Here is a 72089-nt window from a genome sequence, read left to right as displayed (position 1 = left end):
GAACATTTTCAACATGAAGCCATGGTCCGTAATGGGATGGCATCTTAATATGAAAACTTCGCCTCGTGGAGTCCTCCCTCAATGTTATTAGTTTCTCCACGTTGGAATTTTGAGATGAATATGGGGGGCAAGATTCTATCCCAAATATTATGTGAGGTATTAATGTTTTTAGCGGCACATTTGACTAAAGTTTTGTTTGGTAAAAAAGAAAATTAGAAAGATGAAAAAATAAGGGGTAGAAAATAGAAGGATGAAAAAAGTAATTTTTTATTCTAGATGCCTACTTGATAGGGAAGATGGAAAAAGTGAAAGAACAATTAATTTTTTTTCACCATTGCTTAAAAGAAAAAATTAAAACATTTGAAAAATACATAATTTTGAATGGATATACACCTCTCTCATTTTCTCTCTTGGGAAGATTGATTTTTATGAATTGGGACAGAAAAATGATAATCTCTCCTATTGTTTTTACCCTAACACTTCTTCCCTATCAAGTATACTCAAAATTTATTTTCTTTCCACTTTTCTACTCTCTCCTTTTATCCAACCAAGCATGCCCTAAAAATAGTGTTAAAATCTTTAAAACTAGAAGTTGGGAACTAGTTTCTCCTGAGTTTGGCCTGCTCTAAAATATTGTCTCAACTTATGGCTATTCACAATCACAAGTGCACGTATCATCAAGTGGTAATATACAACAAAATCTTTCAGGGAAGCTGGCTTAACTCTAATCGAAATTACGAATGCATTACTCTCTAAGGCTAGTTATCTACCAACCTAATAAAGTGCATGATTATCAACATGGTAGGCTATTGGAATAATCTTAATAATGCTTGATTTGTAACATCCTCAAAACGGCACAGTTTCGAGGCATGAATAGTAAATTTTGAGGTGAATGATAAACTTCGGAATATTTATGTTTAAATTAAGTGTCTTGAAAGGGTGCTGATGGAAATAATTAAGCGATGTAATTATCTAACCATTAATTGCATGGAAATTAAACCCTTCCATCCTTGTTAAAAGAATTGAAAGAATTGAGCCCTATTAAAAGAGTGGTAATCATCTAGACATTACTAATCGCATAATGTCAAATCCTCCGTTATTGCGACCACCACCTCACGACGGCTCACATTGCTGCCACATTCGAAGCTAGAATACGAAGCTGAAGACATTGTAACTTACTTTTCTTTCGAGGAAAGTGAAAGGAAGTAGGAAAACAGTGAGCCACTTCGAGAAAATCTAAAATCGCAAATAACCAAAGTGAGAAAGATCAAGATGATCCCTTACGAAGAACTTATTAAAAATTATCAAAATAAATTCGAAAAAGTGAAAAGGTTGACAGCAACAGGAAATGCCAAATGATCTTTTTCACTCTAGAAAGGTTAACAATAGTCTCCCTCAAAAATAAAAGTGGGGGTGATTGAAAAATGAGGTGATGGTGAAGTTCTTATAGATAAAAAAGAGGAACATAAAAGGTTTTCCTTTTTAAAGGGTCCTTCACTAATAAAAAAAAAGGGCACACGTGTTATTGGAGGATTGGGAAATATTATATATGTAACCTCTCAAACTCAATTTAGACATTATGACCGAATTTTGAAAAACATCTGCTTGTAAAATCTCTACTTTGTTAAATTCTCGGAAAATTTAGTGCAGTTGCATAAAGTTAAAAACACCAATTTATTAGGTCATCCATTGTTAAGTTCGATTTATTAAAAGGTTGTGCCATTTGAAACAAAACTCAGTTTTATGTTGGAAAATCTCATTTAAAACCTTTGTATTACCATTATGTGGCAGAAAAATTATAGCATTTGATTTTCTTAGAAAATGTCCTATTTTTATTGTTTATTGAGCCGGTTTTTAAATTAGACGTGTATGAAGAGATGGTTAAAGCTTTTATTAGATGCTAATTTAGTATAAATCCGAATCATATTATCTCATCCCTTATTTCTAATATTATATTAAAAGAGTTCAAATGAGTTAACATCGCATGTAACGTCCTAAAAATTCCGGTAAGCATGAATAGTAAAATCAAAAGTTATTCATTTGAATAAAGTAGAAGGACTTAAAACATGATGGGGAAAATGGACATGGTGGCAACTAAACCACCAAGTGAAGTGGATGGTAAAGTTGAACAAAACCAATGAAATCAGAATAGCATTTAAGTGAGAGTAAATGACACTTATTAGATAGGTGTAAAAGGAATGGCGTTGTCAAAAATCTCATTAGTTGCATGGAAGTTACACGTTTGATTAGAGGGGGGAAAAAGACGAGAAGCAAAAGGAGATGATTTCGACAAAAGGAAAATGGATAGGAAAAAAAAGAAGAAGAAACTTCTATTCTTTATTTCAGCCGTATATAATAATGGTTGCAAGGTGTCAAAGGAAGATAGGTGGTAATTTATTTCGAAGACATGTAACGTCCTTTTTGCCTGAAAAGCTAATCATCGGTGGTGAAATGAGGAAATGGGAAACAAGGGTTTTCTTAAAAAGCACTCATAGTAACCAAAATAAGTGGATCAGTGGGTGTTAAATGTGACATTGAAATGAATTGCCACCTAGCCCACTAAGGATGAGAATAATAGTTGGAGTAAAGGGATATAAATAAGAAGCCAATTCCATGCAAAAGAGATAAGTTTTGATCAGCTTGGGGGAAAAGAAAGGAGAAATTGATCTCATTTGGTGCCTAAGAATGATTGGTGAAGAAGCAAGAGACAATTAAGAAGATAATGTCCAAGTGAAGGGGTTGATGTCCATAAAAAGATAGGTGGTATTCAATGAACGTGACCTTCTTGAAATGAGCTACTTGTATAAATTTTAGAATGAATAGAAATTTAGTTAGTTGGTTGTGTTATGCGAGGTTGATTCATATGGGATAGAATATAATTTAAAACCGCTGCGAGCTCTCCTTAGCTTCGCTACTGTGTTATATATTGTTTATATATATATGAAACGCCAGTGTTGATGATAATTCGTGATTAAATGTGACTTTTGACCTTGTACGCAAACTGAAACTATCACTACACCAAAACAGGTTTTTAGCGGCGTTTAAGCAAAAAGCGCCGCAAAAAATAGAGTTTTAGCGGCGTCCAGAGACAAATGCCGCAATAAATGGTTATTAGTGGTGCAAGAAATAGAAACGCCACAATTGACCTGCATTAGCGGCGTTTTTACCTCAACGCCACAAAACTTGTTTGCAAAACAGCTCCGTTTTTTGGTTACTTTATGACTTTAGTGGCGCTTGCATAAAAACGCCGCAAAAAATTGGAATCTAGCGAAACGCCGGTAAAGATAATGAATTTGAGGAAAAAATTTGAGCAAAACAGTACCGTTTTATTGTTTCATTTTATTGCTTTAGTGGCGCATTCTAAAAAACGCCGCAAAAGATTGAATTGGCGGCGTTTTCAGGGAAACGCCGGTAAAGATATCTAATTTGAGGAAAAAATTTGGACAAAATGCTACCATTTTATTGTTTCATTTTATTTCTTTAGTGGCGCATTGTAAAAAACGCCGCAAATATTGGGATATAGTGGCGTTATTGGAGAAACGTCGGTAAAGATATCTAATTTGAGGAAAAATTTTGAGCAAAACGGTACCGTTTTGTTGTTTCCTTTTTATGCTTTAGTGGCGAAATGTTAAAAAACGCCAGAAACGGTTCGGATTTAGCGGCGCATATTAAGAAACGCCGGAACTAGACTAAGTAAAACGACTTCGTTTTATTTCAGGATATTGATTTAGTGGCGCCTTTAAGTAAACGCCACAAATATTTCGGCAATACGACATTGTCTGCTTTTCTTCTTTGGTGGAATGTTCGTTAAAACGACGCCGCTTTTGATTGTCTCTATTGGTAGTAGCAGCGTTTTTGGTCAAAACGCCGCAAAAAAGGAAATAAAATTTTAGGTTTTAGGGATTAATATTTAAGTTTTATCGTATACTGTTAGGGGGTTTTAGGGTTTGTGGCACAATAGTTATTATTTTAGGATTACAGTTTTGTGTCCTGGGCTTAGAGTTTAGGTTTAGGGCTTGGAGATTGAGGTTTAAGGTTTAGAGTTGACATTTTAGCGTTATTATCGGGTTAGAGTTTACGGCTTATAAGATAATGAAATTTACTATGTTAAGGATTGATGTTTATGTTTTACGATTTAACGTTAATGATTTAAGGGTTACGATGCAAGGTTTTAGCGTTTCGGATTTATGGTTTATACGAGTTTAATATATATATGTTATATATGATGAAACAGTTTAATATTGTATACGAGCATTCATTTGTTTGCTAAAAATAGAGCATAAATTTATAATTGTAAGACATTATTAGAATAGTGTCAATAATTTATAAATTTGAATGTTGATAGTATTTAAAAATCTATTAAAAATAAAAATACTTATAAACAAATACATATAAAATATTATAAAAACTGAATAATTAGTGGCGTTTTAAACTAAAACACCGCAATAGATAGGCTTTAGCGGCGCTTAGACGTAAAACGCCGCAAAGAATATATCAAAACGACTTCGTTTTCCTTTCAGTATATTTCTTTAGTGGCGTTTTCTGATAAAACGCCGCAAAGATTTCTACAATACGACATCGCCTGCTGTTCTTCTTTGGTGGAAAGTTCGATAAAACGACGCCGCTTTGGATTGTTTCTAGTGAAAGAAATAATATATTAGGGTTTAGGGATTAATATTTATAAATAATCGTATACGGTTTGGGGTTTTAGGGTTCGTTACACAATGTTTATTATTTTAGGATTACAATTTTGACGACATGGGTTTAGAGTTTAGGTTTAGGGCTCGAGGATTGGGGTTTAAGGTTTATAGTTTACATTTCAGTGTTAATATCATGTTAGGGTTTATGGCTTATGAGATAATGAAATTTACTGTTTTAGGGCTTGATGTTTATGGTTTACGGTTTGCATTAATGATTTAAAGGTTACGATGTATGGTTTTTTTGCGTTTTGGATTTAGGGTTTATAGTGTTTAGGGTTTAGGGTTTAGGGTTTCAGTGTTTAATTACTATTTTGATACAAAAGTCAAAAAAATTAAGGTACTTATGTTTTTTACTTCTTATTATGTCATTATTAGGTTTAGAACTGACAGGGGTATAAAAACATATATATATGCATGGCACAATATCACATATATATATGTCGTTATATATGTTGAAACACTTTAATATTTTATACGAGCGTTATCCATATTTGCTAAAAAGAGAGCATAAATTTGAAATTGTAAGACATTATTGGAATAGTGTGAATAATTAATAAATTTGAATGTTGATAGTATTTAAAAATCTATTAAAAATAAAAATACTTATAAATAAATACATATAAAATATTATAAAAATTGAATAATTAGTGGCGCTTTAAACTAAAGCGCCGCAATAGATAGGCTTTAGCGGCGCTTAGAAGTAAAACGCCGCAAAGAATATATCAAAACGACTTCGTTTTCCTTTCAGTATATTTCTTTAGTGGCGTTTTTTGATAAAACCCCGCAAAGATTTCTACAATACGACATCATCTGCTGTTTTTCTTTGGTGGAAAGTTCGATAAAACGACGCCGCTTTGGATTGTTTCTAGTGGTAGTAGCGGCGTTTTCAAAGAAAACCCATAAAAAGAAATAATATATTAGGGTTTAGGATTAATATTTATAAAAATCGTATACGGTTTGGGGTTTTAGGGTTCGTTACACAATGTTGATAGTGTCAATAATTAATAAATTTGAATGTTGATAGTATTTAAATAATGCATACTTACATAAAATTAAAAAAATTATTAAGATTTGTACAATAAAAATAATATGTTAAATCTATGTCATATTTTTAAACTATTTTAATTGAAATAAAATTAATAATTTCATAATAATGCATCAATTTAAAATAATGTCATAACATTTATACAATTTAAAAATCTATTAAAATAAAAATACTTATAAATAAAGACATATTAAATATTATAAAACTGAATATTTATAAATTTATTAAATATGTATAATTCAAAATAATATATTAAATTTAAAAGAATGTCATAACATTTATCCAATTTAAAAATCTATTAAAAATCAAAATACTTATAAATAAGGTGAATATTTAGTGGCGTTTGGAACCAAAACGCCGGAAATTGTAATTTAAAAATTGAAGAAAACGGCGCCGTTTCATTGACGAGTTTAGGGTTCAGTGGCGTTTTTTCTCAAAGCGCCGCAAAAAGCTGTAAGATTAGTGGCGTTTTCATTTAAGCGCCAGAAATATATTAAAATTAAACGGCGTCGTTTTGATGGGATATCAGTTTTGGGGTAGACCCCCGCACCCAGCCCCAAATCCCATTTTTCAGTCAAATCCCTAACCCTAAGTGTTTCGGCGCAGCATCTCCCATTTCCCCTCCTCCGTTTTCTTCATCTCTTTCATAGTTCTGTTTGGGTGTTTTGCTTTCTTGTAAAAAAAACCATTAAAAAGGCTTCATACGACATTCTATTTGTTGAAAACATTTAACATTATTTGCGGCAAAGAAGAGGGAGAACGTCGAGGAACATCTTAAGGTTCGAATGTCTGATTCTTCGTATTTATACATTGGGTTTTGTCGTATTTTTAATTTTGATTTTTCTTTCTTATTGGTTGGTGATACTGGAATTAAAAAAATGTATTCTCTGTGTTTAGGGTTTTCGGTGTGTTCGACTGTTTTGTTCATCCTCGTGAAGGTAAATTACTGCTTCTATTGTTCATTACTGTTTTTGTGAATGGTTTAATTTGTTAGGAACTGATTTTAAGTTTTGTTTTTTTCTCCAGTTTTTGGTCAATCCATTTCATCGCTTTCATTTCAGTTTTCTTCATCGTTCTGAAGGTACAGAACACATGCTTTGTTACTGTTTATTTGTTGAACTCATTTGGTACTGTTTTTAAAGTACGGAATTTTGATGTCTAGTTTAGGGTTTAATTTATTAATTTATAAAACTGTTCTGTTAAATGTGGTGCAGGCGATTACAATTCCAGGTAATGAAATGGATTTTTAAGTTGAATTTTATTAAGCCATGTTGTTTTTTAGTATGATTTTTAAGTTCGGTTCGAATGTCTGATTACATTTCCAGGTAATGAAATGGATTTTTAAGTTGAATTTATCCGGTTGGAGTACCAAGGGTCGTTATGCGTGTCCTTGTTGTGCCGCACAAACATGTTCACAATGGTTGTACAATGGGAAGAAGTTCTCTTACATGGGGCATCGTCGGTGGTTACCGGAAAATCATAGATTTAGATTTTAGAGTTCAGATTTGACAAGATCAAGAGTTCAGAGAAGCTCCTTCGCAGACCAGTGGCTCTGAAATGTTATTCATGTTGGAAGATATGAATTTCATTTATGGGAAGATGAACCAACCGCCAAACATGCAAAGAAACAAAAGATCAAATGATGAAGCTGATGATGAATCTGATGAAGAGGACGATCCTAATGAGGCAGACTTGTGGAAAAAAAGAAGTATTTTTTTTGAGTTGCCTTATTGGGAGCATCACCTTTTACGACACAATCTTGATGTTATGTACATTGAGAAAAATGTCTGCGAGAACATTGTGGGTACAATTTTGAATGTCGACGGAAAATCAAAAGACAATCTTCAGAGTCGACTTGATTTAGTCCAAATGGGAATTCGGCCTGATCTTCATCCCAATCCACTTCCGAATGGGAAATATCGGTTGCCACCTTCTATTTTCTCAATGTCCAAGACTGAGAAAGAACTATTTTGCATGGTGCTGAAGGATATAAAGTTTCCAGATGCGTATGCATCAAATATATCTCGATGTGTTAGAGTTAAAGATCAAAGATTATATTCGCTAAAATCACATGACTATCACATCTTGATGCAAGATTTACTGTCAGTTGCTCTACGATGTTGTATGTCCAAGAAGGTGACGTCTTGTATAATTGAACTATCCAATATAATGAAAGCCATTTGTGGCAAAGTTTTGGATGTTCAAGAACTTCAGAAGGTACAAGATCAAGCTGTTTTGACTTTATGCAACATGGAGAAAATCTTCCCACCTTTCTTCTTCACCATTATGGTTCACTTGATAATCCATCTCCCGCATGAAGCAATTCTTGGCGGACCCGTTTTCTATCGATGGATGTATCCCATAGAAAGGTATTAATTAAATTTTTTAAAATTTTCCTTCATTCACCTCTATGCCTTTAGTTACAACTTTTGATAATGTTATATATCGTGTTTAGGTTCCTATCCAAATTAAAGTCTTACTACCGCAACAAGCGATATCCAGAAGGATCGATTGCTGAAGGCTACTTGGCAGAGGAATGTATGACCTTCTGCTCAAGATATTTGGAAGATGTTGAAACAAGGTTGAACAGACCAAATAGGAATGCTGGACTCATGGACCATAACTTCGCCGATACTTATTTGTTCCAAAGTTTTGGAACACCAATCGGTAAAGTTGAAATTGCAGAATTGGATCATTTATCGTGGGTACAAGCACATCAATATGTTCTGTTTCACCATGAATCAATTGAACCTTTACAGAAGTAAGTTCTACAAAATTGATAAATATTTATCAAATTAAAAATTGTTTATCTTCTAACAAAGTGAACATTTTTTTAACATAGTGAGTACAAACAAATATTGAGATGTCGTTCGCGCTCCGAAAGAACACAACATCGAGATATCAATAAGTTGTTCACAGAATCTTTTTATGAATGGTTAAGCGAAACGGTATCCAGTTAGAGCTTCCGCTTACAAATAATAATGTTTTCTCATAACATTTTTAATTACTCGGTTTACTTTCCATTCAATAGGTTCGGAGTGGGAAGAACGTAAACGATGAAGTTAAATGGCTCTCCCAAGGTCCAGATCGAGTGGTTAAAAGATATAGTGCGTTCCTCATCAACAGATTCAGATTTCATACAAAATATTGCGAGAGGTTGAGGAGAACGCAAAATTGTGGAGTAGTTGTTAATTCCTCAATTACAAGTTATGCTAGTGCTAGGGACAATAATCCTGTCGAGGGAAATGTGGAATATTTCGGACTTCTTACTAACATAATTGAGTTGGATTACTACAGCAAATGGAAAGTTATCTTATTTCGAGGTGATTGGGCCGATGTTAATACTGCTCGTGGAATTAAGCAAGATCAATTTGGTTTTATAATGGTGAACTTCGCCCGATTGATTCACACAGGACAACAACTGATAGATGAGCAGTATGTATTCTCATATCAAGTCAAACAAGTTTTTTACTCAAAAGATCCAACTAATGAGGGTTTGTACGTTGTACTTCGTAACATCCCTAGAGACTTGTTTGACATAGGCAGTGGAAGTAGAGATAACATCGACGGCAGATCAGAAACTTTGCCCTTTCATGAACAAAACTTAAACGATAATATCCCTAGTACTAGTGCATAATTTCAATGGGTTCGTCAGGATACGGATGAAGATATTTATGAATAATGATGTAGTAAGATTTTACGATTGTTTAATTATATGTAATATCATAATTTAAATCTTGGTCTTATTATATATTTCAACTATTTTATATGTGTTGTTATTGTTGTAATTAGTTATTAAGTTTTCAACTATATTATGTGTATTGCAGATAACATGCCTAGAAGAAAAATTCTAAGGGGAAGCTTTGTTCAAAATGATCTAAACTCGACAGAAACAAATAGTACTGAACAACAGACAGCAATTGGATCTTCGAATGTTTCGATTACACCTGAAGATCCTACAGAAGTTCAAAGTAATTTTACATTTAATTTACATGCGTGTTGACTTATAATTGATTTATTTTTCAAATTCTTATATTATAATATACCATTTGTAGCTGAAAATGGTGGGACGCGCAGAGGTCGAGGACGTACGCTACTTAGAGAGTTATACGAGTTAGATCTGGTCGAGCGTGTCAAAGTTGGACGAAACAGTTTTGGTCAGCCTGTTGGATCAGAAGCTCGACTTTTAGCAGGATACATGGGCATTTTAGCACGAAATACGAATATGTTCCCTATCAACTACGAGTCATGGCATCAAATGCCCGATAGCAACAAAAACCAAGCCCTCGATAATATTAAGATAATAAAATGTTAATGTCATCTATAATGCTTGAGAAATAGTTTCATTTATATTTACTTTATTAACTTGTGTTTTTTGTAGGCGAGGTTTGCTTTAGAGGTCTCGGATGCTTATGTAAAGAAGGCATTGGGAAAAAGATGGAGAGACCATAAAAGTACTTAAAGAAAAATTATTATAAGAAAAAAACAACCCTTGATGAGAAATTGCAAAATGTCTCGCCGGGTATGTTGAGGTACCAATGGGAAGATGCGGTTAGATTTTGGTATTCGAAGAAAGGCGAGGTATGACGTACTTCCAAACTATTGTAATTTAATATTTACATACTAAAAAAGTATTTAATATTTACATACTAAAAATTTCATAACGTAGGATCGTGAACGAGTTGGAAAAAGCAGCAGGCAGAAACAAAAATTCACTCACACAGCCGGGTCTAGAAGTTTTGCATGTGTAGCTGAGGCGGAGGTATTTTTAATTTTTTAATATTGTAAAATATGTATAACTTTCAATTAAATAATATTTTTACTACTATATTGTAGGAATTGCCGTCCAGTCAAAAAGTTGGACGCCTTCAACTTTTTGAAATTATAGATAGGAAGAAAGATGGATCTCCCATGACTCCTAAAGCTGGTGAAATAATAGTACGTTTACTTAATACGATTTGACTTGTTTTAGTTATTTATAGTGTTTATTTTCTAATGGTTTAATTCATTTCTTGTAATGCGACTATTGTTATGTTGCATATGTTCTTTTAATATATATTGCGTTCCTAACTATGTGATTTATTTATTAGGAAAAACTAAAGGATAAAAAGGCGGAGTACGAAGCGATTGCTTCTAGTGATAGTTCTGTTCATCCTGAAGAAATTGATAACCGGATTATTACTGAAGTTTTGGGTCCTGAAAGGTATGGTCGGGTTCGATTTCAAGGATCTTTTGTTAGCCCAACCTGTAACACCTCGACCCGTGTCCGTCGCCGGATTAGAGTTACGAGGCATTACCGATCAAAACCCGACTCAGAAAATTTTTTTATAATTAAATTAATCCATTATATATATACTAAGTCATAAATCCTAATCAATACACATTTGAATATATATACATTCATTTTCTCTATCAATAAGCCAAACGTAATTAATCACCAACATTTACAAGCATACTTCAATTTATAAATCATCTCCTATATTCACTTAACTACTAAATCCAACCAAATAATATATATTTCATATATAATACATAACCTAGACACTTAACTTAACATTACTTATCTTAATGAATATAACAAAGTTACTTACTTCAACCACATAATTACGAAACACTTGAATGAAATCACCATGCACGATATATACACATTACCATATAAATACTAACCATAAAATACTAATCCATGATTAAAATATGCTTAAACCATAATTCAACCCAAAACCGAACACAAACAAGAAAATTAAGCCATTTTCGCATGGCTTAATATTACATAATCTAAATTCAAGCATTTCAGCTACGCTATACATGCCATAAGATCGAATTCAAAATTTGCAAAATACCGAGAGGAGTCGATAGTGTGATAATCTTCTCTGACTATCCCCGAGCTCGTAACCAACTTCCAAAATCTATAAAACGAAGAACAACATACACACAGTAAGCTATTTAAAGCTTAGTAAGTCAATAGCAAAAATTCATATATATATATATATTAATACTTATTCCATCATTAAGTTAAAATAAACCAAATATCCTAATATTTTGTACCATATAACACTTTAATAAAAATCACATTGTATTTTCATATAAACAAACCATATGGCCAAATACACATAAATATTTAGCAAAGCCGAATATTCAATAAATCATTATGCTAAAACATGCTTATACTCAACTGGTTAACTCATACTCTATATTTCATTTGAAACTATTATCAAATTAAAATAATCAACTTACCTTATCACCAATTAAGCAAATGGCTAACACATACCTGAATAATTTAGCTTTCTTCACACATTTATTTGCTTTTACTATTGCTCACATAAAATTTATAAAACATAGTGCCTTGCATAAAACACCGGCATAAAGCCTGCTAGGCACAAAGCCCGATACATTTCACCGGCACAAAGCCTGCTAGACATCAAGTCTGAATTAATTCACCGGTATCAAGCCTGCTAGGCATTAAGCCTGAAAATCTCAGATACAAAGATGATCTTTCGTATAATTCTTTATGTTTACATAAGTCTTACTCAATAATCGTATCTCCGTAAAAATTGAATTATATTCAATTCTTCATAGCAAACAAACATTCGAACCACATATGTATAATTTACAACATTAAAATTCAGCTCAAAGAATTTGTAACCTATACTCGAACCACATATGTATGTAAAATTCATACATTAAATTCAGCTCAAGAACTTTGTAACCTATATTTGAACCACATATGTATATAAAATTCATACCTTAAATGCAACTCAAGAACTTTAAATATATATATTCGAACCATATGTGCATATATATATATATATATATAATTCATAATATTAAGTTCACTCAAAGAACTTGTATCATACATTCAAACTTTATATATATAATTCATAACTTTAAATTCAACTCAAGAAATTAAATCTTACATTCGAACTACATATCCATGTAAATTCTACTATTAGTTTCATATCATTGAACTTAAAGCGTACTTTAGCTAATATACATGTAATTTATACCATTAATATCAACCTCCCAAAATCAATTTCTATGTTCTGCTATCACATAGAAAAATCACCAAGTTTTATTCAATTTATATACTTTTAGTTCCAGCTTACTAAATGTATGATAGATATATTTATATAAATTCTAATTTAATAACATTTAAATTGCTATTAGACTTACCTCGGATATCGTCATTTGTTAAATCGGCTACTCGACCACTTTTGTCTTTCCCCATCCAAATCGATTTCTTTAATTCTTGATCTAAACATATTCAAATTAAGCTTATTTAAACACCATTCTATTCAATTTATCCTAAAAATACATAAATGGGCAAATTACAATTTTGCCCCTACATTTCACACTTTGTACAATTTAGTCCAAATTGTACAAAAACACAAAATATTCCAAATTAATAACACTATAGTATGGCCGAATACTCCCTTATCTCATATAGGTCCTTGCATGTCATTTATTTCACATTTTAGTCCCTCAATTTAATATTTTCTTAATTTAGTCCTTAATACACATTTTTATCAAAAATTACTAATTAAAACATGAAAAATCTAACAACATATATTTATTTTCCATCATCTAACAACAAAAACAACAAGCTCTCTTCAATGGCATATCACAAAATACACAATCAATTCAAAAATTCAAGCATGGGCTAGCTAAAACACAAAGCAACGATCTCAAAAATATAAAAATTATCAAAAACCGAGCTAGTTACGTACCTTAATCAAACTCAAAAATGGCCGAACCCTTAGCTTGTTCTTTTCTTTTTCTTTTCTTTTACATTCGGTTGGTAGAAACAAAAAAGATGATAATGGCTTTTTAACTTTTGTTTGTTTTTATTATAATAACTTTATAATATATTATTTATTATTATAACCTTTATAAATATTATAAAAACTATATAATATATACATAGTGACGTCCATTCATTAATTCAATGGCAAAATTGCAACATGAAACCTTCATATTAAAAGAACAACCACTATTTGGCCCTTCTAAAAATAACCACTAAATTTTTATTTTACGCGATTTAGTCCTTTTATTTAATCGGACACTCAAACGACGAAATTAAAGCACGAAATTTTCACACATGATAAAAAAATAATTTTAAAATATTTTTCCAACTCGAATTCGTGGTCCCGAAACCACCTTTCCAATTAGGGTCAAAATCGGGCTGTTACACAACCCAATATTTTGGATCCATTTCAAGAAATACATGGCTTGGGAGTCGGGCTCAAGTCAAGTTCGAGGTTAAAAGACCGGATGACTCGGATACAAGCGACCACAGCTTGAGGTTCAAAGGAAATATGAAGAACTCCGGCTACAACTTAAAGCAGATCAAGCGGCAATGAGGGAAGCAGAGGTGCAAGAGAAAGCAGAGGTTCAAAAGAAATATGAAGAACTCCAGCTACAACTTAAAGCAGAGGTTGCAGCGAGAGAAGCAGAGCAGAGCAGAGCAGAGCAGAAAGTATGACGAACTCTAGCAGCAGCTTCAGAGTATGATGAAGATGTTTCAATCGCAACTTCCGCCGTCATAGTGTATTGCATAAATATTTTTATCATTTTAACTTTTAACATTTTTGCAAAAATAATATGAATTCACTTTTATTTATTGATATTAATATTATTTTATTCGTTTAATTTGAAATATTATATAAATTTATTGCTTTTAGCTGGTTTAGATCTGGTTGCTTTTGATTTGTTGCTACAGAAGGGTTGAAGAAATGAAAAATTTAATAGAAAAAAATCCCAAAAATAGTGGCGTTTTTTACAAAGCGCCACTAAAGATCATGTTCTTTAGCGGCGTTTTTTGTTTGTAAATGCTGCAAATGTTAGCGACATTTTCATTAGCGGCAAGCACCGCAAATACCTTTAGTGGCGGTAAAAAGAGCCGCTAAAGGCCTAAAAAAATGCCGCTAAAGACCTGTTTTGGTGTAGTGTATTTTTAATACAATTATGGATATATGTGAAAATAGTTAACATTGTATGGAATTGATTATATATTATTATATGTATGAAAAAATAGTAATATTTTAATTGAATATGAATTACGAATAGCTTTATAGACTGTACAGTCGAATAGTGAATAGTGTTATAGACAGTATTAGTAGAGATATCTGGCTAAAAGCCTTGTGGATAATACCATAATATAGTGAGGCACCCGTCAAAAATCTTATGGATCATGCCAAGTTGGAATAACATAACACATGTTAGAGAAGTTTTGAAAAATTCGAAACATACCCCTCAGTTGTGGCATCAATTTGATCTAAGTCTGGATATGACGTAATGTAAATGACATGTTGTGCCTCATTATGGCACCAAGTTTATTATCACCGTTGTGACCTCGTAGTAGTAAGTTGAAGCTACAATTCACAGTGAAGTAACATCCTTGAGCATTGTAAATGACCATAAAGTGATATTGATGTCCCACTGTGGCATATGTAACATATATAGACGCTCCCACTGTGACAATTTGTTTCACTTTAGTTTACGCAAGAATTGAAATAAAAAATAGTAAGAGTGTGCTTGAGTGAAAATATTTAAAATTATTTAGTTTTTTTTAAAATATTAGTATTTTAGAATTGATAAATTCTTTGTAATTGTTTTGTTTGGATAAATGAGTGATTTTAGGGAAAATAAGATTATTTAAATTTTACAAATTTAAAAAAATATAAAAGAGGAATAATTATAGTAAAAGTAAGTAAAATAAAGAAAATTCAACATGGCACTACACTAAAACAGACTTTTAGCGGCACATTTTGTGGCGTTTGGATTACAAATGCCCCTAAAAATTGAGCATTAGCGGCGCAAACCATAAAACGCCGCTGAAGATGTAGCATTAGCAGCGATTCTACTAAAACGCCGATAAAAGTCGGACATACAGTGGCGTTGTCTGAATAAAAGCCGTAAAAGAACATCTTTAGCGGCGTTTACTTCCAAGCGTCGCAAAAGCTCTTAACCAAAACGCAGCGTTTTGGACTAGATGTGTACTATATAATTCGTGGCGATTATGTGGAAACGCCGCTAAAGAAAGTATTAGTGGCGCTTATTTAAAATCGCCACTAAAGGATAGAATTAGCGGCGAGTCGCAAAAAGCGCCGTAATACATCTTAACCAAAACGTAGAGTTTGGTCTTGAGGTACACTAGCATTAGTGGCGCTTATACAAAAACGCCGCTAAAGAATAGTATTAGCGGCGAGTAGTGAAAAGCGCCGCAATAGTTCTTAACCAAAACGCAGAGTTTGGTCTTGAGGTATATTAGGATTACTGGCGCTTATCGGAAAACGCCGCTAAAGCATAGTATTAGCGGCGCTTATTGTAAAGCACCGCAAAATATTAACCAAAACGCAGCGCTTTGGTCTTGATGTATACTAGCAGTAGTGGCGCTTATATTAAAACGCCGCTAAATCATAGTATTAGCGGCGAGTAGTGAAAAACGACGCAAGATTTCTTAACCAAAACGCAGAGTTTGGTCTTGCGGTATATTAGGCTTAGTGGCGCTTATTGAAAATCGCCGCAAAAGATTAACCAAAACGCAGCGCTTTGGTCTTGATGTATAGTAGCATTAGTGGCGCTTATATTAAAACGCCGCTAAAGTATAGTATTAACGGCGAGTAGTGAAAAGCGCCGCAATATTTCTTAACCAAAACGCAGAGTTTGGTATTGAGGTACATTAGGATTAGTGGAGCATATTTGAAAATGCCGCTAAAGCATAGTATTAGCAGCGCTTATTGTAAAGCGCCGCAAAATATCAACCAAAACGCAGCGCTTTGGTCTTGATGTATACTAGCAGTTGTGGCGCTTATGGTAAAACACCGCTAAAACATATTATTAGCAGCGCGTTGTGGGAAGCGCCGCTAGATTATTATATATGTAGTTTATTATATAATTTATGTTATTATATAATGTAGGAAATAGGATATTATATAATGTTTATTATTTTTGAATTACAGTTTAGGGTTTAGGGTTTAGGGTTTACAATGTAGGTTTAGTGTTTTTTGTTTAGGGTTTGAGAGTTTGGTGATTAAGGTTCAGTGATTATTATAAGTTAAAAAGTTTAATATTGTATATAGTTTAGGGTTTTAGGTTTAATCATTATATAATGTTTATTATTTTGTGAATATTAGAGTTTTGAGTTTAGAGTTTATGATGTAGGTTTTAGTGTTTTGGGTTTAGGGTTTAAAAGTTTATAGTTTACGATTTGGGGTTTAGGCCGCTTTAGTCATGTTAAGAGGTTAATTAGTGTTTTAGGGCTTGATGCTTGTGGTTAACGGTTTGCAGTTTATAATTTAAGGTTAAAATATATGTTTTGTACTACACACTAACATTAGCAACACGAATTCCTGAAAATATGGTTTAGGATTAATTATGGTTAATTTAGGGTTTAGGGTTTAATTTAAGTTTTTTATATTTTTTGAATCTAAAAAAGATATATATAAATTATCAATTTAAAAATACAAATATATACCAAAATGGGTTAAATCCCAAAAGCGTACATGAATAATGATTAAATGTTCAATTGTTTACATGAATTCGTTTAATTTGATACAGAGCTTGTAAACTGTTAACACATGTTATTGATAAAATTAACATCAATTTTTTATTTAATATGACATATATACATAAATATTTATGTTTATTAAAAATATAAAAAAATATTGATATAATTAACTTAATTTTTTAAAAACTTCCATGTTCTTAGTGGCGTTTCACGAAAAAACGCCGCAAAATTATCCTAATTACCAGGGAAACGACTGCGTTTCGTTTTTATTTCGTTGCAAACGACGTCGTTTTGGTGGTTACTTAGTGGCAAAAGGTTATAAACGCCGCAAATAGGTTCATTTAGTCATGAATACGTCGTCGTTTTTGGATGTTCTTAGTGGCGTTTTGTGCCAAAACGCCAGAAACTTGTCCTACTTTTTTGGAAAACGACATCGTTTGGACAGTTAATTTAGTGGTGCTTTTGTGTAAACGCCGCAAAGTTAGTCGTTTAGTCACTGTTAATTGAGTGGCGCTTATGCCTAAACCCACAAATTTGACTAACTGGTTGAGGAACGACATCGTTTGTAATTTTATTTTGTGGCGCTTTGAATAAATGCCGCAAATGGGTTAATTTTGTCATAACTGTTTGGGAAACGTCATCGTTTTCGGGTTTGTTTAGTGGCGCTTATTTAGAAACGCCGCAAATTTGTTAGTTTAGTCATCGAAAACGTCGTCGTTTTTCAATGTTGTGAGTGGCGTTTTATGCCAAAACGCCACAAATTTGACTGTCTGTTCCTGAAACGACTTCGTTTCTGTGGACATTTTGTGGCGCTTATTTACAAACGCCGCTATTAGTGGGTTCATTTATCCGTGGAAACGACGCTGTTTTCTTTCCAAACTTTTAACCAGGCAAAACCCGATTCTTCTTCATCACTTTCCCCCAATTGTTTAGCCGAAATCCCTAGCTTCCTCAGCCCCTAATCCCCCCAAACCCGACCAGCTTCACCGTGACCGTGACCGTCGCCTACTTCATCACCATCGCCGTCTCATCTACTGCATCACCGTCACCGTCACCGTCACCTTCTGCTCTCGCAACCACCGGTAAGTTATATTTTTAGTGTGGGAAAAATTTAATTTTTTTTTTACTTTATGCCTCGTCTGCTTGGTTGTAATACAAAACATTGATGTTTCTTCTTTTGCGACCGTCCCCAAACAATGCAGAAATAATTGGGTGTTGTTAGTTTGCAAAGAATAAACCCTTCAAACAACAACGATAACCATTTATTCTTTTCAGTATTTAGGTAAGTTTGCTGATTTGGTCCTTTATCAACATTTGAATGGCTTGGAATTTTTGGTGCATTTCTTACTGCTCGTATTTATAGTACTGCTTTTAATTCGTTATTTTTGGAATTTTGGGTGCATTTCTTCTTCTTCGTATTTAGGTAAGTTTGTTGTTTTGTTGAAATATGTTTACAATATTTTTCATTGTTTGAAAATTAGAAGCATTTTAGTAAAGAAAAACTATAATTAGAAATGTATATTCAATATTTGATGTGAAATTGTATTTTTAGAACTGAATCCAAAATTATTTATTTATTAAAAGTACTCATATTTGATGAAGCTTGTATCCAAATATATTATATGTCTTTGGTGCTAGACGTAAAAAATTAATTGGTCTAAATTACAAAATCCATTTGGTGCTTATAAAATTTAGACTATTAAGCCTTCACCTTTAAATTTGATTTTAAAAAGTAAAATAATATATATATTTGTTTAATAAATTATTTTTGTTGTGTAGGTGTAATTCCACAATAATTTGGTAATCTACCACAGTTGAAATATCTTTATTTATCTTATAATTCTCTAATGTATTATATTACATTTCTTCTCTATATATGCTCAGTTTCATGATTGTTATTTTTACTTTTATTCTCTTCCTTAAATTAAATTTATGTTCAATTGATACAAATACATTAAATATTTTATACTCCTGCAAATTTGCTTTTGAATCATGTTATTGCATAATTTCCTTTTCGATGAGATCATTCATTAGAATTTTCAATTTATCGTGGAAAGAAAGTTTCCTATTTATTTCCTCTTCACAATCATAGAGGAGAAATGGTTTCATGTTGAGTTTTGTGAATAAAGTTTTTGTTACCAAAAGTTATAAAATTTGGTAAAATTATTTATGTTTTTAAATCAAATCAGCCCATGCCCTGAGCTCACAACTGACATATTTAGGAGGAAAATGATTTCTATCTAAATTTTTTCTTTTGGTCCAAAATGTTTAGATTTGGGTTTTTATCCTTTTGAATACTTAAAAGTACTCAAATTTGAAAATAATTGTATCCAAATATATTATATGTCTTTGGTGCTAGACGTAAAAATTAATTGGTCTAAATTAATTGTATCCAAATATATTATATGTCTTTGGTCCAAAATGTTATTGCATAATTTTGTTTTTGCTAAGGAGCTTTGCTTTCAAAATGCCGACAGAATAAAAGCGTCCTAGGAAAAGCTACAGCGTGTTAGATTTTTTTGTAAAGTATAAAAATAGTGACTAATCTATTAGTCCTATTTTAATCATTCAATTATTAATTCTTTTATTTAATCACTAAAATTTTTGAAATTAAATATTTTAGCACGAAATGCGATTAATTGTTGTTAAATGAGAGATGAAAAGTGACACGAGACTTTTTATTGATCTAATAATAAATTTAGCCTCCAATTTACATATCTCTAATCTCTAACAATGATAACAAATTTAATCGAAGATTTAATATTTCAATATATGAAAATTCAATCTCGATTAAAAGGTACATATCTCTAATCTAATATTATTGTATTCAAATTTCGCATGTTTTCAGATATTTTGAATGATAAATCAAGTTTGAATGATTTTTGTTTAATATTCGATATAATTAACCAAGATGTTTAGGTATCACAAATTAAATAACTTACATTAATTACATAACTTACAAAAATTAAATAACTTACATAACTTACATAAATTAAATAAGTGGCATAACTTACATTATACATAACCTTCTTAACTAACATTATACACAACTCACATAATTAATATTATACACAACTTACATAATACATTACTTACATAACTTACAGTACTTACATAACTTACATAATACATAAAAATATATCATATCACAAATTTCTGTAATCCATTTATGGTTATAACTGTCGTTTTAACTTACCCGTGCAAATTATTGTCAACGTCAGACTTCAAGAATTAAGAAATGGACCGGTCTTGGATGAATTTGTCAAGGGTTAGCAACGGTTATCGAAATGGAGTACAGTATTTTCTAAATTTTGCATTTCAATATGCAAGCCAAGAGAACATGATTCTTTGCCCGTGTAAGAAGTGTGTCAACATAAACTGGCATTATCGTGAGGTTGTATACGAGCATCTAATTGTGGATGGGTTTGTTCGGGGTTATAAACAATGGTTCTTTCATGGAGAATGCCCGCCTAGTACTTCTTCTTCAACGATGGATGTATCTTACTCTGGTACTGCTTACCATCGGTCTGATAGAGGGGATGACATGGAAGGTATGTTGCGGGATGCATTTAATATGCACAATCATGGTGTCCAGTCATTCCCAGCGGACTTTGTGGCTTCTGATGATTGTAATATTGGGAGAAATGCTTTTACAGAACCGGGAAATAGTGTACCTCATGAAGAGCCGGATGAAGAAGCGGTGAAGTTCTACGCGCTACTTAATGACATGAACGAAGAATTGTATGAGGGATCAAAATTTTGAAAAATGTCTTTCTGTGTTCGTCTTTTTCAATTAAAATGTTTGGGAGGGTGGACCGGAAACTCTTTGATAATGCTGTTAGAATTCTTGAGAGAAATATTTCCGTTTGCAAAAATCCCTCAGTCATGCAAAGAAATGAAGAAAATGATAAAAGATTTAGGTCTTAGGTACAACAAAATCCATAGTTGCCCAAATGACTGCATGTTGTATTGGGGCGATCGGAGAAACCAACAGTGTTGTCATGTATGCGGCCACTCCCGTTGGATAAGTAAAAACGCAGAAGATGGGAACGATGATGAAAATAATACACAGTCAAGAAAGAAGCCAGTCAAGATTTTACGGTATTTTTCCCTGATACCGAGGCTTCAAAGGTTTTTCATGTCGTCGAAGACAGCGGAGTCTATGACGTGGCACCATGATGGACGAACCGATGATGGATTATTAAGGCATCCGACAGATTCTTTAGCTTGGAAATCATTTGACAATAAATTTTCAAGCTTTGCAAGCGATCCTAAGAGTGTGAGGCTTGGGCTAGCATCTGATGGATTTAATCCTTTCAAGATCATGAGTACTGTGTACAACACTTGGCCAGTAGTGCTTGTTCCTTACAATCTGCCTCCATGGATTTGCATGTAGCAATCTTCCCTTATCTTATCTATGATTATCCCTGGGGAGAAATGGCCCGGGAATGATATCGACATTTATTTACAGCCACTTATTGAAGAGTTAAAATAATTATGGGTTGGTGTCGAGACATACGATGTGCTAAGAAAAGAGAACTTTAATTTACGTGCAGCTTTGATGTGGACCATTAATGACTTTCCCGCTTATGCCAATTTATCCGGTTGGAGTACCAAGGGTCATTATGCGTGTCCTTGTTGTGCTGCACAAACATGTTCGCAATGGTTGTACAATGGGAAGAAGTTCTCTTACATGGGGCATCGTCGGTGGTTACCAGAAAATCATAGATTTAGATTTCAGAGTTCTATATTTGACGGCACTGAAGAGTTCAGAAAAGCTCATTCGCAGACCAGTGGCTCTGAAATCTTGTTCATGTTGGAAGATATGAATTTCATTTATGGGAAGATGAACCAACCGCCAAACACGCAAAGAAACAAAAGATCAATTGATGAAGCTGATGATGACTCCGATGAAGAGGACGATCCTAATGAGGCGGACTTGTGGAAAAAAAAGTATTTTTTTTCAGTTGCCTTATTGGGAGCATCACCTTTTACGACACAATCTTGATGTTATGCACATTGAGAAAAATGTCTGCGAGAACATTGTGGGTACAATTTTGAATGTCGACAGAAAATCAAAAGACAATCTGCAGAGTCGACTTGATTTAGTCCAAATGGGAATTCGGCCTGATCTTCATCCCAATCCACTTCCGAATGGGAAATATTGGTTGCCGCCTTCTATTTTCTCAATGTCCAAGACGGAGAAAGAACTGTTTTACATGGTGCTGAAGGATATAAAGGTTCCAGATGCATATGCATCAAATATATCTCAATGTGTTAGTGTGAAAGATCGAAGATTATATTCGCTGAAATCACATGACTATCACATCTTAATGCAAGATTTACTGCCAGTTGCTTTACGATGTTGTATGTCCAAGAAGGCGACGTCTTGTATAATTGAACTATCCAATATAATGAAAGCCATTTGTGGCAAAGTTTTGGATGTTCAAGAACTTCAGAAGGTACAGGATCGAGCCGTTTTGACTTTATGCAACATGGAGAAAATCTTTCCACCTTCCTTCTTCACCATTATGGTTCACTTGATAATCCATCTCCCGCACGAAGCAATTCTTGGCGAACCTATTTTCTATCGATGGATGTATCCCATAGAAAGGTGTTAATTAAAATTTTTAAAATTTTCCTTCATTCACCTCTATGCCTTTAGTTACAACTTTTGATAATGTTGTATATTGTGTTTAGGTTCCTATCCAAATTAAAGTCTTCTTCGCAACAAGCGATATCCGTAAAGATCGATTCTTTGAAGGCTACTTAGCGAAGGAATGTATGACCTTCGCTCAAGACATTTGGAAGATGTTGAAACAAGGTTGAACAGACCAAATAGGAATGCTGGACTCGCGGACCATAACTTAGCTGATTCTTATTTGTTCCAAAGTTTTGGAGAACCAATCAGTAAAGTTGAAATTGCAGAATTAGATCATTTATCGTGGGTACAAGCACATCGATATGTTCTGTTTCACCACGAATCATTGGAACCTTTACGGAAGTAAGTTCTACAATTTGATAAATATTTATCAAACTAATAATTGTTTATCTTCTAACAAAGTGAACATTTTTTTAACACAGTGAGTACAAACAAATATTGAGATCTCGTTCGCGCTCCCGAAGAACACAACATCGAGATATCAATAAGTTGTTTACAGAATCTTTTTATGAATGGTTAAGCCAAACAGTTTACAGTTGGAGCTTCCGCTTACAAATAATAATGTTTTTTCATAACATTTTTAATTACTCAGTTTACTTTCCTTTCAATAGGTTTGAAGTGGGAAGAACGTAGACGACGAAGTTAAATGGCTCTCCCAAGGTCCAAATCGAGTGGTTAAAAGATATAGTACGTTCCTCATCAACGGATTCAGATTTCCTACAAAATATCGCGAGACGTTGAGGAGAACGCAAAATTTTGGAATAGTTGTTAATTCTGCAATTATAAGTTATGCTAGTGCTAGGGACAATAATCCTGTCGAGGGAAATGTGGAATATTTCGGACATCTTACTGACATAATTGAGTTGGATTACTACGGCAAATGGAAAGTTGTCTTATTTCGAGGTGATTGGGCCGATGTTAATACAACTCATGGAATTAATCAAGATCAATTTGGTTTTACAATGGTGAACTTTGACCGATTGATTCACACAGGACAACAACTGATAGATGAGCCGTATGTATTCTCATCTCAAGTCAAACAAGTTTTTTACTCAAAAGATCCAACTGATGAGGGTTGGTACGTTGTACTCCGTAACACCCCTAGAAACTTGTTTGACATGGGCAGTGGAAGTAGAGATAACATCGACGACAGATCAGAAACTTTGCCCTTTCCAGAACAAAACTTAAATGATAATATCCCTAGTACTAGTGCACAATTTCAATGGGTTCGTCAGATACGGATGAAGATATTTACTGAATAATGATGTAGTAAGATTTTACGATTGTTTAATTATATGTAATATCATAATTTAAATCTTGGTCTTATTATATATTTCAACAATTTTATATGTCTTTATTATTGTTGTAATTAGTTATTAAGTTTACTTACATTTTATGTGTATTGCGGATAAAATGCCTAGAAGAAAAATTCTAAGGAAAGCATTGTTCAAAATGATCTAAACTCGATGAAAACAAATAGTCTTGAGCAATGAGACAACAATTGGATCTTGAATGTTCCAATTATACACGAGGATCCTACGGAAGTTCAAAGTAATTTTACATTTAATTTACATGCGTGTTGACTTATAATTGATTTATTTTTCAAATTCTTATATTATAATATAGCATTTGTAGCTGAAAATGGTGGGACGCTAGAGAGGTCGAGGACGACGCTACTTAGAGAGTTATCTGAGTTAGATCCAATGAGCGTGTCAAGGTATGCGTAAGCAGCTTTTGGTCACTGTTGGATCAGAAGCTGGACTTTTAGCAGGATACATGGGCATTTTAGTACGAAATGCGAATATGTTGCCTATAAACTACAAGTCATGGCGTCAAATGCCCGATAGCAACAAAAACCAAGCCCTCGATAATATTAAGGTAACAAAATGTTAATGTCATCTGTAATGCTTGGGAAATAGTTTCATTTATATTTACTTTATTAACTTGTGTTTTTTGTAGGCGAGGTTTGCTTTAGAGGTCTCGGATGCTTATGTAAAGAAGGCATTGGGAAAAAGATGGAGAGTCAATAAAAGTACTTTGAAAAAAATTATTATAAGACAAAAACAACCCTCAATGAGAAATTGCAAAATGTCCCGCCGGGTATGTTGAGGTACCAATGGGAAGATGCGGTTAGATTTTGGCATTCAAAGAAAGGCGAGGTACGACGTACTTCCAAACTATTGTAATTATTTTAGTTTATAGTATTTACTATTTACATACTAAAAATTTTATAACGTAGGATTGTGAACGAGTTGGAAAAAGCAATCGGCAGCAACAAAAATTCACTCACACAGCCGGGTCGAGAAGTTTTGCATGTGTAGCTGAGGCGCGGAGGTATTTTTAATTTTTTAATATTCTCAAATATGTATAACTTTCTATTAAATAATATTTTTACTACTATATTGTAGGAGCAGTCGTCCGGTCAAAAGTTGGACGCCTTCAACTTTTGAAATTACACATAAGAAGAAAGATGGATCTGCTATGACTCCTGAAGCTGGTGAAATTATGGTACGTTTACTTAATACGATTTGATTTGTTTTAGTTATTTATAGTGTTTATTTTCTAATAGTTTAATTTATTGCTTGTAATGCGACTATTGTTATATTGCATTTGTTTTTTTTAATATATATTGCGTTCCTAACTATGTGATTTATTTATTAGGAAAAACTAAAGGATAAAAAGACGGAGTACGAAGCTATTGCTTCTAGTGATAGTTCTGTTCATCTTGAAGACATTGATAACCGGATTATTACTGAAGTTTTGGGTCCTGAAAGGTATGGTCGGGTTCGATTTCAAGGATCTTTTATCAGCCCAACCCAATATTTTGGATCCAACTCGCACCAATACATGGCTTCGGGGAGTTAATCTCAAGCTGAAGTTCAGAGGTTAAAAGACCAGATGGCTCAGATGCAAGCGACCACATTTGAGGTTCAAAGGAAATATGAAGAACTTCAGCAACAACTTATAACAGAAGCGGTAGCGAGGGAAGCAGAGGCTGCAGCGAGAGAAGCAGAGGCTGCAGCGAGAGAAGCAGAGGTTCAAAAGAAATATGAAGAACTACAGCTACGACTTCAAGTAGATGCGGCATCGAGAGAAGCAGAGCAGAGCAAAAAGTACGATGAACTTCAACAAAGACAGATTATGATGAAGATGTTTCAAGATCATAACTTCCACCGTCATGGTGTATATTGCATAAATATTTTATCATTTTAACTTTTAACGTTTTTGTAAAGAAAAGTATGAATTCACTTTTATTTATTGATATTAATATTATTTTAGTCATTTAATTTGAAATATTATACAAATTTATTGTTTTTGGCTAGTTTAGATCTAGTTGCTTTTGATTTGTTGTTGCAGGAGGGCTGAAAAAAACAGAAAATTTTATTTTAAAAAAATCCCAAAATTAGTGGCGTTTTTAAAAAAGTGCCGCTAAAAGTCATATCATATAGTGGCGTTTGTGAAAAAGCGCCGCGAAAGAACGCTACTTTTAGCGGCGTTTGTAGATGAAGCGCCGCTAAAGAACATTACTTTTAGCGGCGTTTTTTTCCTAAGCACCGCTAAAGAACATGATCTTTAACGACGTTTTTTCCCAAGCGCCGCTAAAGAACATGATCATTAGCGGCGTTTTTTTCCTAAGCGCCGCTAAAGAACATGACCTTTAGCGGCGTTTTTTCTTAAGCGCCGCAAAAGTTAGCGACGTTATCTTTAGTGGCATTTTTTGTGGCGCTTCCTCAAGCGCCGCAAATGCCTTTAGTGGCGTTAAAAAGCGCCGCTAAAGGCTTAAAAAATGCCGCTAAAAACTTGTTCTGGTGTAGTGTGGATATCGTTATATTTGTAATAAATTATAAGTAATTTTAAGGTGAATTACACCAACAGTCACTCAATTAATCTCAATGACAAAATAGTCACTCAACTTTCAAAAAATAACAAATCGATCACTAACATTATCAAAAAGTGACAAATCAATCACCCATTAACATTTTCTATTACAGGCCTAATGACATGTGACGTGGCCAGTTAACTTGCCACATTGGACGAGGAGCCGAAGGGTCTAATGTTCGGACGAGTTTAGGGTAAAAAAATAAATCGATTGGGATTTAGGAGAAGAAAAGAAAATTGATTGGGATTAACATTTTAGGGTTTAGGGTTGGACGATTGAAGGATTGAAACTTCCAGTGTAAAGGTAAGGTTGAAGGATTGAAGGTTGAAGGATTGATATTTTGGGTTTTGGGTTTAGGGAGAAAAGAAGACAACAAAAGATGTCAGTGGTTAGGGTTTATGGCCACAATGGTTAATAGTAGAGAAGCAGTCGATGTTGTTGCATCCACTGTAATTAACGAGTAAGTTTTTGTATTTGGTTTGTGATTTTTTGGATTTAAGGGGATTTGGGTTTAGGTTTTTCTGGATTTCTTTGTTGAAAAATGTTGCATTCGCATGGGGTTATACACTATGTATGTTTATTTTTTGTATTAAAGTGTATGTCAAGTTTAGATTTTTCTAAAGTTATAGTCTTCAATGTGCATATAGATAGCCTTAGGAAAAAGGCAAATAAGTTCCTATTTGACAAATCAATTTTTATTGAATTATTCTAAACTGTGTATGTCATTGAATTATTCAAATATGATTCAAAACATTTTTAAATGTTGATTCAAATATGATTATTATAAGTTTGAATTTTTTCTAAAGTTACTGTCCGTCATGTGAATACTAATAACTTTAGGAAAAAGACAAATCAATTCCTGTTTTTTTACCAACAATATCAAGCTTCTTAGGATTCAAATATGACAAACCAATTCCTAGTTGTGAAGAACATTTTTAAATGTTAATTCAAATATGATTATTGTTTGTATCAAAGTGTACGACGGGTTTAGATTTATTTGGTTATTGTTTGTCATGTGCATGATATTATTTTGGATTTGTTTGTATTAAATTATTTGGTTATTGTACATGACGCCAATGGATTTCTTTGTATTTTATTTTCTGCCATGTGTATGATAGAAATTAATTTGTTTATGTTAAATTGTTTGGTTACTATACATGACAAAAATGAATTTTTTGTATTAAAGTGTATGGCATGTGCACGACAGAAATGGATTTGTTTATATTAAATTGTTTTTGTATTGGTTATTGTATGCCGTTGCCTAGGTTGTATTAAAGTGGTTGGTTATTGCCTATCACTGTCTTTATTGATGTTAAATTTGTTTGGGAGGTTTACTTGATATTAACAAGAGTGAAGAAGAACGGTCTAATTTTGATGTGTAGTTTTGCATTTTAATATATTTTTATAATTTTCTAAAAAATTTAATAATTTAAATATTTTAATAACTTTTTTTATAAATTTTAAAAAAAATTCTACAACTATCAACCGCGTCAGTAATGAACAGTTTTTGACATAATGCAACTCAGGAGATTTAATTGACTACTTTTAGTTGAAAAATACATATATCCTTTATCATATATATTCCCTTTTACTCATTTAAGAATATATAGATTGAAGGAATAATATGAAGTTTTGGGTTGTTCAAGAAGTATATAAGGAATAATATAAAATATTTAAAGCATGATGTGTGAGTTTTTAATGCATTGAATGCTAAGAGGGGGAAGCATGGTCAACATACGATTACATTTCCCAAAGAACTTTTCTACAACAACGTGGATTAAATTCACATCCAGAGAAAAAGACGACACTGAAAAGCCTTAATGACATTTTAAAACACATTATGGAATTCACATGGATTATGGCTGACATAATTTGTCGAAAAAACGCCAAGGACATGGCACACTGAAGCATCACTTTCAGCTTCTGTTTTGTCTAACAAAAATCCCATGCCCATGCCCATGCCCATGCCAATGGTTGCTTATATATAAGTATAACCACCCCCTAATGAAACCCAGATTCATCTCATATATTATTCCTCAAAGAAATAGTTTTTTTTTTCTTGGGGGGGTCCCTAAAGATGACAAACCAAGAAAACTCAGTGATTGTTGTGATGGTGCCATTTCCAGCACAAGGTCATTTAAACCAATTGCTTCACCTCTCTAGGATCATCCTCTCCTATGGCATCCCGGTTCATTATGTCGGTACATCCACACACAACCGGCAGGCAAAGGTCAGAGTGCATGGTTGGGATCCGGTAGCTGTCGCTAGTTTCCATTTCCATGACTGTCAAGTTCCTCCTTTTGCTTCTCCTCCTCCAAACCCCAATGCAGCAATCAAGTTCCCTTCTCATCTCCAGCCATGTTTTGATGCCTGTCATTATCTTCGTAAACCTGTCACTGAGTTGTTACGTATGCTTTCTTCACAAGCAAGAAAGGTCGTTATCATTCATGACTCTATGATGGGATCCGTGGTTCAAGATGTTGGTTCAATTCTCAACACAGAATCCTATGCTTTCCACACTGTTTCTGCATTTTCTCTCTTCTTTTATTTATGGGAATCAACGGGGAAACCACAAGTTAACGCAGAAATGCTTGGTGAAAATGACGTCCCTTCTCTTGAAGGATGCTTCACTGAAGATTTCTTGGAGTTCATTGCTTTGCAACACCGATATCTAAACGTCACTTCTGGGAGTATATATAACACAAGCAAAGTGATAGAATGTACTTACGTTGAGTTGCTTCGCCAACATATGAAAGAAAAGCAACATTGGGCTTTGGGGCCATTTAATCCATTAAAAGTACCTGAGAAAAACAGTTGCGGTAGCCGACACTACTGTTTGGAATGGCTTGATAAACAGGAGATGAACTCTGTTCTTTACGTGTCTTTTGGGACTACAACCACAATGGGTGATGAACAAATCCAAGAACTGGCAATTGGTTTGAGAAGAAGCAATCAAAAGTTCATTTGGGTATTGAGAGATGCTGACACAGGCGATGTTTTCAATGGAGAAGTTAGAAGGCCGGAGCTTCCAAAGGGATACCAAGATTCAGTGAAAGATAAAGGGTTGGTGGTGAGAGATTGGGCACCTCAGCTGGAGATATTAGCCCACCCTGCCATTGGTGGGTTTGTAAGCCACTGTGGGTGGAATTCATGCATGGAAAGCATCACCATGGGAGTACCAATAGGGGCTTGGCCTGTGCATTCAGATCAACCAAGAAACGCAGTACTAATCACAAAGTTGCTCAAACTCGGCATTACCATCAAGGACTGGGCACGTCGAGATGAAGTAGTGACAGCAGCGGTAGTTGAAGATGCTGTGAAACGTTTGATGGCTTCAAAGGAAGGAGATGAGATAAGGAAGAGAGCGGCAGAAGTAAGTGGTGCGGTGCGCCAATCGGTGGCTGAAGGTGAGGTTTACCGTAAGGAGTGGGACTCCTTCATTACTCATATCATTAGGTAGGTTTTATCATTTATTATTATCAAACTACTGCCACATGATTATTTTCCTTCAAGTATGTGTTAATCTACGAAACAAATTTCTGAAAAGGAAAATTATGAAATAAAATTTAGTGTTTCTTTTTAAGTGAAATGACATTCTTTTAACAATATTAAGATTAATGATACAATATACCATTCCATTCGTAATAATAATACGATATATTATCATTAAATTAAATAAAAAAATATAGAGGACTTGTAAATAAATACTAAAGATTTTATTTAAACATTGTGTCACAAGCATTTTAAAAAAATTTACTGTTATATTCACGAAACCATATTGATACCACTAAATGTAACATTTTATATCAGACTGATCACCGAATTTGAGCTACAGTGTGTCGCATTTGTTGTCGGAGCAATTAAGATCAATTCACAATTAAAGAGTGTAATTCGTATGATAAAATCAAATTAAATATACGTTCCTTAACATACCAATGCAAATATAAATTTCATTTATGTAAGCACCTAATAACATACAACAAATCCACCATCTATTAGGATCGTATAATATTTCAATTAAGGCACTAGCACATATCTCACACATTTATCAAACTATGAGAATTATAATTTACATATTCTTTTATGCATATGCATATCAACCATATAAATATTACTACTAGAATATAAAATATAACATTTGATTATAGCGTTATTCAACTACCACAAAACCTAACTTATTAGGTACATGCCAAACATAAGTAATATTGGAAACAGACAAACGTTGCTGAGACTGGGATTGTGGATTAAATGCTGAGGTTGATGCTCGAAAATCTCAAATTAAATCTAACATGCGCACGAAGAAAGCAAATAATACGCTGAATAAAACACTCAATGGTAATTCTATAATTTAAGAATGTAATATTAGCATTAACAATTCTACCCTAAATAAACATGTATATTTATATGCACTTTTCTACCATACACTTGTAACTTGGAGTTACCAAGCTTTACATTTCGATATGAACATGTTATGTATACGAAACTGACACCAATCCATCCCTCTTCAATGCAATCTATAAAGATATTTCGTTATACTTATAATAATGACATTAATTCTAACAAATTTCAATATCAAAACATGCCCTTATCTACCCTATTTTCAATTTACCACTTCTAATATCACCTAATTCGTTCCTTTCAATTAATATACAAACAATTTCAAGTTTAATACAAGTTTACAGAAGCTCAATACTATAAAGGAATTAGCTATTGCATCTTATACAAATTACGTGCAATATAAAACAAAGCTCTCTGACTAAAACACAAAATTCTCTTAAAACTCTCTCAAAACTCGCTTAATCTTCTCTTAATTTTAACGTGATGAAGATGTCAATTTTAGGGTTACAAAAACCCTTTTATAGTCTGAAATTTGTGTGAATATATAATTAAAATATCCCTAGAATAATTAGAATTTAACTAGTAAAATATAACAGAGTTTAACTGAAAAAAGAAACTTGATTTTTGTAGGAACACGTTCCCACGTCGCAACGTCCCAAATCACCTCGTTACGATGTCGTCTGTCGTCATGACATCGGGAAATTCCTCGTCGCGACATCGTCGCCTATTGGATGTGTTGCGATTCTGATGTCCTCATGTCGTAATACGAGTAACGGTAAATGGTTGAAAGGGTTTTGAAATACGAGGCACACTCTACAATTGCTGATGGCCTCCTCCAGCAAGTATCGCCACTTTCTGCCACTACTCGCGACACCGATTAGGAAGCATGAACCACTTGCGCACCAAACCAGTTGTGCAAAAATTTGTCTAACATATTGTATAAGCTGATCAACAGTCATAGTTTATATTATATTTTTTTTTATCTTCGTTTTATACTCTATATTCAAGTTTATGATTACTTCCGACATTGTTGTGTCTAAATTTATAAATATTGATTTGACGTTTATATTTTTGTCTAGGGTATCAGTTAGTGTGAAAATGAAAATGTTGGGTATCATTTTAAAGGTGGAAGAGCAAGTGAAATCAAGCAATAAGTAGATTACTATAGCATGTCCTTTAATACATCCTCATGCCACCCACCGGCAAAGACCCCCAAGAAGCAGCAAAAGTTAATGATCTTTTTGAGGTAAAGAATCTTTCAATATTTTTAAAATTATATTTAGTATATTGGTTTTACTATTCAAAAAAAGAAAATAATACATTAATTACGATTTATTTCTCTGCAAACCACAGCTAATATTTGTAACCAAATGTAATTGAATCCTTCATTATTGGTGCTGTTGACATATAATCAGGGGTTTGGCTCCAAAAAGGAAAAATTGTCATGTAAATCCTATTAAATTATTAAATTAAAATCAATTATGGTAAAATTACACCTTAACTCATCAAAAACAAAAAATTAAGTTTAATCTCTTAAAAATGATGAGATCATAAATTGATACATTATAAATTTATGTTTTGATCTCTCAAATTTAGTATTCAATTCCAGCCCTTCAAACATTTTCAGCTTCACCCTCCATATCATTAAGGAATCTCATTACAAATAAATATTGGATATAGTAGTAAGATATATTGCACTCCCAATGAGAAAATTTTGATTCTAACCTTGAAGATAATATTGATAAGAGGACAACCACGAATCTCTAAATAAATTAATTATATTTTAATATATGAATTAATAACAATTTTTTTATTTGATTCCATATTACTAGTTTTCAATAAGTATATATATTTTTAAATCGTGCTTTTGAACAAATATAGTTTAAAGTGAATCATGTTTAATAGAAAGATGATTAGAAGAGTTCATGGTCAGGTTGGATTTGGATCAGGCCTTAAAAACAGGCCCGTTTGATATGTACAGGCCCAGCTCAATTTAAAAATTAACCCAGATAAAAATGTTAAAATTCTGGCCCGATCTGCCCGTATTAAAATTTTATTAAGATAGGTGCAATTTAACAAGTAAATGTCGCTAAAATAGTAGTAAAGTTAACAATAAAACAATAGTTATACAATATCCAAACAATAACAACATAATAGTGAAATGACACTAAAACAGCAGCAAACAACGGAAAAACAACAGCAAAACAACAATTTTTTTTTACAAATTCAAGCCAGGCCCTCTAAACAAACCTTATTTTTTTTCCAGTCTCATTTTTCAAGCCTATACTTTTGTACAAACCTTCTTACTTTTTAAACGGACCTTCGGGCTGAGCCATTCACTTTTGCGGACATTCGTTATATTATCTGTTGATAGGGGGTACTTGATTCGTTTTATGAAGTTGACTGGATTCTTTGATCCACTGATTATAGATTTATAGGTGGCTAACCAATGTAACACAAATTAATTAACGACGACTCTACTTTGATTTCATTTTAAAATTTTATCTCGTGTCACAGATTGGTTAGTGACAGCTCTACTTTGATTTTATCTAAGATTTTGTCTTATGTCTAACTTAACTTAGGTCTCCGTTTATGACACCAACACTAATTAGTACACATAGTATTACTTCCACTATGTTTTGTTACATCTTAAATAGTAGCAAAATTCTACAACTATTGTTTGTAGGGTAAGATGATGCGTTAAATTGCCTTTGTATTTCTAACTAGGATATAATCAGCGTTATAACATTTAAGATATACCTAGAGTTAACGATTAACTAACATCAACTGATAAAACGAAACTCCAACTATCATATAAAAGCTTCAACTACTGAAGTATTTTCATGAAGATTTTACAACTTGCGATTAGCCACATCCTATCAGACCTTTAGCTTAATTCTAAAAATGAAAAACACCAACAGTAAACTATGTTTATACCTGGGATAAAGTTCTTAATCAGTAACTAAATGTAAATTAGAAAACATGATAGGAGAATACCTGCCAGCAGGAAGTACACAGGCAACACATTCTCAAGATGTAAGTACACCCTTTTTAACATACCCAAATCTAGGAACTTCAAGAAATGTTTCAGCCGACAGATAAAAATCTTCTTAATCCTTTTGCAGTATCATCCGAGCCAACGGATATAAAAAGGTCTTAAGGTAAGACGGGAAGCTCAGTCTTAGCAAAGGAGAAGAAACTGACACGCCCGTTTTCTACATGACAAAACTTAAAAGGGATGGCACCATGCTTTCTTTCAAGGGCCTCAATTTCTACTCTGGATGGTGGACTGCACCTGTAAGAGAAGACAAGAGAAAAAACAATAAGATATATAGACAATAACATTGGAAATTTTCATGTTATAGATTGGTTGTGTCATGTTTTCAAGTTGGGGTCAAAATTAAGTGAATACAAGTCCAACGATGGTTAAATTCATAACAGTGTATTTAATGGTTGAACAAAAATTATGCCAAAAAGTAGAGGACTAGAGAAGAGGCTTAATAGAGTCTGGAAAGCTAGCATATAATAACATATGAAGAAAAGCTCTACATGAACCACTTTCTTTTCAGCAGCTTCTGGAAAAGAACTATAATAACAAGATACTCAACTAAGTCAATTTATATCTTAGCTTATAGAGCCTAACCAGTTTTGACAAAAATGTGAAGAACAATATTAATTGTGTGATTCTATATTCATCTGTCTTTAGAAAAAATAAGGAGAGTCTCAAGTTGATAGCAATAGAAGAACAGAGAAATTAAGAAAAGTTCACAAAGTATTACTTCTAGTAAATCCAGATTTTAATTTGTTTTTTTTTACCATGATAATTTTGCAGTAAAACCAATGCACCTCAGCCTTACGTGTCTCAAAAATGCAACAATTTTTTTTATTAATGCAAAGCCTTAGAAATTTGAACACAGTCATTTCATGACTAGTTCTTCTTCCGAAAATGTTACCTTGATGTGTAAGCAACATTCGACATCAATGAGAAAAAAAATCTTAAGTGGGAAAATATCCTAACACAAAATATGAATGAAAGAAATGAAGTAAATCTGCATATTCATGAGTGTAGAAGGGTCCTCAAACTCTTGGATAAGCAATATAACCTTACCTACTTATGTATAGAACAAAACTTGGATCACCTGGAGAAGACTTTCTAAACTTGCTGTTTGGAAGATAAACATTAAAAGCTGGACTCACATCTGTAATCTGCATATTATTGAACAACTCAATGACAGAATTCTCGTCTTTCGGTTCCATTTCTAGCATCTCATTACTGTCTTGACTGCCTTCAAGTGAACAAGTTCCAGACTGTATCTGTTGACCCTTCACAGACCAAGGAATACCGTGGCGCCCAACTACATAGCCAAGAGACCTTAGGTGCTTATACACCTCAAAGAGCTCCCAATAGCATCCACTCTTCCCATTTGAAAGCTTTTCATATAGTTCTTTTAGAGAAAGATGTATGTCATTTCCATCTAAAACGTGCAACGCCCCTATTTCAATCAAAAACCTAGAAATTTATTTCTAAAAAATTAAAATAAAGAACTAAAACTTATCAATAACGAAAATTTTAAGTCAAGTTGGGTTTCACCTACAGAGTTTCCTCAATGGAGCAATATGTGTTGCCATTGCGAACTATCCCCATAGTCACCCACATCTTACCCTTCTTTTCAACAACCTCAGCCATAGCCAAGTCATCAACCCATCGAGCCTTTGAGATATCTTTCCTGAAACAAATTTTAGTCATATAATTCAAGTTCTAATAATCCAGTAGAATTAACTCTAGATAGCTAGGGCTTGGTATAGTCATTACTAAGCAAATGTGGGTAGACAAAACTATATTGTGCCATAGTCAAATGTAAAAAAGCAATATTGTTTAATATTAAATAAAGTATGCCATTTATATTCAAAAAGCAAAATTTGGGTATTGCAAAGAACTTAGGAGAATTTTCTTATTTCCTTTTCCTCATCTTCCCAAATGAAAATAAGTCTTTTAAATTGCTGACATTCAAAATGCAAAGTAACCAAAAGAGTACCTAAACTGTAATTTGGATAAGAACCCAGATGAGTAACAATCCTCTTCATCATCGTCCTCATTTCTGTCTTGAAGATAATCCTCATTGTCTGAACAACTTCCCCAATCATCGCTGCCCATTATAAATACAGAAATTGCTGCAGAAAATATGAGTGTGTGAAAAGCATGGCTGAAAGCATTCTACAAATAACGAAGTAAGCTAAAAACATTCTGGGTGTCCCCACTGGAAATTGAATATAGCAGAGTGAGGTAGAGGCGCAAATGAACCATAACTCAAAATCTCAACGACTCAAGTAGAAAATTAGGGTTGAAAAATTACCTTAATAGTTTCCTGATCTATCGGAAACTTGAAGGAAAGGGAGGGCCTGGGTCAGAGACTGGAGGAAGAGGAGGACAAAGACGAGGCTGCGACAATAGTGGTGTTAGGCTTGTTTGTTGTCGGCGGAGATGCAGAAGAGAAACGAGAGTTGTCGGGATTTTTTAATTTTAGAAAGAAAAAATTTATAGACTAGGTTTTTGGAAATCTTAGAACTACGTTTTACAAGTTTTCAATTGAATCGTCCTTTAAGGAGGAAATGATTTTGAAAAATTTCTATCGTGACGAAAAATAAATAAATTTTAACCATTGCCTGATAATGGGTTGGGCGGCCTGGCCTGGCCCGACAGTCCGCTCTAAATATGAGAGAATTTGGATAAAAATATAGGCTTGAAATATGGGTTTAAGCAAAAAACGAGGCCCGTTTTTTACGCAAAAATTTTTTGGCCCAGGCCCTGCCCAACCTGAATATATAATAAATGTTTTTATTTTTATTTTTAAAATACATTTCTCATTTCTCCATCTCCCATTAGACATTTAGTATTTATATAATAAATATATATTTTTTATTTTTTTTATTTTAAAGTATTTTTAAAAAACTTTTTTATTTTTTTTATTTTTAAAATACATTTCCGAATATAATAAATTGATTGCAAAAATGACGATGAGGACGATGAGGATCATGTTTCTTCGGTTGCTTTTTAGGATACTTCCTTTATAATTGTTGAAAATTTAATTTAGCTTGCAATTTATATTTTGTTATAAAATTAAATATGTTGATTGGTTAATGTATGAATATTCTGATTAGTTGATTATATTTTGTAGTTTTTATACAATTTTGGTGTTTACTAAAAGAAAAAACCGAGCCGGGCTGGGCTCAGGCTTAAGAATTTTTTCCTAGGCCGGGCCTTGGCCTAGGACGCGGGCCGAAATTTTTTTGGGCCCAGCCCATGATCACCTCTAATTGCCTTATAAGCCATTTTATTTTCCAAATTTGTACTTCTGACGGGGTTATAAACGGTGTTGCTTAAAATTCAATTTCATAGACAAAAAGAAAGCCTATTAGTTGAAAGGCAAAAAAGGTAAAACTAGCAAATACAGTTCAAAAAACACATTTTCTGTTCACCAAATTTTTCTTTATTTTTTGGAAAACAATGCAGAAGTTTTATCCAAAAATGAACATGTGCGGTACAGTTGTAGACATGTCTTAACATATACATGGACCAAATCAGACAACAACAACGATGCGCTTGTGTTAGGTTTTTAGCCCAATTATTCAATGATGATAAGAAATAAGAATATATTTAAACCTTTTTGTCATAGCCTATATACACAACAATTTCTTTGCATTCCCACAGTGATAACATCTATAAATGGGATCCAACCAAATTTAGGGGGAAAAACTAAACTCAAGAATTCTTCATCTCGTATCTTTGTTTCCATTGTTAGCATAAATCACTTCAACTCAAGTAAATTACCAAAAACACCCTATAAGAAAATAGCATCAAAAACATAAAATTTACTCATAATTTTGAAAATTTTAGTGATCAAATTATAACTTTTAAATTAAGTAACAAAAATAAAAATTATTTACACATTCTTATCCATTAAATCAATTGAGTTTATATTAAAGGTAATAAATGTTGTGTATTATTCCAATTATAATTATTTCTTTTGAAATAATAAAATTTTTATTTTAAAATTACATTTATGTAAAAACATTTACTTCGTTTCTTTCTACTTTTAAAATTTACCGTAGTTTCATCTTAAGGTAGCGCCATCGTTACATATACTAAAATGATTAGTATACATTTAATATAGGGTAAATTATATTAGTAGTCCCCAACTATTAGTAATTCTTTTGTTATCTAAATGTAAAAAGTTACAAAATGATCATTCAATTATTCAAATTTGTCTTTTTGGTCTCCCAACTATTTTAGACTTTTGGGTGTTTCTATTTTTACGTTAGTCAACTGGTGATTAAAAAAGACAAAATTGGAAAGTTTGATGATCGTTTTATAACTTTTCATAATTGGGTAACCCAAGTTTCAAATTATCCCTTGAAATTTTATTATTGATCAAATTGGTCTCTCTCAAAAAAATTAAAGCAATTTAATCTTTTTAAATTTATAAAGTGAGCAACTAAAGACAATTGATAATAGCATTAATGTTTTTATGTCAATTATACATAATTTTGATTCAGTATAGTAAATGTTACATGTTAAATTTGTTAAATCAAGACAAAATTACACTTTAAAGGCTAGATTTATTATTACGTCAATAAAAATGATGTAAAATTGATGAAAAATATTAATGTTGTGATCGATCATTTTATCATTCAATTATGAAAATTTACAAAGTAATCGCATAACAATAAATTTAATATAATTGTTTGAATTAATTGGGAAAAAATAAGGAGATGAAAAGAAAATAGTGCATGGAAGGTTTGTAGTAAAGCAAAAATATGAAACCTAGTTAATTTATTGAAGCAGTATTAGTTTATTCCATTTGAGAAAACAGTCACATCTTTGATGGAGCTTTTAAGATACAGATATTCCATACTTGATGACCTCTAATGTTAAGGTGAGTTACATTAAAACCCAACTGGGGCAATGAGACGTAAAACTGGAGTAAGTCATCGTGGCAGATTTTGCCCATTCCATGCACAAGCTCAGCGCAACATTGCTCTGAAATTTCTTCATCTTCTAAAACGGCTTTCACAATGTTTTCCCCACATTCCCTACTCATCTTCTCGATGCATTCTTCTATGGTTTTATAGAAACCTGGTTCTGGTTCTGGTGGGATTGTAATCATGAACTCCTCTTCGCTTGTTACCATTGAAGCTGCGATTAATATGGATGAGAGCAAAGCAATCACCATGGATAAGTTGTGGTTGAGTTTTGCCATGGTGATGGTGGTGTGGTTACTTTGATGCCAAGAGAAGAGAGACAATCAATTGGTATGAATTTTTAGGTTGGGAGTTGGGGGATTATATTAGATTTGCTGGTTTAATGTTACAAGAAAGCAAATTAACGTATGTAAAATGTTATTATGGGGTTAGTAACTTCAACTGGTTATTATGGGAATTCAACTGAAATTTGATGTTTTAATGCTTTTGAGATGTAACGAAAATGGAGTTGAGACAGCCCCAACCATTTCTTTACTGCCCTACATAAATATGTATACATGTATGTATGTATGAATGCATGATTTTTTTTTAAAGAATTAAATTATATATTTTTACGATAGTAAAAGTATAATTTCAATATTTTAATAGTTTGTATCTTCATAATTTTTAAATGATTAAATCAAATTTTTATCAATTTTAGAGGGTTAAAGTGTAATTTTACTATTATTAATTTAAAATTTTATAAATTGTAAAAAAGCTAAAGCTCTGGTTTCACCACTATGGCTTTGTTGCTCTATACATTTATTTTGTTTGTGATTAGAGGTGTTTATGGATCGAGTTGGGCTAGGCCTAAATATGATATTAACATATTTTATGCTTACTTAAGTTTGGCCCAGCCTAAAATATGGGCTTAAAATTTTGCCCAAACCCAATCATATTTGTAGAAGACTAACCCAAGTACATTTTAGGTCCATCCATATTATTTTTAATTTTTTAAAAAATTATTTATATTATATTATTTCAATATTTAATAATTTTATACATTTTTTATTTATTGAAAATTTTTATATAATCATCTTAACTTTATTTTAATGTTTACATTAGAGTAGTATATATATTTAGTATAGATTTATTTTTTTAATTTGTTCTAAATTATATAATATATAAAAATAACATAATATAAAGTATTATAAACTTAAAAACGAGCGGCGCATTGAATGTTTAAGTCTGAGCCCGACCTATATTTTAAATGGGCCTAATTTTTTTTGCCCAAGCTCATTTTTCGAGCATAATATTTGTATCCAAAACCTCTCAAAATTTGGGCAGACCTAGACAGGTAGCTCGGCCCATGAACAAATCTATATGTGGTTCAACAATATCAAAGTTTCTTTTTTTTTTGAAAAAAAAAGAAAAAATAGTCTTTTATTTTCTTATTTTATAACATAAATATTGTTAATAGCCACTGGTGTGAAAAGAAAAAATATTTGTGACATTGAGATGAGCCCACGACAACTAAGATAAAATTGAAAATACCCTTTCTCTCATATTACTCTTTCGCTATATAATTTAATATTTTAAAAAGAAATTCATATCGAATTGGAAGTCACAATGCATGCATGCATTACTAATGTAAAAAAAACTGTGCAAGAATCAAGTAATTTACCCATTCTCATGTATTTGCACCACCATACTAGTTAATTTACTGATTTTTGATTCGATTCAATCGATTTGTTTATTTGATTCAATTGAAAAAATTATTTAAAATAAAAATTAAAAATAGTAAAAAAGAAGAAGAGAAAATCGGTTCAACTAAACTAACCTCTTATTTTAAATTAATATCCCAACTGATTCTCAATTCGGCTGATCGGTCCAAATTTGAAAACAATGCGAATCAATGATGACAATAAATTCTAGCAAAAGTGTGATTAGGCCTGTTCAAGAATCGAATTATCCTGTCCACAAAATTTATGAGGATTTGGATAAAAATATCAAGCATGAAAAAGGAAATTGGATAAAAAATAAATTTGTTTAAAATACGTATTGGGCTTATGCTTTAAATTCAAAGCCCAAGTCCGAGCCGAAATCCAAGACGGAGGCCTGATGAATATTTATTTCGTTATTTTATTAAGCAATTATGGACCGAGACCCTTGCATTGGGCCTAAAACTAAAGAATGACTTCTGTTTTAAGCTTTACCAGTGAGCGGTGATTAATTAGACACAATCAAGGGAAAGAAAAATCAGAAACATTTTCTGGTAAGTGAAGGAAAAGCAAAGTGTGTGAAGAAGATGGAGACCAAACCCACAGAGATTGGGAGTTCAAAGATGTTTGGAGGGTACAACAAAAGATACAAGCATTTCAGTCCCACCCTCGGCTGCTCCATGACTTTCCATATCTACTTCCCTCCTTCTTCTTCTCCTTCCCACAAGTTCCCTGTATGTTCTTTCCCTTTCCCACTTTTTTCTATCTTTTTATTACTATTTTCATTTTGATTTTTTTTTGTAAAGGTTTACTTCATGTTTTTTTAATGGTTATGGTCTGATGGGATGAAGTTAGTAGAAAATTTGGGTTCTACTTTTTTCGGCAATAGCTTCGGAAATACGTTTGCCATTATTGTAATTCGAATTTCATTTTTGTTATATATGATCTCGTTGGCTACTAAATTAGTTGGCTTAAACTTAGGTTACACTCAAGTTATGTTATTTGTTTATTTATAAGAAGAGCTGGATTTGTGGGGAAGATTGTTTTTCTTCTCTTTTTCGTTTAGTCTGCATTTGTGTTCTGATTATGACTTCTCAGATTCTAATATGAGAACCCTAGGAAAAAGTTACCCTATTAATTTCCCTTTTGTTAATTTTTTCCCCTTCATTCCTTTTTTTTTTCTTCTTTTCTCCTTTTTCAATTAGAAACTTCAAATTTTATACAATTAAGTTTGAAAGTTTTAATTAGTTCTACAATCATCTTTAATTACTATTTTAATTAACTTGAATTATAACTCAATTATCTTTTAAATTATACTAAGTTCAGTTAGTAAAAGTAAATCTCATTCATGATGTTATATTCAAAGTACATTTATCCTGTCAAACTCTATATATTTTTTCAAAAGATCATTTTAAATAGTAGATGGGAAAAAGAAAATACACTCATTCAAATTAATCAGAGTAAGTAATTCTATTGTTTACATCTGTTAACCAAGAAGGTTAAAAAGAAATAAAGGAAGACCACAACATCAAGGTTCTCATTAATATAACAAAAAATTCATAGAGTGCTGTACTTTGTAAAATCGAGGGCTAACTTTAACTTTTTCCCTAAAAATAATAGGGATCTAAATGTATTTCCAATTTTCATAAAAAAAAAGTGTATTCTCAATCAAACCTCAGGGTATTTTGTCTGTCACCCTGCTTTTTATTGTGAGTCCTCTTTATTTGTTTCATTTGTGACATGTCGGGTTTTATTTTTGTTTTGGCTACATTTTGGTTCTGGGGTAGTATTATGATATTTTCTAATCTATGAGATTCTCAAACAGTATTGTCTTGCATTCATCTTTGAGCAGATACTTTACTGGCTCTCTGGGCTTACTTGCACTGATGAGAATTTCATAATCAAGTCAGGAGCACAACGTGCTGCTTCTGCTGAGGGTGTTGCTCTAATTGCTCCTGATACATCTCCAAGTAAGTGGTCAGCCCACTTTAGCTTATTCTTGACATGGATTTTTGGAATTCTGACTAGATACTTCAATATTGATTAATTGTGCTTCTGCTTGTCATTTCTTCCCTTTGATTGAGGATCTGAGTCAGTTCAACCAAGTTATCTTGACCCTACTTATCCTTTTGGTTTTTGTCTATTCTGTTGATGCTGTAGGAATTCTAACAGCTAAGAAATTGAAACAAAAGGCAAACGTAATTGAAATGGGATAGAAGCATATATGGTTCTGGTTTTTCCGGAATCCTTGTGGGTTTAAAACTCTCTTAACTTAATGATAAAGATTGATCCTACTAACCCTCTAGTAGAGTATTATGATAGAACTTGTACTGAAAGCCACATGCTAATCACATGACTATTAAATATTTAATAAAAAGATGCAAAACATAGACTCAAATAAAACAATGTAGAAAAAAACTTAATGATAAAGACTGGTCCTACTAATCCTCTAGTAGAGTATTTATGCTAGATCTCACCTCTTTCTCATCGAAAACTTCTTGGATAACCTCACTTTGCTTTGCTGGAATTTGACTAACTTGTTTGGTAATAGCAGTTGTGTTTCCTTTGTCAAAACCCTCAAATGTATACACGTCTAAAGCATTACGCTTCTACATCATTATCTACCCTTGCTTCTTGTGGCAATGGCACCAAATCAAGCACATGTCGTGGGTTAAGGCCATATGCAACCTCAAAAGGAGTCTTCTTTATAGTTCTGTTGACTGAATCCCAGCTCTTCACATGGTTTCTGGCTGAGCTTCTCAGCAAGTTTCCCAAACTCCGGTTAACTGCTTCAATTTGTTCATCAGTTTGTGTATAGCATGTGCTAGAATACTTCAATTCAGTCCCTAATTTGTGCCGCAAGGGTCTTCAAAAATGCCCCAAAAACTTGACATCGTTGTTTGAAACATTTGATGTAGTAAAACCATGGAGCTGCACTATTTCCTTAAAAACAAATCAACAATGTGCGATGCATCCGCTGTTCTAGAGCAAGTCAGTGTTTTGCAACTTCTCTTTACTAAGCTGACAATCAAAACACCACCTCACAGATCTCACGCATCGTTGTACATATGTGGCCAAGAATAACGAACTGTCACCGATGCCATTGTTTCGTCTCTGCCAAAATGCCCTCCAAGACCATTCCCATGAAGTTCTCGTATAATTTGTTCACCAAATGACCCTTCTAGAATGCACAGTTGGTTGCCTTTGAAAAGATACCCATCATGCAACCTGTAGGCAATTTCTTTACAGCTTTTGACCTTTGTAACTCCCTCACAATCTGGTTGAAATACGGGTCTGCCATATATTGATTCTTTAGCTCCTCAAATCGTATAACTTGAGAACTCATCATAGTTAGAATAAATGACTGGCTACTCAAAGCATCTGCCTTACTTTGTCTCTCTTGACTTACTGGAAGTAGAAGTTGGCTCTAGAGCATATACACTGTAGACTCTATGATTGGACCAATATTTCTCTTCTCTCTCTTTCTTTTCCTTTTTATATCATCCAAGTAACAGAAAGCAAGAATGAACACATTGTCAAGAAACTAACTTTAACTTATATATTTGGATGCAAATTTCTCCAAAATGCCTTTCTTAGTTCAATATAAATTATCGTTTTCAAAATGTCATTTTATCTACTAAATGTACAGAGCTGATTTCCTTTCTTCCCCCCCTTCTAATCTACAGGAGGCCTGAATGTGGAAGGAGAGGCTGACAGCTGGGATTTTGGTGTAGGTATGCAGCATTTGGATTGTTTAAATTTGAATTTCCAGATATCTTTTATGGTAAATCCTAAACATTTGTACCCAATATCAAACTGTTTTATATCTTGTATCTTAATTCTGGAGAACTCTTCCTGGGGAAAATGGTGCCATTTCAGTTTTATGTTACGAACTGAAGCATGCACAATATTTCTTTTAGCAGGGAATCCTGGAAAATATCAAAGGTGAAGGCTTCATTTGGGTGGAATTTCCACTGCACCACTAAGGGTCCAGTGACAAAACAAGCTTCTGTGCGGTGGGAATCCCTTTCCATTGCCATCCAAATGAAGCATTAATTTATTCTATCAGGGAAAGTTTCCTGATAAGAAATAGGATGGTCAATTTTGCTCAAAGGGCATTTGTAGTTGTATGTTTGTATATACATGCACACATACATTTGTAATCACTAGAGAATCCGTGAAACTAGATAAGGGAATATGCTACCAAACTGGAAATTATGTTGACTAGAAATTTTTATTTCCTTTTGGCTTTTCATCCCTTTTTAATAAGAAATCTTAGCAATCTTCTCCTTTTCCCTTTTATGGAATTTTCTGTCAACAAATTGGATTTGAGTGCAAAATGAGTATTAATAATCTTGCTGAGCAAAAGATTTAGATGCTTATTAATTTCAGAGCTAGTTTTGATTTTTCTTTTGACATGACCCAGAAACAATAATTTAAGACATACTTTATTGATTAGGTATCAAGTAATATAATTCTGAGTCACCCCCTAGTATTTACTGGCGATTGGGGATTTAACCACAGAAAAAATGCATCTTTGCAAAACTTTCCAAGCAATTCTTATTATTGTCTTACCTGCTCCCAGCATTGCTTCCATGTGGGAAACATTATTTTTAAATTTACATGGTGCATTGCTCGATATTTTTCCAACACTGGTTGGCATGAATAGTTGAATATAGATGTGCACGAAGCATATAATTTTGACTAACTTTCTATCTCCTCCTCCCTTCACTTTTTTATGTTCCCTTGATTTTTAAAATTTTAGGTGCTGGATTTTATCTTAATGCTACACAACAGAAGTGGAAGAACTGGCGTATGTATGATTATGTTGTGAAAGAACTGCCAAAACTTCTGAGTGAAAATTTTCCTCAACTTGATACATCAAAAGCATCTATTTCTGGTCATTCTATGGGTGGACATGGTGCTCTCACAATTTATCTGAAAAACCTTGATAAGTATAAGGTAGTTGCAGTAGAGATCTTAATTTATTTTATTGACTAAGAATTTCTAATTTATTTTCTAGAGGATATAGATATGTATTCAGCTTCACTCTAAGTTCCTTGCTTTTATACGTTCTTTGTGCTTTTTCTTAGAATTTCTAATTTATTCTCCAGAGGATAACTAGATATTTATTCATCTTACTCGAAGTTACTTGCTTCTATCCTTCTTTGTTCTTTTTCTTTACAGTCAGCGTCTGCCTTTGCACCCATTGCCAATCCTATAAATTGCCCCTGGGGTCAGAAGGCATTCACAAACTATCTTGGCAATGACAAAGCTGCTTGGGAGGTCAAGTATCATTTGACTAATGAATGCCCTTCATTTTTACCTATTTTTTTTAATCTTGGGGTGGAGAATAAATCTAAAAAAGAAGGAAAAAAATTGCAGGAATATGATGCCACTTGCCTGATAAAAAAATTCCATAATGTATCAGCTACCATTTTGATTGATCAGGTAAGAGTAAAATCTCTCTTTTTAAGTATTACCCAACACAAAACAAGTGTCTACTTATAACTTTGTTTTCTCGTTTATTTTGAAGCAGTTTAGATGTCTTATTATTCTTCAATCTCATGAGTTGTTCAAGTTTAATAAATTTCTAAGTTATGATAGTACTTAATCCTCTAAAGTCTAAATTTGAAGAATGATATATTCTTTTCACCTTTCAGATTTATTTTGCCAATGATATAACAGTGAAGTATTTTAATGTATTACTGCTCTTATTGGTTGTTACCTCCATATATCACAATCTGTTGGCAATGGGGATGGTATTAGGATTTACACAGTTCTTTAATTTGACAAGAAAACTTGTTCAAGAAAAGAAAGAAAGCCTGCTTGAAAAGTACGAAAATTTAGACAACGATCAGAAACCATTATTCAAAATCCGAAGAAGGGAGGGGTAGCACTACTAAAAGTATCATATGAACTATCCTTTTAGACAAGTGAGGGAAGGAAATGCTAATATTGGAAAATATGTTTGCTTTTAAATTCTTCTACTTTTCAATCCGCATTGTTTCGTAAAAGCTGCGTTGGATGAATCAAAATTTTATTTTATGTTTATATGTTTCTGGACGCAGGGGGAGGATGACAAATTTTTAGACCAACTTCTGGCGCACAAGTTTGAGGAGGCATGTAGGAGTGTGAATGTGCCGTTGTTATTGCGGTTGCAGCCTGGATATGATCACTCATACTTCTTCATTTCCACCTTCATTGATGATCACATCCGCCACCATGCTCAAGCTCTTAAGCTTTAAGTTTATGAGGTTTTCTGCACTAAAACAAAAATCTAGTAATCTTAAGACCTTGTGAACAAATGTGGACTATTTCCTTTAAAATGCTGGTCTTTCCATTCACTGTTGTGACTTTCGTTTTAACTTGCAATAGTAATAAAGTGAAATTGTTAGGAGTGCTGTTTGGTTAAGTACTTGGTGATGCCGAATTTATTACTAGTCTTTTTTATTTTAGGGATAAGTTTCAAATTTATACTATTAGTCTTATGGTATTAGTAAGAAAAAGCTCGCCTCAATGTTCTCCTTCATTGAGCAACAACATAAGACTAGCTAGATCCTCTATGCCTCCATTACCATTAAACAAAAGTCGATCTTTAAAGTTCAGGAAGCATTTACAGGGGGGTAAGCCCCTGGTGAAAGATGATAGTAAACCCAGGGCCGAAATTCAACCTGACGAGAAAATAGTAAACCCAAGGCCGAAAGTCAACCTGGCAGGGGAGTCGAGCCTTATCCGATACTTTCAAAGTATCGATACCTTAATCAAAATATTTAGAAAACACGTTTTCGAATTTTTATAACACTTTGAAAGATCATCTTATTCATTTTTACTTAATAAAATTAAGGGACTGAAAATCTAATTTAATTATTATTAATTTTGCTAACAATATATATCCATACCATTGCCCCCTAAGGTATGGGCCTTTTAAGTGCGAAGTTGAGGTCGTTAAAGCTCAAATAAGTTCAATATGAATTAAGTGCTCATAATAAAATGGTTAACGTGGTAAAAATGTTTGAGCAAGGTGTATGTACGGGAAGACGCCTCCGGACGTGGGATGTAGCATCACTGATCTAAGATGATCTGAATTGTAATCTTGAGTTCTCTTGCATCATGATAATTCATGAGAGAACACCATTCTTAAGATAGTCAATGCAGAGTGTGCGCTCTATATTAAGTATCCTACTCTTTCAAATAAGCGATGTAATGGACAGAGTTGAAGGCTGCAATATTAAGCTTGCAAAATTAATCTGATGCCTCAGCCTGGACGAGTACTTGAATTAAGCTTGCAATATTGATCATTGAAGTGAGGGATATGTAGTACATACAAAATCAAATAGCTTGCAATATTAATAACTTTTTCACAGGAATCAAGTAATCCAGAATGCAATTCTTTTCAAGTTCGTGCTAAAGAATGGAACAGCAATGTGCTGTTCTGTAAGTTAACATGATCAGCAATGTGTTTAGACTAAGTAGTATGGTTAAAAATGAGCGGCTAGCCTAGGCATCATTCGGGAAAGTGTATGTATATCAAAACAAAATGCCACTCTACGCCTTTTCACTATATAATCTACTGTGATTTAACCTGGATGTACAGCACAACTTCGGTAATGATCGCCTTCGGGAATAGCCCAACAAAGCCAAGTAGGTTGGTGCTTCCAGTAACTGCTGTCTCATTTACTTCAAGTTGTCTCATGTATCCAATTTCAACTCAAATCTCAATAACTCCTTGCAGGAACAATGAGGCAGGCAGTAATCACTGAATTTAATCCCTCATGATATTCCAATGTGAAAATCGTCCGGGACTGGAGGAGAAAGTGGTGGGATTGCTGAACCACCAGAAAAGTTGTCGTTGATATCCAAGATTCTTCTGGCAGTTGCCTGAGATTCTTTGACACCAATCTGTTTATCTACGCTAGAAAAGTTGCTACTCTCAACAGAGGACAAGAACTTGTCCTTGGAGAGTGTCTGTGCTGACTGTAATACAGAGCCAAAAACACCAGATTCCCTAAGTCCTTGAATTATGGCCTGTGAATATATTAAAAAAAGGGGAAAAAAAAGTGAATGGTTTGAGGATCCAGCATTTCGACCACAAATATTTCACTGCGAAATCAACGAAAGAATAAAACACAAGGCATCAGATAAACAGCTGTACTAGTTTTACTTTTACCCACCATGGGAGTATAAATCCGAGTTAAAATGCCCCTCTTCAAAAGTTTCAAGTTCAATGCTTTATTAGTCCACACCACATGGTGACGGTACCTAAGTCAGAAAAACCATACTATTTGAGGAAGACAAATATAAAGTCTTCATCCTCTAGGGAATGTAAGGAGTATACATCATCAACAATTCTTCTACAGTCTAAAATAGGATATATTTTAGAGTATATTTCAAATGTTAATATAAGCATTACCAGCGAAGCATTTCCTCCTCCGTTGCAGTTGAAGCAATTATGAATGCCTGTATGAAATAAAATGTGAACAAACTCTAAGCAAATTAATCCCAAATATTAGGAATATAAAATGACCCAATATCATGTAAATACATTAGTATCTAAACTTAGAGATAAGCAATCAAGCTCAACATTCATCCATATCAGTAAATAAAAGGAGAAGCCTGACATAAACTAGTAATCTGCCTCTAAAATAGCCTTGAAAATATTGCAAGTAACCCACGACTTTGCACCCAATGACAGGCAAGCCGTAAATTAATTTTCCTAAGACCATAAAGCCATTTATTTTTGAAAGGAATATTATCTAAAAATGGCAGGAAAAATGACACTCACATTGGTTTAATGTATAACCTAAATGGAATACAGGAAATCCTTCAAGTAAAAGCAAGGGCAAGGGAAACTGAAAAGCAAGTTAGGCATCAATTGGAACTCACAGCTCTATCAAATTCTAACATGAAACATTTTTTAACATCCTCCTTCGTAGGCTTGCAGCCACATCGATCACGCCTTGAAGTGAGGTCAGAAAATTTGGTGTATGTGTAATGCAGAACGGCAGCCTCATCCAATTTGATCTCCCTATGATATATTACACAAAATCAAGGTAGTTATATATCAATAAATAAGAAAGGAAAGAAGTGCTTGAAGCAATGAACAACATATCATACAAAAGTACGTATCAATGTTGTCAAAGGTGCAAGGTCCATTACAGGCACATAAAAAGAAAAAAGAAGCATATAATAAGCTTGAAATTTAAGGTTTGTGGATAGAAAGTTAAAAAACTAGTCTTATTTATTGTTTAACTACTTAACAGAAAGTCATCATCAACAAAAGCTCAATGTTTGTTCACTTCAATCTACAAACCCAAAATTGCACACGGATTATATTATGATTGTTATCCAATGTTTCATTCTTGTAACGAGAGATAATATTATCTTCTTTTGGCAATTAAAAGAAAGCTAATAAAAGAAACAAAAAACTAAAGAAAGCAAAATGTCACTCTTTCTTAAGCTTTTGGCCCTAAAAGTGTGTCTAGGCATAATTGTTGTGGACTTGATCAAAGATTCCTTGAATCAGTACAAGGGACTTTAACTATTTGCACTGTACACAATGCCAGATATACATAATAATACATTTAACCATATCAATTTATTTACACAAAATGGATGGAATAGGAGAAATAACATACTTTGGTGCCTTCATGTAGTTATGCCATCTATGTGCACCATGAGGACGAAGATGATCTTGAATACGAGCAGCTGCTTTCCCATTTCCATAGGTTAAAAAGTAGTTTGGGTTACCACGGATTGCCCGTCTATAGTTACCAAGATAGGCTTCTATAGGAAGATGATCAAAGTTCTTCTTGAACATTGAGACCTATGCAAAGATAGAATATAGATTCATATACAATAAATGCACATATATGATCATAACTCCAGCAAATCCTATTGATAGGCACATTTGCTAATAATATTCCATCAAACTAATAAAAGTCATATAGTTATTGTCAGATTACAGTTTCCTAAATAAGGAATATTTGTGTATCAGCTAGGATTCTGTAAATATTTCAATGATTGTTATCCCTAACTTTAAGGCTATTTTTTTAGGGTCAACATTCCTAGAATTAGTCTATTTCCTAGATTAGAGTTTCTTAAGTTAGGCTCACTATGTGTATATATATTAGTGTAATTTCTTGTGAAAAAATTAGCCTGGTTTTAACATGGTATCAGGGCCTTTTTAGCTCAAATTCTGGGATTTTTTTTCTTTGTTTGGCAACTTCTTCTCACTCCCGATCAATCCTCAAGCCTGTAGAATTTGTTCAAAAGAAACATGGCTGAAACTGTCAAAACCAGCAATACTAGGGATATCTCAGAAGTCTCTATGAACAACTCAAACCCAACAAGTGAGTTGTAGAACATCCAAGCAGCCTACAGGTTAAATGGGAAGCCACAGACAACAAACAAAAAATTTTCAGAAAAAAGTGGACAACCAAAGGGACAAGGGCAAGCATATACAGCAAGACACCTGACTGGAGAAGGGAATTCTCAAGAATCACTTGTTGAGTTCAATAAAGAAGAAATTGAGAAGTTGAAGAATCTACTGGGATCATTGGAAAAATCTTCTTCAACAGGTACTTGTAGTTTGGCTTTTTCAGGTATGTCCTCTTCTCAAGATTCTAAAGTTTCGGATATACCCACCAAAAGTTCTTGGATCATTGACTTAGGAGCTACAGACCACATGACCCATTCCTCACAAAAATTTGTTTCATATACACCTTGCCCTAGTAATAGAAAGATAACAGTAGCCGATGGTTCTGTGATCACAGTGGCTGGTTAGGGTGATATTGTTATAAACAAAACTCTTACTCTTAAAAATGTCCTCCATGTTCCAAACTTGTTTACCAATATTCTATCCATCCAAAAAGTTACTAAAGACTCTAATTGTAGTGTGGTTTTCTATCCCAATCGATGTATTTTTTAGGAACAGAATACGAGGAAGATGATTGGACATGCTAAAAAAGTAAATGGCCTATACTATATTGAATAATCCAGTGGACAAGTTAGTGCTCTGAATTCCTCACCATTATCGTTCATCCCAGAATCTGTTAAAACCAATAAAGACCAAATTTGGCTCGATTACATCCGCCTTGGTCATCCATCATTTAGAGTCCTTAAAGTTATGTTTCCTTTATTGTTCAAAGGGTTAACTGTTGAAAAATTCCATTGTGATGTCTGTGATCTTGCAAAACATAAACATACCTCTTTCCGGTAAGCAATAAAAGGACATCCGCTCCTTTTACTCTTATTCATAGTGATGTTTGGGGACCAGCCACTATTTCAAACATTTCTGGGGTTCAATGGTTTGTATCCTTTATTGATGATTGTGCCCGTGTGTTTTGTATATTCCTTTTAAAACAGAAATCTGATGTAAGGTCTGTCTTTTCAACCTTTTACAACATGATAAAAACACAATTTGGTGCTAAAATAAAAAGGTTTAGGTCAAAAAATGCTAAGGACTATTTCAATCAATTTCTCTCACCATATTTCCAAGAAAGAGACATTATAAATGAGTCATCTTGTGTTAGCACACCCTAACAAAATGGTGTTGCCGAAAGAAAGAATGGTCACATTTTAGCTATTGCAAGATCCCTTTTGTTCCAAAAAAATGTCCCTAAACAATACTGGGAGAGACTGTTTTAACTGCTACTCATAGGATAAATAGATTGCCTACAAAAGTTCTTGAATCTCAAAGTCTTGTGCAAGTTCTAGCAAAATTATTCTCTAATTTCAATACTTTAAATAACCTTACTCCCAAAAATTTGGCTGTTTCGCCTTTATACATGTACATTCTCAAAACAGGGGAAAACTTGATCTACGAGCTGCCAAATGTGTCTTTCTCGGTTATTCTTCCACTCAAAAGGGGTACAAATGCTATCATCCAGCCACAAAAAAATATCATGTATCAGCTGATGTTACTTTTGCAGAACAAGAGAATTACTTTACTCGTCCTTATCTTCAGGGGGAGATCTCATTCACAGAAGATAAGGATAAATAATTTTTTCTCCTTGATTTTCCAGCTCCTACCCAGCCAAATACTCACACTCAGTCCTTGCCTACCAACCAGCCTGCCCAACTCGAAATTATGTCTCAGCCTGAAACTATGTAACCTGAAACAGAGCCTAATATACCCAAATCACAAGAAGGGATTCAGGATACTACTCGTCCTTTACTGGTTTACTCAAGGAAGAATGCACTGTGCGAGTTCAATCATCTTCTTCTCCTATACAACCTGCTACTATACAACCCGAGGTAATTGCTGAACCTACTTTGAATACTAATACTGAAACTACTGAAAATTCAGATCAGAGAGACTATGATTTTCCCATTGCTATTAGAAAGGGGACTAGAGCCTACACAAAACATCCCTTGTACTTATTCATGTCTTACAAAAATTTGTCCCATAACAACAAAGCCTTTCTTACTAGCCTAAATTCATCTCCATTCCCAAAACTGCATTCGAGGCATTAGATGATGAAAATTGGAAAAATGCCATGGAGGTTGAAATGGAAGCCCTTGAAAAAAATAAGACATGGGACTTGGTGAAATTACCGAGAGGAAAGAAACCAGTGGGATGTCGCTGGGTGTTCACAGTGAAATATAAGTCAGATGGTTCTTTGGAGATGTACAAAACAAGATTGGTTGCTAAAGGGTACAATCAAATGTATAGAATAGACTACCTTGAGACATTTGCCCCTGTTGCAAAGTTGAACACTTTGAGAGTGTTGTTATCACTAGTTGCCAATTGAGGCTGGAAATTACAGCAATTTAACATCAAAAATGCCTTTTTACATGGTGATCTTGAGGAGGAAGTCTATATGGATGTTCCACCAGGATTCGGTCTAAATACAGGTCATGTAGTTTGTAGACTAAAAAAGGCTTTGTATAGATTAAAACAGTCCCTGGGAGCTTGGTTTGGAAGGTTTACCAAAGTGATGCATAAGTTGGGGTATAAACAGAGCCAAGGAGATCACACTGTGTTTGTAAAGCACTCATCTTCAGGAGGAGTGACTGCTTTATTAGTTTATGTAGATGGCATTATAGTGACTGGTGATGATCTAGAAGGAGTGGAGAATTTAAAGAAATGCCTAGTAAAAGAATTTGAAGTCAAAGAGCTCAGTAAGTTAAAATATTTTCTCCGTATTGAAGTGGCACACTCTCGGGAAGGAATCTTCATATCTTAGCAAAAATACATAATTGATTTGTTGACAGAGACGGGCAAGTTGGGATGCAAACCAGCAGAGATGCCCATAGAGGTTAATCACAAACTTGGAGATGCACTAGAAGATGTAGCAGTTGATAAAGGTTCATATCAAAGACTTATGAAGAAGCTCATCTACTTGTCACATACTAGACCGGATATTGCCTATGCAGTTGGTGTTGTAAGTCAATTCATACACAACCCCAAAGAATCACATCTTAGAGTCGTGTATCAGATTCTACAGTACTTAAAGGGTATGCCAGGCAGAGGAATTTTATTTAGGAAATGGGAGAAATTAACCCTTGAAGCCTATACTGATGCGGATTATGCAGGGTCTATTGTTGATAGAAGATCAACCTAGGGCTATTGTACTTTCCTAGGAGGCAACCTTGTGACTTGGAGGAGTAAAAAACAAAATGTTGTGGCTAGATCTAGTGCAGAAGTTGAATTTAGGGCAATGGCACTTGGGATTTGTGAGTTATTATGGCTGAAAATCATTTTGGAAGATTTGAAGATCAAGTGGGAAGGTCCAATGAAGTTGTATTGTGATAATATGTCTGCTATCAATATTGCACATAATCCAGTTGAACATGATCGTACGAAGCACGTTGAGGTTGACAGACATTTTATAAAAGAAAAGCTTGGCAGTGGCTTAATTTGCACTCCATTTGTGTCCACTGATGGTCAACTAGCAGATATACTTACCAAAGGATTGTTTGGGAAGTTCTTTCAGAAATTAGTAAGGATGATATCCACTTCCCAGCTTGAGGGAGAGTGTCAGATTACAGTTTCCTAAATAATGAATATTGTGTGTATCAGCTAGGATTTTGTAAATATTTCAATGATCGTTATCCCTAACTTTAAAGCTGTTTTTTAGGGTCAACATTCCTAGAATTAGTCTGTTTCCTAGACTAGAGTTTCCTAAGTTAGGCTCACTGTGTGTATATATATCAATGTAATTTCTTGTGAAAAAATTAGCTTGATTTTAACAGTTATAAACCTAGCCAAAGCCAAAACATGAGAAGAGAAATAGATGGAGGAGATCACACCTCAGTAAAAGGTTCAATTATATCATCCCGCTCAACACAGCTTTCCTGAGAAAATTCACATGATATCAACACCTACCGTGTCAACAATAAAAGAACAAATGTACAACTTGACCAACTAAGCATCCTTAACCTCTATACCTAAAATATAGCAAGTCCACTCACATAATTTGGGAAGACAACCATATCAACATCTTCAGGCAAGTCTGCCAGTAATTGTCTGACAGAGTACTGACGAGCACTGGAGGGATGTATAAGCTCATCAGTGTCAAGATGAATAATCCAATCCATGCCAGCATCCTATAAATGAATGAAGAAAAAATAGTATGGCTAAGAGTTATACTGAACATGAATTTATGCTACCGAACATACACATTATGCCAGAGATGAAAATGCAACAGCATACCCTTGACATTACAATAGCCATTTCCATGTTAAGAGTTTGCTTCACAAACAACTCATGATTACATGGTTTGTAGAAGAATTTTGCCAGCCAAGTCTCATTCCAGATCCGACTACAAGCAAAAAGAAAGAAGAAAAAAAAGGGCAAGTCAGATTCTTATGACATAGAACGGCTGCCCTTTTTGGACATTGAAATGAAGTACTAAAACAGAAAAAGAAAGCAGGGAAAGGTCATATCCCGAAAATGGTAGACGTAGCATTATTTATTTAAGAGAACATGTCTCTCAACTCAAAATGTGTTATTTATTTCGATTTAGAAGGCTCACCATAATGGTATTTCTATTTTGGTCAAGCACCATGTATACTTTGAATTACTACCTAGCATTGGGTTCAAGAATCATTTAAATTTCGCATATGAAAAAGGAAGTGAAAATAATGCCTTTTAGAACAATACCAGAACAAACAATAAGCTATTAAACCAAATCATGTACCAACCTTTTAGCTTGTTGTTCCTCTAATTCTTTTGTTCGGTATATCACTTCCACCCCCTGTTAAGGATTGGATTTAATTTGCACATAGGAACAGAACCAAAGTGAAATAAACAATAGTAGATACTAATAAAAAGGAGTAACAGAGGATTTATACTCAACTGGAATCGATTCTAGGACTTTGGACACAACGGGAGAGGCAGCCTTCCCTTCAACAAAAAGGAAAAAGGTTGAAACTCCAATAACCTTGTGATAAAATATCCATGGTAATATCTGTTCTAAGCCGGCAGCAGTACTTGAAACAATACATATCTGGCATGCACCAAAAATATGGTAAGAAATAGCACCCATAAATCTATTAAGAAGTTAAAAACAAGTACATGGACCAGATTAACGGTTTAGAGATTTAAAAAAGAAACAATTTAGGTGTTTTTAAATTGAAACATTTCCCAGTATTTTGAAAAAAAAAACCATATGTTTAGCATCACATTTTTATATTTTGTGTATTGTGTTTTTGGGTTTAAAGATGTTTTCCTGGAATTTATTTTCCCCTCTTATTTGTATTTCTTTTCATTACCATCTAATTATTTTTTCTCTATGATCTGAATTTTCGAGCTCTTATGAACAATGAAGACGAATATGAAGTCATTTAAGGTTTAGGACCTAAAATTAACTATAATTCAGATGCATTAAGCTAATCAAAAACCACTTATTCAAATTTCCTGGGGGGAGAAAAGCCGAATCTGGGTCAGTTTTTTTTTTTTTGAATAATAAATTGTAACAAATTAACATCATAGAATTAAGAATCTGAATTTCCATAAACTACATAGCAAAGGGAGACCCAAAAAGCGTATCAAGGCACGAAAACCTTAGGCCTGAGATTGGAGCCGAATTCAAAATTCCAATCCTTAAAATAAGGGAAAGCTGGGGACCGGCTCTGACCCAAAACATCGACGCAATCGGAAACGGAGCGCCGATGGGGGCGAGAGTTTGATCCAGGATAGTCCATGCCGGGAAACTGGAAAGGATCAGGAGATGAAAGAAGGGGGTCAATGAGACCACCTTGCCATTGGAGAATAAAAGCAAAGAAGGCAACGGTTAATGGAAGGAGAGTCAAGAGCAAGAGAAGACGATAACTAAGGGCTTGATAAGATGAAGAGATGGGCTTTGAAGAAGAATAGGAGAGAGCAGCCATGAGAATGAGAATGAGATGGAATACATGCATATGCATATGCATACGAAGAATTGAATTTGAAACTGAAGAGAAAGTTGATAAACAGATATTCAAAAGAAAAACAAAGGGAAGGGAAGAGCAGGCGTTTTTGTCCGTACGTTGGCGTTGTGATTACCGTCACCCTCTTCCCTCTTTCCGCTCCTTTCCCATTTGGTTCTACGTTTTTCATAACCATGCAATTACTTTTCCTTTTTAACTTATATACCCAAATTATGAAAAATCTTATATCCATCTCATTCTCTTCTTCACAAGAAATTATTATTACTATATACTCTTTTCTTTATTTCATATTTATCCTCCTATTTATAGATTGGAAATGGACTATAGATAGTTCTAAGCATTATGTCAAGAATAACAGATATTATCAAAACTTATAATGAAACTGTTAAAAAAAATAACTTAGTGAGTAGAGATGATTTTTTAGGTAATCGGGTGTTTATAGTTAAATTGTACTTCTCAAATAGATAAATAGATTATCATGAAATATGTTTTATTTTTATGAACAGGATTGAACTCCGACCACAAATTTATGTCATAATCAATTACTATAATTACTAAATTATGTGTGAAAAGATTTAATATTAAAAAACATATTTATATTTACCAAATTAAGCAGGTCTAAATACTACTTCAATCAGGCAATTCACCTTAAATACTAACTTGTTTTTTTTTATCAAAAAACTAATTTATATACACTTTCATTTTTACAAACCTTAGTTACACATCTTTGCATTCATGTTTGTTTTGTCATCTTCTTCGTAAAGTTACTTATATTAAGATTCAACTCAATTATTTAGTGTTAAATTTTGCTATTACTACGTATATTTTATAAAAATTATAAATTTAATTCCTCTACTTTAATTTCATCAATTTTATTTAAAGTATTTTAAAATTGATCTATTTTATGAAATTGTTACATATGTGCTATTTAATAATAAAAAACTCTCAAACTTTTCAACTTTTTAATTTTTTCAACTTTTTAATTATTAAATATAAATGTTCACATTTAATCTTTATAATGTTTCTTATCTTTAAATTTTGGGTAAATTACACCAACAATAATTCAACTTTCAAAAAATAACAAAACAATCATTATAACCACTTTCCGTTACAAACATAACGAAAAAATGACATGACATCCTACTGTGTAAACGGTCTCAATTTAAAACCCTAAATGGGCTAGGCAATAAAAGAATAAAAGAAGAAACAAAGAAGAATAAGAAGGAGAAGAAGTTGCTAGACAATAGACAATTTCATATTAAACTAATCAATTGCAAAGTTATACATCAGTAAAAAGAACACTTGATTAGCTATTTCAATCTATCCCCTTGAAAAAAATAAGGGACAATCGAAGATTAGAGAACCCAAACAAGAGATTAGCTATATAACAACAAATTTAGTCAATCATAGACCACACTGTTATTATTTGTTTTTTGGTTGTGGCTACAAATCTAACCTTAATATCCTCCTCAAGGTACTCATAGCGACGTCATCCTTCAAAGCAACTCCATCTTCTTTGTGAAAAATGCTGGCAACGGAACAGAACTTGGAACGAGACTAGAACAACCTTACTTTCATTTTTTTCTGACTCGGTGAGTCGGATCTAGGTTGGGACGGACCTGGGATCTGAACTCAAACAGTAGGTGGAACCCAGATCTACATCAAAGTTTTCCTTTACGAACCTCATATGCTTATCCAACTTAGATTATTTAAGATCTTCGCCGCGTTTGAGGATCTTGACTTGACCCATGATGAGATTCTTGGTTGGAGCTTTGGGTGACTGATGGTGGGACAAGAAGGAGGGGGCGTTGAGAGAACGCTTATTACGTTTTCCTTGTGAATGATTCGCTCAGTTATTGTTAGGATTAGGATTATGCCAAGGGTTTCGAGGGAGGAGAAGAAAAGGCATAAACATATTGGGCTATTTACGCAAAAAGTAAAAATATTGGGTAAATTATTAAAAAAAGCAGAAAAGGAAGGACGAAAAAGAAATAATCACTCAATTTTGCCTCATCCAATGTGGCAAGTTAATTGGCCACATCAACAGTGCCATTAAGCTAGTGACGGAACAAGTTAATGGGTGATTGATTTGTCACTTTTCAATAACGTTAGTGACTGTTTTGTTATTTTTTAAAAGTTAAGTGATTGAATTGAAACCATAGTGACTGTTTTGTCAGCTACCTCAAAGTTGAGTGACTGTTGGTGTAATTTACCCTTAAATTTTTTTAAAAAAAAATTAAGTTACATTTACAAATTGTTATTTGCCTCTCTTATAAATTATTTTTTCTTTTTCTTTTTGATTTCATCTTAGAAAACCTTTAAATTCATGGAATTTCTTTTTCTTTTACTAGATTCACATTTGTTATAATCTCAGTATTTCTATGCTTTGTTTTTGTTCCTATGTATGGCTTTAGTTTTTTTATGTTTTTTCTTATTCATTTTCAATTTTTGAATTGTAGTAGAAATCAATTGAAGATAAATTCAAGTTTAATGAAGTATTTTTTTATCTCATATCACATTTCAGTCCAAGAATTACATAAATAAATGAAGAAGATAAAAAATGTTTCGTTTTCCAGATGAGTAAGCATGGATAGAATTTTAGGAGACTACAAAGATGAAAAAACAACTAAAATTTCATGCTTACTCATTTCAGTCCAAGAATTACATAAATAAATGCAGAATGTTTGTGTTAAATCTCAGAATTATTCTTCTTCTCAAAAAAGACTACAAAGACTCGTGGTCAGCATCTACATTTTAATGGACCTATAGAATGCGGAGGATTAATTACTCGGCTCGCTCCAGTAAATACCTTAAGAAATAAAAATAAATAAATGTTTATATTATCTTTATCTATATAATATATAAAAATAAAATCATATTTATAGTCACTATTTTTTATGAAACCTTTGACCCATTTCTTATTCATTTTCTAGAGGTTATTTATAGTAAAACTTCCATGGAAAATTTTGAAACTTGCATAGTAAAATTTATTACAACTTTAAATACCAATTTTGAGAAATTTCAATATTTTTTATCTATTTACTAAAATGTATTATTTACTTTCATTACAATTTATTTTATTTACTTATTAATTTTTGTATAAATATTTGTTCTTCAAGTGCTTTTATAGATTTTCATTCAATTTCATTTGGAATTTGCAACAATTGAAAGTTGTTGAATGTTATGGAGAGTGTTTTACAACCTTCGTGCTCAACTTGCCTTCATGTCAGTCAGAGATTTGAAGTTGAGTGGGAGTAGAAGATTCGGGTTCTTATGTTACAAGGAACTTTTTGAAGCGATTGCTGCAAAGTTTGCACAATCTTTTAAGTGCAAACTTTGCAAGTTTTAAAGGTAAAAAAATTTGTTAGAGGAAGGTTAAAAATTACAGACTGAAAGCTTATCACCAGTAATGAAGGTGAGAATGATGGACATAATTTTATAGGGTCGAGAGTTGAAGTTGAAGGAGGCAATTATTTTACATTGATTTTTATAACTTGAATATTTATTAATGTTATGTACTTTTTTATTATTAATATTTAGATGTTACATATGCATTCTATATTTATTTGCTAGGACAACTAGCTATGTTAATGGGTCAGGTCACCTGTAATACCCCTAACCCGTCTCTGTCGTCGGATTAGGGATACAGAGTATTATCGATCAATCGCAAAACATTTAACATCATAATATTAAATAGATTAACCTTATTAAATACCAACCAATCACATGCATTTTGTCCCTAAATCGAGCCTTAGAGGCCCTAAAAATAGCTTATAAGCAATTCGGGACTAAATTGAAACAAATCATAAGTTTTAAGACAAAGTTAAAAATTTCTAAAACAGGGGACACACGGCCGTGTGGAATGCCCCAGGCCATGTAACGTTCGAAATAGGGACACACAATCGTGTCTCGGCCTGTGTAACTCACTGAGTTGGGCCACACGGCCGTGTCGTAGGCTGTGTAACACACTGAGTTAAAACACACGGTCGTGCCTCAGACCGTATGTTGCACACGGCCAAGTGACACAGGCATGTTTCAGACTGTGTGCACCTAAATGAACCTTAAATGACAAGTTTACCATTTCAAGCTTACTTGGATCCTAAGTAATCCATTTACTAGCCATTAAACCTATTCAAAATGACATTATACAAGCTTAAAACATGCTAAATCAACCATCCTAAGTCCCTAACCAATGTACCATCATTGGTACCACAAGTACACACAAGTATACAATAATATGAATCATCAACCAAAACACGTCAATTCACACAACTTAACACCCAACCGATATGCCTATCATAGGCACCTCAAATCACAATAGCTCAAGAGAGGCCAATTAGTTATACATTCACTACAAGTTAATGTCAAAAACACCTTCCATCAATCATAATTCATAGCAAATCATCAACCAAACATTTGCCAAATAAACACCAAGATCATGTAATGATATTCATGTTACCAATTTGCACTTAGCCTTACTCTTATATACATACCAAAACAAAAGTAAGGTCAAAACAAGCCTATTACATGCTATATAATCCAAAAAAAAAAAAAACGATCCAAAAACTACTAGAAACAGATGGATATTGTGACTTGATACTGATCCTATCGTCCAACCTTCAAAAGTATCTACAAGAATAGAAATTAACACAAGTAAGCTCATTGAAGCTTAGTAAGTTCGATGTATAGAAACAATAAATCATACTGAAGTAAATACAACAATTCAATCAATATTAACTCAACTACAAGTGTTTCCTGCCATCCACAATGTCAACCGGTGAATTGCATAGTTCAAATCAAAGCTTAACAATAATCTCCAGGATAATATATATCCATAATAGAATCAATTCTAGATATCATTTACATGTCAAACCATTCCAAGTCATTATATAAGTTATAATACAATAATTTACGATATGATGAACGACTTGCAGATACAAGTACACGAGTATCCAATTGAAGCACGCCAAACGCTCATAAGAGCTAATCCAACTGATAACATGCTGAATGCTCATAAGAGCTAACCCAATTGTAAATGCACTAGATGCTTATACGAGCTATACATTTGCCCCCGTAACACGCCAGAACAAGATAGTATAACACGAGAGTTCGCAACAAATGCTGAACCTTGGTGTACTCGGGAAAAATATATAATTCACACCATATTGATCTCCACTCCAATCCCTACATAACACGCCGTCATTCAATTGTACTATATCTCGCGTTCATTCGATCCAAATATCGAAATTCAATAACATTTCTCAAACAACTTTACGTCATCAATAAAACAATTAATATCCATGATATCACATTATATCATCGTACAATTCATATAAATATTAAATTATAAACCGTACGAACTTTTTTGATTTGTCTTGTAATAGTTGCAGAAATTTAAAGATTATTCTGTAATTTTTTCTTTTTCACGTAAATCAACAGGATCTTGAAATGCAACGAAAATCACACAACCAAAGCTTCTTCTCCCTAGTTATGGTGCTCGGCCACTTGAAGAAGAAATTGTTTTATTCTTTCTTTAATTTTGTTTGAGATTTTGATTTATTTACAAAATTACCATTAAACATAATTTACTTTCAATTTTTCTTTAAATTTTCACTCCAAAACCGTCCACTATCAAGCAATAAGGTTTAATTGCCTTATTGGCCCTCCCACATTTATTAGTTAAGCTATTAAATCATCAAAATGTAATAATTAACAAGTTTTACACTTTTTATAATTTAGTCATTTTTCATTAATTAGCTATATAAACGTTAAAATTTTTTGACCAAATTTTAATATGACTCTAATTACTCCGTGAATATTCTATAAATAATATTTACGGGCTAGCGGGATGGAAATTTGTGGTCCTGAAACCACTATTCCGTCACCATTAAAAAATGAGTTGTTACATCACTCGCCTAGCCCTGAAGGTCTGCCCGAAAAGTGGGAGGGTTTGAGTAAAAATATAAGCCTAAAAATTGGGCTTGGACAAAAAATAAACCTCAGGTAAGATTTTTTGGCCCAAGACCAACCTGGCCTAGCCCGAGTCTACCAAAATTTTTTTTTCTACTGTTGTTTGCTGAAGTTTTGATGTTGTTTGTTGTTGTTTTGTTGCAATTTTGCTATTATATTGTTACTATTTTATTGTTCTTGTTTGGATATTGTATAACTCTTGATTTATTGTTAATTTTGCTACTATTTTAGAAGCATTTGCTTGCTAAGTTGCAACTATCTTAGTGTTATTTAAGCAGGCTAGGCCGAGCTCAGGTTTAACATATTTTATTTGGGCCAAACTTGGGTAAAATTTTAAGCTCATTTTTCGAGTTGGGCTTAAAATTTAAATTCACCCAAACTCAACTGACCTAGTCCAGGATAAAGTCTAGAATGAATGGCAATATATATATATATATATATATATATATATATATATATATATATATATATATACTTTTCTCCTTTTATCAAATATAACAACTACCATTAATATTGCAAATATTTTAGCAATTATTGAACTCAAACATATTTTTGTATTTGTGGTATATGAATTCATAATATTTTGTTTTAATTTTATTACATGAATGAATGTAAAATATTAATTGGATTTTTAAAAAATTATAATTTTAGATTTAAATATGAAATTAAAAAATGAAAAGTATGAAAATGAATGTAAAATAATTCATTATTTATTTAAATCAGTTTAATTATAAATTAACCAATCAACGTTATTTTTTTATATTTTATTTTCTAAATTTTATAATAATATGGAGCAAAATGTTTAATATGGATATAAGGTGATTAAGCAATAAACAAAACTTCTATCACTTTTGTCTCCATGTAAAACAAAATCATCTAAAATATAAATATATGAAAAAAAAGGTAATTGAAACATAATAATTTTAATTTTCTAATATCTAAGGTGAAATTAGGGGTTAGTTCGGGACCACTCCTAAAATGAAAAAATTTTCATTTAAATTTTCAAAATTTTAAATTAGTAAAGGTAAAATTACACTTTAATCCCTCCCTAAAAATATAAAAATTTGCTTTAATCCTTTAAAAGTTATAAATATATAAACTATTAAAATAGTGAAATTATATTTTTACTATAATAAAATTATAATTTAATTTCGACCCTTTAAAAAATTTCTAATTTCACCTCTACTAATATCATTAAGGTAAAAGCTATATATATGGCACACATTGAAAACATGTTTAAATTATGAGCATTAGGTTTTATAGATAAATACTTGGATTATGAAATGAAAATTTTGATACTATTTATTTCAAAATTTTAGTGATTAATTTTGTAATATTTTAGGATTATATTCCTGGTATTATATATAAATTCTAACTTATTAAAATTCTATTATGCCCATATTTATTTTTCTAGAGCTCTTAGGAACTGCAAATATATATTAAAATAAGTTAAAAAGTCATTTATACCCCATTTATTCTTATGGCTCCCTTAAAAGATAGTTTTATATAATAATATTTTACTTATCCTTTCTTGTAATGTTAATAGGGATAATAATGGAGTGGAGAGAAGAGGGATGTTGCTAAATCCACCATAACTCTATAGTTGGCACGCTCTCCATTATGAATGTATAATTTTGAAAATTATTACCACCTCCATAGATGTTAGATTCATCCATCCTCGCCTCATCTCGGCTCGCTTCACTTTAATTTTTATTACTTATCTTTAAATTTTTCAATATTTTTATCATCCAAATACTTCTCCACTTATTTTATAGGCCCTTTTGACCTCATAAATTTTGAAGTTTTCAATGGTGGGCTTCTCCAACATCGATGGTTTTAGGATAATTAGTCACTAAATTATTTGTAAGCTTGTGTTTAAATCACTTAATTGTAAAAAAGATATAATTTTGTCGCTAAATTATTTGAAAGTTTTCTTTTAAGTCGTTGAACTATTCAAAAGTTTTATTTAAGTCACTAGGATGTTAGGTTTTTCTTTTTTAAGTTCGAAGCTCCAAGCAGCGATTCTGTGGATCAGAAACTATCGACAAGTAGAAGAACATACCTTAGATCCAATTTGATCTGACAATTAGTGTTGGAGATTGGAGAAAAAACTATTTAAATTTTGGTTCGCAGATTTATAATGTCTAAAGTTGTTTCACAAAAAAAAATTGTAAAGAAAATGGGAAAGAAAGCTTTCAATTTGTGCAGTTAGTGCAATGAAGAAAGCCATATAACATCAATTTTAATATTTCAATGACTTAAATGAAATTTTTTAATAATTTAATAATAAAATTATAACCCTTTTTAATTAATTGACTAAAACTAAACTAAAATTTAGTCATAATTTAGTGATTAATGGTGTAATTTACCTTGGCTCTAATTGTTGGACAAAACGATGATAGAAATCCCATCAAACGTGTGCATGACATAAAAATGCACGTGTAATGCTTAGAATCTGTTTCTCCTACCTGACGTGTAAATTAAATTCCATGCAACACCCCATCATATTACACGTGCCCTCCACAGAATTTCTCACCTCAAACAGCTAATAAAATGAAACCAAAGTCCCTGAATCTACAAGGAAGAAAGAAACCAAAGCTAAAAATGTGTGAGACAAGGTCCAAAAATCTACCACCATGGGAAGCCCTTGTCATGGTTGCTCACTACCTTGATCCTCAAACCTTAGCCCTTGCTTCATGTGTATCCAAATCATGGTGTCAAGCTATGTCCCTAGATGTCGTTTGGCAGCCCCTTTGTTCTTCTAGTTTTCCTTCTTTGTCTAATCTCAAAATCTCTTATCCTTCCGTCCCATATCATCGCCTCTATGCTACTGGCCTCGCAGCCTTCAAACGGCGTCATAAACCCCCATCGAAACCACGCCTTTCCATAGACAACATTGTCTTCACCATTCAATTATCCACCAAGGGAGTCCCTATCTTCACCATAGCAGAAGCCGCAAGCAATATGAATAACAACCAAGTGTTCAAGTTCGATGTTGACGTAAAGCATGGCAGTTTTAAGGGGATTAAAGGTTTGGAAGAGATGAAAGTAACATGGAACGTGGTGTTAAAAGGATGGGAAGCAATTTTTACAATGATGGATTGGCAAGGAAAGTTGAGTTGTAGGCCGGTGGAAGGGTGGTTCTCGGAGGAGCTTCCTTGCGCAGGGTGTTGCTCCAGCGAAGTGGGAAGTGGGATTGTTGCAGATTTGAAGGTGGACATGGAAGTGGAAAAAGTGAGCGTAGGGATATTAAGGGTTGTAGATTGGAGGTATGTGAGTATTGAAGATGGGCTTAGATATTTGCAGCATTTTCTTTTGCCTTGTCAATGTGATGGCATGTAGTTGACATTAAAACAAAATCCAGCTCTCTGTTTCAATTCAGCAAGCTTTTTGGGTTTTCAGTGATGAAACAAATTTATTTTAATTTTAATTTCCTGGCATATAGAATAATATAAAAGAGCCCCTTGGTAGGTCTAGGCAAAATTTAGGGAAATTGGGTTTGCCATTTGGCACTATATTATAAAGTGTGTAGCAAATCATAATTTTTCTGGACAAATATATATCAATCTTTTTACGGGCAGTCAATAAGCTGATTACCTCGAGAAGTCGATTATTGGTTAATGAAATTCATCTATTCCAATTCTTTTTTATTTGTTCATTTTATTCCTAAAACTAGGTAGTTGAATTCCAAATGTATTAGATTATATAATTTTAAATATAAAAATATTAATTGATTATATAAAAAAAACACCATTTTATCATAAAATAAATAAAGATAAATACATCTCACATACTTAACAACAAAATTATCTATAACAATAAAATGATCTCATAATAAATAAAATTGTATTCATGAAGCATTTAAGAAATTTTTTCCCTTTCTTATATAAATTATTTATTAATTTTCTAATTTAAATTTTAACGTTGTTCATTTGCCTTGATTAAAATTTAAAATTTAAATTTGATTAATAATTTTTTTAATTTATTAAAAATAATAATGTTATCTATTTTTTTAATATTATTCATGTAACGGTTGGTGCGCAATGTTCTAGTGTCACAATGCTTGACGATCATTTCGATGTAAACATGCCAAGTCAACCTAACCAGCAAACAGTGATGTAAACATGCCAAGTCAACCTAACCAGCAAACAGTTGAGGATTCATAAATAATTCTTCCAAAACACAAATTTATATAGCGAAAGCAACACCAAAAAAAAGTTCAAAAAAATAGAATAGCCACAGAAAATTTATGCACGAGAGGTGTTCGAGTAAATGCTCTCAATTGTATTACTTTCTCAAAGAATACAAGAATATAATGGATGAATGGATCCAAATGGATGCTTTACAAGTGAGGGGGATACTCTATTTATTGTTGAACTCCCTCAGAACCAACAGTCTAGATCATGTTACATTGACAGACGATATTAAAACTATCCCTACAATCAAGGGATTTGCAAGATTATATAATCAAATTAAATCTAATCTTATCAGATATGATTCCCCTCAATCTTCTAAGATTAGTTTCCCTATTTACCAAGGTAGCCTATGTTTCCATATCTGCATCATCAAACAGGCTTCTTCATCAGTTTTTTGAATCGAGACAATTTTCGTAGGTCAAATGATTCCCATCTAATCGATAGACCTTCATGGGATGCGCACAATGGTCACGGGCTTTGCACCTTGGCCCGTGACACTAGTCGATGCAACTAGAATTGGCAGGAACAAGCCGCTGCAACCAGTACAGATCGAAATTTACGCTAATGTAGAAAAGAGAAGTGGTCATTCTGATTTATTACTGGAACGGTGAGTGTACAAGCCCAATTTTGACCCGGGGCCCAATACCCTAACTAAACCTACCCAATACCCAAATAACCCATTATGGGCCCAATACCCCAACTAAACCTACCCAAATAACCCAATTCAGCCCAATAGGCCCATCATTAGCAGAAACAGAGACAGTAAAACAGTAACCCTAACAATAGGTGCGCCGCACCTAGGGTCGCCTACTTGCCCTGCCAGCCGCCACCGCCACAGTCACATCACCGTCCCTCACTGGCATCGTCACCTGCAAGACACGCAAACAATAGAAACGCAATAAACATAGCAAAAATAACATGTAATTTAGGCTATAAAAAGCCGAATATCTTCATTGTAAAAGGGGGGTTCTGTTTTTTTTTTCTTTTTGAAACATTTCAGAAAATAAAAAGCAAAGAGCACTTAAGGTGATTTTTATTTTTTCGGTTTGAGATCTATTTTCGTTTTTTATTTTTTTGTTTTTCTATTTTTCTTCCCTATTTTTATAAAAAAAATGAATAGAAAAAAGAAAAGAGAAGGTACCTGAATCTATTTGCGCCGTCGGAGACCCCTCGTCGGCGTCGGATTTGGGCTCGGAGGAAGTTTTGAATCACCTCTTTTTTGGCGGCCCATCGGTTTAAAAGGGCTTCGCTTTTGTGCACGCCAAAAATCAGGGTTAAATCGCCTCTTTTGCGCAACGCTGGCCACCGGCTACGGTGGCGTTACGGCGGCGCTATGACCGAAAACCTCGGCCGGATTTGGGGAAGAGGAAAGGGGAAAGTTTTTTCTTTTCTGTTTTTTTTAAGTGGTGGCTGAAATGATTTTAAATTTTTTTTGTTTAAATACCCTAAATAAAACGGCGCCGTTTTGTAACTAGTGGTCAGGTGCCAAAACGACGTCAATTTGGCCTTGACCCGCGACCCGACCCGTCCACCCTCAGGATCCGGGTATTTCTGCGGTGAAGGGGATATTTGCACGCGAGGTCCCTCATGCTTTGAGTGTGTTTCATTTTAGCCTCGAGCCACTTTTTTACTTATTTGCGATTTTGACCTTGAATTTCAGTCCATTTTCAATACAGTCCCTAGCCTGTTTATATTTTTTTTTCTTTTAAAAAAAAGAAAAACAACAAAACAGTTTTATTTAATATTCCATTTAATTTTATTTATTTATTTTCAATTTTTTGGTCAAAATTATATTTATTTTATTTTATTTATTTATTCATTATTATTTTTATTTGGTTCGTTTATGTTATTTTTGCCATTATCATTGCAATTTTATTCTATCATTTATTTATTTGTTATTTTCAAATATTTTCAAAATTTAGATTCATTGGAATTATGTTTATTGTTATTGTATTATTGTTATTGTTACATTATTACTTGCATGATTATTATTTATGCATGTTAGCATTAAGATTTATTAGTATCAATCTTTGACGTGTATTTTATGATGTATATTATGTTATAATTATTTGAATGTATGTCGTATTATCATTACTAGTCGTGTATGACCCTTTTTTTGTTTTAAACAATTTCTCCTTCAAGACAATGAAAATTACGCGAATATTATCTTTATATATTTCATTAGTTCTTACTCAAATTCAAAAGGAAATTTTTTCTAAATAAGGCAATATTTCGCGTTTGGAAATTCAAGAAAACGTGCCCTAGCGTGCTGGGTTTCGATTTCTCGTTTAACCAAATAGCCAAATATCCTTTTAAAATTTCAAAGTATGGGTTTTGGAAACCATAAGGTGATCTTGGTTTCGAGGGTTTAAAGTATCGTATCCTAACGTGCTAGATGTGATATTCTTTCGGAACAAGAGAATCCTAAATTTCAGCCCATATTATTCAAAAATTTAAAGGATCGTATTTTTAATCTCTTTAAAGTTTTCACTCTTCGACACTAAGACATTAATTAATCAATTGGGTGCCAATTTGGGCGTTACGAGGGTGCTAATCCTTCCTCGTACGTAACTGACTCTCGAACCTATTTTTCTGAATTTCGTGGTCCAAAAGCATTGTTTTAATAAATCCAAATTGTTTATTAAAAATAATTGTTTTACGAGGTGACCCGATCACAACTCATCAAAAAAAGGTTGGTGGCGACTCCCATGTTCATTTTTATTTTTAAAATCCAAGTCAACCCCGTTTTATAAAAAATGGTGTCAACAGTGAGCACCGACAAGTGCAATCGAAACTAGTGTGAAACTAACTACATTGCTTTAGACCCTTCTCTTCTCCAACTATAAAAAACTTTAGCAAATCTAAAAGATAGGAATTAATATTGATTTTCTTTCATCAATATCATTTGATGACCAATGTGGAAAGTAGAGAGAGGTGATGGCTCACGTAGTGATGAAGTGTTGAAAACAACTAAATGAAAGGAGAAAAGAAGTATATGGCATGAAGGAAAGAGGTTGAAGAAGTCCATCAAGGCTAAGGAAGGCTATTTATAGGCAAATATGGTTAGTTACGAGCATTAGACTCCGTGTCCATCCTGTTTTATTATGGTTGGCCCTTTAGGGAACATGGTAATTGTAACACGCCTAAAATTTTTATACTATATAATCAGTAATAAATTAAGATTATGTACGATTGATTTCTCGATAAAGTGAAATAAGGAAAATAAAAGTGATAAAAGAGAAGGTTGAGTGATGTTAGGGAAAGTTGAAATAAGAAGAATGTTGCGATATATTAATGTGAGCTAGGGACTAAATCGTAAATATGTAAAAAAATTTGATATTCAAGTATAATTATTTGAAATTTGAAGGTTTGAAGTGTAAAAATGAAAAAATTTGAAGGATTAAAATTGAAAATAACCCAATTCTTATGACATGAAGGTGTGCAAGGACCAAATTGAATAAGCAAGAGAAATATGAGGGACTAAATTGCAATTTTACTAAACGTGAGTAGTGACTCAAGGATGAAATTTTGAAGAAACATGAAGGTTAAAACGGTCATTATCAAAATTAGATAATTATATGGTATAATAATTAAGGATGAAAAGTGTTGAAATATGATTGGTTAAATATTTTATTGTTTTATAAGATATTTTAATATTTTAATTAAATAATTAAATGAGATATTTTTATAGAAATTCATAGAAAATTCTCTCATTCTCTCCATGCTTCTCACGTCACTATATATATATGGCGAAGGGTTTTCATTTTCTTACAATATGGTCCCTTGCCATGAAATTTCATTATTTCTCCTAAATTCCTTGAAAGTTTTCATAGCCACTCAAAAGAAGAAATGAAGTAGAGACACTAGAGAGTTAGAATATCATTTTATAAGCAAGAAATGAGAAATTAGAAGTGATGAAAGTAGAAAGGAAAGGAATGGAAGTGAGAAAGAAATAAGAAGGAAAGCAAGGAAAAAGGAAGTTCTTGTTAAAAATAGATAAGTTATCATTTTAATTTTATTGATATTTCAAAGTAATAAGTTAAGGTATGTACTAAATTGAGTGTTTAATATGTGAATTTTATTTAAGTAGTAGTGATGGAAAGTATTTTATAAACTGTAATCCATAAATAGTGATATAATTTGTGTTTTGAGAAGTTATGATTTAAAACTATCTATTAATGATATGTGAGCTTTAAGAACTAAATTGACTAATAATTCAAGGGTGATGATATACATAATTAAGTGATCTTGTAAAACAATCCAATAGTTGATAAGTAAAATAAATCTTAAGCTTTGGTATGAGTGATATAAACCATAATAAGTAAATATATTTATTAAAACAGTTTTGGACAACAATAGTAGATTAACTTTGAAAATTCACCAAAATTATAAAAATCGATTTAGAGGTTGAATTAAATATGAGATTAAATATTATTGTGCCCAGATTTGTATAAAAGAAATGGTGTAAGTAATGAAATTGTAGATTATGAAATATACGAATTTTGTGTGACAATGTCAAAATGATTTTGGGTTCCCTATTATGATTTTGAAAAATTATTACAAATTGTAAAAAAATATTTAGGAACTGAAATTTGTATTCTTAAAAGGTAAACAAACGGAAACATAATATGAATCTTGTCTTGATAGAAAATTAATTTTTGGTGAAGAAGGGTCAAAAGCGCCTAGTAACTGAACAGAGGAAAATTTAAAGAAAATAATGAATTAATTAACTTGT

The 72089-nt window shown here is 33.0% G+C and overlaps 6 protein-coding genes across 7 annotated transcripts; 3 read left to right on the top strand and 3 right to left on the bottom strand.

Annotated features, from left to right (window-relative positions):
* The first annotated feature begins 28702 nt into the window (after window positions 1-28702).
* On the top strand, window positions 28703-30382 carry LOC105786216 (zeatin O-glucosyltransferase). The gene has a single exon (XM_012612556.2). It carries the CDS (start codon window positions 28871-28873, stop codon window positions 30251-30253), a length of 1383 nt encoding a protein of 460 aa, XP_012468010.1. The 5' UTR covers window positions 28703-28870; the 3' UTR covers window positions 30254-30382.
* A 3540-nt stretch (window positions 30383-33922) lies between these two features.
* Window positions 33923-36743, bottom strand: LOC105786215 (uncharacterized). 2 transcript variants are annotated; one of them, XM_012612555.2, is made up of 5 exons: window positions 36486-36743; window positions 36168-36303; window positions 35727-35853; window positions 35240-35641; window positions 33923-34426 (listed from the first exon to the last, which is right to left on the bottom strand). In XM_012612555.2, the coding sequence occupies exons 2-5, from the start codon at window positions 36274-36276 to the stop codon at window positions 34288-34290; spliced, it is 777 nt and encodes a 258-aa protein (XP_012468009.1). In that variant the 5' UTR covers window positions 36277-36303; window positions 36486-36743; the 3' UTR covers window positions 33923-34287. The 2 variants fall into 2 exon arrangements, with proteins under 2 accessions (XP_012468009.1, XP_012468008.1); XM_012612554.2 differs by having other exon boundaries at window positions 35727-35858; window positions 36486-36741.
* A 2259-nt stretch (window positions 36744-39002) lies between these two features.
* On the bottom strand, window positions 39003-39389 carry LOC105787348 (protein DOWN-REGULATED IN DIF1 11). The gene has a single exon (XM_012613707.2). The coding sequence runs from the start codon at window positions 39387-39389 to the stop codon at window positions 39003-39005; it is 387 nt and encodes a 128-aa protein (XP_012469161.1).
* Window positions 39390-41318: 1929 nt separating this feature from the next.
* LOC105786214 (S-formylglutathione hydrolase) lies at window positions 41319-47226 on the top strand. The gene is made up of 7 exons (XM_012612553.2): window positions 41319-41545; window positions 42664-42781; window positions 44498-44545; window positions 45577-45773; window positions 45999-46097; window positions 46197-46262; window positions 46883-47226. The coding sequence occupies exons 1-7, from the start codon at window positions 41399-41401 to the stop codon at window positions 47057-47059; spliced, it is 852 nt and encodes a 283-aa protein (XP_012468007.1). The 5' UTR covers window positions 41319-41398; the 3' UTR covers window positions 47060-47226.
* Window positions 47227-48186: 960 nt separating this feature from the next.
* Window positions 48187-57149, bottom strand: LOC105786213 (glycosyltransferase-like At2g41451). Its single transcript, XM_012612551.2, has 11 exons — window positions 56823-57149; window positions 56117-56266; window positions 55962-56014; window positions 55471-55579; window positions 55230-55364; window positions 55068-55112; window positions 50450-50637; window positions 49698-49839; window positions 49225-49271; window positions 48986-49073; window positions 48187-48839 (listed from the first exon to the last, which is right to left on the bottom strand). The coding sequence occupies exons 1-11, from the start codon at window positions 57147-57149 to the stop codon at window positions 48585-48587; spliced, it is 1539 nt and encodes a 512-aa protein (XP_012468005.2). The 3' UTR covers window positions 48187-48584.
* An 8601-nt stretch (window positions 57150-65750) lies between these two features.
* LOC105786212 (probable F-box protein At5g04010) lies at window positions 65751-66754 on the top strand. The gene has a single exon (XM_012612550.2). It carries the CDS (start codon window positions 65763-65765, stop codon window positions 66498-66500), a length of 738 nt encoding a protein of 245 aa, XP_012468004.1. The 5' UTR covers window positions 65751-65762; the 3' UTR covers window positions 66501-66754.
* The last annotated feature ends 5335 nt before the right edge of the window (window positions 66755-72089 follow it).

This window comes from Gossypium raimondii, chromosome 1, assembly GCF_025698545.1.
Source record: "Gossypium raimondii isolate GPD5lz chromosome 1, ASM2569854v1, whole genome shotgun sequence".
NCBI classification, from domain to species: Eukaryota; Viridiplantae; Streptophyta; class Magnoliopsida; order Malvales; family Malvaceae; genus Gossypium; species Gossypium raimondii.
The sequence above is the reverse complement of the archived record's forward strand: the minus strand, read 5'-3'. Positions and strand labels throughout refer to the sequence as shown.

Excerpts from the sequence above, each read along its gene's own strand:
- LOC105786215 (XM_012612554.2), bottom strand. The coding sequence starts at position 36,286 with ATGGGCAGCGATGATTGGGGAAGTTGTTCAGACAATGAGGATTATCTT. Across the intron at positions 35,859-36,167 it reads TTATCCAAATTACAGTTTAG|GAAAGATATCTCAAAGGCTC; the intron begins GTACTCTTTTGG and ends AATTTGTTTCAG. Across the intron at positions 34,427-35,239 it reads TTTGTTCTATACATAAGTAG|GTGCAGTCCACCATCCAGAG; the intron begins GTAAGGTTATAT and ends CTTCTCTTACAG.
- LOC105787348 (XM_012613707.2), bottom strand. The coding sequence starts at position 39,389 with ATGGCAAAACTCAACCACAACTTATCCATGGTGATTGCTTTGCTCTCA.
- LOC105786213 (XM_012612551.2), bottom strand. The coding sequence starts at position 57,149 with ATGGCTGCTCTCTCCTATTCTTCTTCAAAGCCCATCTCTTCATCTTAT. Across the intron at positions 56,267-56,822 it reads GCTCCAATCTCAGGCCTAAG|ATATGTATTGTTTCAAGTAC; the intron begins GTTTTCGTGCCT and ends GGTGCATGCCAG. Across the intron at positions 55,365-55,470 it reads TGGCTATTGTAATGTCAAGG|GATGCTGGCATGGATTGGAT; the intron begins GTATGCTGTTGC and ends ATTCATTTATAG.
- LOC105786212 (XM_012612550.2), top strand. The coding sequence starts at position 65,763 with ATGTGTGAGACAAGGTCCAAAAATCTACCACCATGGGAAGCCCTTGTC.
- LOC105786216 (XM_012612556.2), top strand. The coding sequence starts at position 28,871 with ATGACAAACCAAGAAAACTCAGTGATTGTTGTGATGGTGCCATTTCCA.
- LOC105786214 (XM_012612553.2), top strand. The coding sequence starts at position 41,399 with ATGGAGACCAAACCCACAGAGATTGGGAGTTCAAAGATGTTTGGAGGG. Across the intron at positions 45,774-45,998 it reads AAAACCTTGATAAGTATAAG|TCAGCGTCTGCCTTTGCACC; the intron begins GTAGTTGCAGTA and ends TTTTCTTTACAG. Across the intron at positions 46,098-46,196 it reads ATGACAAAGCTGCTTGGGAG|GAATATGATGCCACTTGCCT; the intron begins GTCAAGTATCAT and ends AAAAAATTGCAG.